Here is a 72089-nt window from a genome sequence, read left to right as displayed (position 1 = left end):
CAGAGGTTGAGCTCCACCAACTCAGTACTGTCAAAACTAGTCAGGAGGAGAAGGCAACCACATACACCACAAACCCAGTCCCACATAGACCTACCACAACTGTAAACCAAACACAAACACAGACAAATATTCCCGGAGGCCTTAATTACAAACATACCACACCAAAAGAAGCCTCCAAAGCAGATCACAAGCAACCACAACCTTCAAACATAGCACATGCAACGAATAGTATGCAAAGCTGGTGTGCCAAACAGTCACAGGCCAGAAGGAGAAACAACATGCCTGATACAGTCGTAATAGGTGTCTGTATAGGCAGACACACTGCTGTCCCACTCACCAGACTGAACAAGGGAAAGGGTAGAGTAAGCTGCCTGTAGGCTGCCACAAAATGCCACATAACACAAGTACGCAGGTCACCCCAAAGCAAGCAGAAATATGATGCACTCAATGTCCATGCTGGTGTGAATTACCTGAGATGTACCTCCCTGGTCAACATCAAAAGAGACATGGATGGTCCCTCTGAGTATGTACCCCAGGGCGGTATGACACTGGCTGTGTGCAGCATCCAACCCTCACCAAGAATGATGCCACAGTACAAACACAGAATGCTCATGTTTAACAGCTGGCACAGTTACAGCTGTCAGTCCAAGAGGGTCTAATGTCTGTCTGCTTGAGATGTCAAGCATGACAAGCCATGCTGCTGTTCCAGTGATGGCTTGCAGCTGTTACCCGTGTGCGTCTGGATACTGGATAAGGCCTTTGCCGCCTCCATAGAGCCATATGTAGGCAAGGCCAAAAAGACTACCCACCACCCTAGAAAACATAAGTGGTAGGAAACATAAGGGTAATGCTGACCAATGCCAGATGTGTAAACTGCAATATGCATGCCCCTGAGGCACTTCCCATTATGGAGAACATTGATGTCTGTGCAATGACAGAAGCCTGCTGCAAGCCTAGTGATAGCACACCAGCACTACTAGGTTATACCATATATCATGTGTTATGGCCCCAACACCTGCACCAAAACATCAAAGGAGGGGGAGTATCCATATGCAGCACAGACACTCATATTGCCAGGTAACTGACAATGCACAAAGCAGCGGAGACCACCCATGTGCACATAACTGTAGTCAAAACTGCTGTACAGTCTGTAGCATGCGACAGACCACACTCTCACACACAAGAACTCCACCCAGACATCCGAAGACACTAGACAGTATGAATGTCCCACCAAATACCAGACAGGGTACACACAAATTACCACATAGGTGTCAAACCATTATGTATGCAAGGAGTAATCAGGGACCTAGGGACACAGGTCGACATTAATCTGTCATGTTCATAGGTTCATAGGTTCATACTAGGCTATCTGCCCAAGGGCATTTATAAGCCTAGCCCATAGTTATGTGGCTTTAGTTTGAATAAAAACTATGCCTATCATTTTGCTGTGCCTCTGTCAAGCAGTGACACTGAAGTAATCCTATATCTGGGTATATCTGCAATCTCCCATCCATTGGTCAAGATTCCTCTTGAACAAGACCAGAGAGGTGCTCTGCCTCACATGTACCGGGATTTTGTTCCACAGCATAGGGAGTCTCTGGGTGATGAATCTGTCCCTCCAGCACGTTCTATTTATAACCGTGTCAAGGTTTAAGTCTCCCGCCCTTGTGGTTCTGAGGGATCTAGATTTTTTGAGGTGAAGCATATTCATCAAATCTGGGTTTGACATGGCCTTATATGTCAGGCACAGGTCACCTCTGAGCAAGCGGTATGAGACTGAATAGAGCTGGAGTTCTTTCAGTCGGGCAGCATAAGACATATTTTTGAGACCCTTTATCCTTTTGGTGAGGAACTTTTGTGACACCCACAATGCCAATGTGGCTATGAAGATTGTCGATACTGGACACCATATCATGAAAGGATTCACATCAACATCAACAGAGGTCACTGTGCCGCTGTACTGTTCCCTTATCAGACCCATAATCTAGTACAATGACTCGTATGGGATGTACCGTACGTGACACCTGCAGCAGTTCGGAAGACCTCATAGTTACCCCACCAACAGGATAAAGGGTGTGAAATATATGCCATATGCTGCCTGGCTGTAGACACCCCAGCTGACTGCAGTCACACTCTGCCTACACAGAGCCATTGTATGTCTGTTGTACAAGGCCATGTCCAACACAGGAGTAATGGGCATGCTACACCACAGGAAATCAAAGCCATTGGAGCTGTGAGAGTCACAGATGTCAGCCTCAACACATAATGAAATAAGATGTGCTGGAGGGACAGATACATAACCCAGAGGCTCCCCACACCCAATCCATGGTAGGCAGAGCCCCTCACTGACACCCCTCAACAGGAATATTGCCAAGTGGATGGATGACCGTACATGTGTACTGGGGGTCCTCACTGTGTCACGACCAGACAGAGGCACAGTGAAGAACGTCATAAATGGCCATAATTGAACATAGCAAGGGATGGCGAAAGACACACACACTCTGGCTAGGCTTACTAATGGCCTAGGGTGTATAGCCTAGTATGAACCCATGAACCTATGAAGATACAAAACGTACAGGACACTAAGGATAATCACAAGGCTTACCCAACTGATGGTCGAACCATGTTGGGCATCCACAGATATGCTCCGAATCACACAGATATTACAAACAACATACCAAACACACACACATATTGCTAACATACAACCTGTCAGGTGTAGTGCAAACCCCCCCCCCCCCAACGAGTGCAAAATACCTATCCAGCAGACTGATGGTCCCCTGACATTGCAGATGCTGAGGTAACAGCCATCATCTGCAAAGCAGAACACACAGCAGCAAAGGTATGTGATGGTGTCCTGTGCTGAGGCCAACATGGACTCCAAGAATAATGGAATGCCAAATCACACTACTGCCCAATGTCAGCCTTACCACAGGATATGTACCCAAAGAGCAGTGTACAACAACAGTGGTCCATCACAACAAAGGTGTTGCCTGAATGGATACTCCAAACTACCACCCCAGGATCCTGACAAGCTTGTTCTGCACAGCTATGGAAAGGATCAGTATGTACCACAGACAGAAGGCTATTGTGGACCTACTGATACTGGACCCTACACAGCGTGGCTGTTGTAACTGCAGAACCTGCCCCTAAACATGTCTGACCCATTTGAAGCAGTCATTAAGGTCATTGATGAGGGCAATGTGGTCCACACAGCGTAGCTGGACCGTGCACATGCTTCTAGACAATACCGTACGAGTTCAGTATGGATATGTTCAGCAGCTTAAATATATACCCCTATGTCAGTAGAGGGGTTGCAAACCAGACCAAGGACAGAACTGACATGGTCAGACATGCTGCATCCATGTCAGACTACAAAGCGGATATGTGTGGCATCCCACAAGGCCTGGTCTCCCCCCACCCCCCATTCTGTATATATGTCCCATAGGTATAGGCCAACATGGAAGGACTGTGACTGAACATGTATGCAGAGGAGTACAAACAGCCCACCATATCCGACCCCTAGCTGACACAAGCAACCCACAAAAGGGCCACCTACAAACAGACAACTGTAGCCATGGCCATGTCAGCAGGCTAATTGCAGAACTGTGTATAGACAACCACCATGGATATACAGTAAGTGCCCACAAATTACCACACAGGTGTTAACCCATGAGGTACCTAACATGTAATGTGAGACCTGGGTACAAAAGGTGATAAATATCCTGCACTGGACAAACATGTGGCTGTAGTGTTTGCAGAAACATGTACCATATACCCACCCAAACATGAAGGTTGGCAGATGTAGATAAGGGGAACTCACTGTGGCTCTGCAGCCATCCTCCATCAGTGTCACAACTGACTACAATAGCCCCTGTGGGATATACCGCAGCAGACACCTCCATCAACAGTACCTCACCAGGGGTAGCAAAGAGCATGAACAGATGCCATGTGTTGCCTGAGTAAACAAACTGCAGCCCCACACACCGCCATCCTTCCCAGCTACAGGAAAGCTCTGCCTGATGTATGAAGCCATGTCCAACCTGGAATGAATGAACATGTTGCACCTTGTACAATCTGAATGGCAGTGAGCTATGCACATGAGAGACCTGAACCCCAGCACTGACATACATAGGACAAGCTGTACAGAATGATCCATAACACAGAAGGCACCCCCACTCTTCAGTAAACTCCTGGTACAGGTCAGGCAGAGAGCCACATATCGACACCCTTCAAGAGGAATCCTGATGAGTGTATGGGAGATGGTAGGCTAACCCTGGGTATCACTGTTATGTCAGAGGTAGACAGAGGCACAGTATACTAACCACGACATATGTCATGGCAAACTCCAGTTACAATGTTTGTCGAAGGACAAACACACCCTGTGACTAGCATCAGAAATGGCCTAGGGAACATCGCTAGTGTTTGCCAATGTCCACCCATGTTGTGGAATACACTAGCAATGTTGGAGGAGCCTGGTGTAGGTAGTCCATATCTGAACATATTGCAACATGGTCATATGTGCACAACTGGCCCCTACACAGTCTGTTGTGCTCACTATGAAGATGTCAAGCAGTCATAGGACTAAAGCCCAGGATACTGTCCACCACAGTGAAAGTACTGAACCAGTACACTATACGGTACTACAGTGTTAGGTCATTATGAAAGTATGTTGAGAACTGTCTGCAAAGTATCCCATGCAATCCCTGCAGGCACAGTATAATCCCTGTTGTTGCAGACACGAAGCAGTTGGCCAGTTAGTACACAACATGACACCCAACACACAACCATAAATGTGAGATATTGTTGAAGTTCACACACACCCAAATATGTGGTGGACTTCAGAGTGCAACATATGGAAAGCTCACACTGGGCATGCTCGCACACTTTGATAAATGAGGCATATGTCAGACAACATGCCATGGAAAGGCTGAACTGGGCATGCTCACACACTTAGGCCATATCTCCGTTTAGCAGTTGGCCACACATATCTGGTATTTATGCGTGTCAGTCCAGGAACCAACCACAACACAGCAATCAGCCCAGTGCACACAGTAAATGACCACAGAGACATAAGTGATATAGTGGATCGCCGTCATATGCAAACATCTTCCACAGATACACAAGTTGGTCATAGAAACAGGGAATGCTATGGCAATAAAGACCTGCAAACAGTAGAACAGCACAACAAATATTGTGCATCCGACAATTGAACATATGGGTGTAGAGGTCAATACTAGGCTTGTTGCCCTAGGGAATGACAGCTCAGCCAGAGTGTGCTTGGCATCTGCATCCCCAGGATAATAGGCTACTGTGCCACTGTAAAGTAGGTCACAGAAGGCAACATGTGAGGCTAGTGAGCTGTGCCTCTGTCAAGCAGGGGCACCGTGGAGGTCCCAGGGATTTAATGTGCTAAGCCACAGCCATGCTGTCAGTGTGTGCTGTGAGAGGGTTGCTGAGGATCTCTGACAGTAGGTGTCTGTCAATAACAGACTGAGGGGAGCCCTATCTGCATTCTCTGGATGATTCCACTGTCAACACTGTGTTGTAATGAGTATGTGTGAATGAAGTGCTGTGCCGAAACTGTTCACAGATGTCCTCCTTCTGTGGGCTACAGCTCTGCAATGTATTAGGTCACTCTGTCTGTTGTACGGCGCATATATGGCTGGTGTACAGCTGACAGGTGTCTTGTTGTGGAGCAGTCATGGGTATATGTGGGATAGCATGACCAATGCAAACCGTACACATGCTCATAGAATGCAATTGTCAAGGATTATGCTGAGTGGCCAGTATAGTCCTCCAGCATGGGTCTTCTGAAGTCATCCACCCCAGTCTACACAAGTGTAGAGTCTGCTTGTGCTAAATACAGTTTGTGTGCAGTGACAACCTTGCCTGGGGGTGGAGATGGGATATGGATGTCCAGGGAAAGGTGGGTATGGTCAGATATCAACAATGGTGGTCTACCTCTGGTGTGGAACAGTGAGTATCCACGTTGCAGATGGACAGGTGCAATATGTATTCCCCCATGTGGCTGTGGTGTGTGGTTCTGCCATAGCACATGGACCCACAAATTGTAGTGGCTGTAGGGTAAAGTGGTAGAGGCCTGAGTAGTTCTCACACACAATATGCCTGTATCTGATGTTAACAACTGGAATGGTGTATGTGAACACCTGCATATCCTGGCACTGTTCCCAGGGAAGCTAAGTGTGTGTCCTGGATGTGGGTGTGGTGTTCTGGACTGGTTGTGTTGTGTGTTACAGGTCCTGTGGTCCCAAAGCATGGTATAGAACATAACCTGCCAGTGCGATGTGTATATCTGACCCTGACGTAGGTGGCTGCAAATACATATATATGCTATCCCCCACCTGACAGGTAGTACTACATCTACATACCTCTGTAGAAATAAAGATGTCAGCACCCTATAAATACCACAGGTGCAGAACAGATGCCCAGTAATTCGGATAGTGTGCTCTGCTAATGCGTCTCCCTCAAGTGTCATAATATAGTTAGGTAGGGGTTAGAATCCTGCAAATGCTCAGTATGTGTGTGTGTGGGTAAGTGGGGTTTGTGTGTGTGAAAGGCTGTGAGAGGGAAATGTCCCTTTTGGCAAATGGGAAAACACACTACAGGATGCACATTCCCCTTTCTAAACAATGATGATGTCAGCACCCTATAAGTACAGCAGGAGAAGGGAAGCCTCCCAGTAATGTGAATAGCGTGCTCTGCTAATGTATCCATCTTGAGTGTCATAACATAGTTAGGTAGTGGTTTGAATCCTGCAAATGGCAAGTATGTGTTTGGATGAGGGGGGTTAGTGTGTGTGAGGGAAATGTCCCTTTTGGCAACTGGGAGAACACACTACAGGATGCACACTCCCCTTTCTAAACACAGATGATGTCAGCACCCTATAAGTACAGCAGGAGAAGGGAAGCATTCCAGTAATGCGAATAGCGCGCTCTGCTAATGCGTCAGTCTCGAGTGTCATAACATAGTTAGGTAGGGGTTTGAATCCTGTACATGCTCAGTGTGTGTGGAGGGGGTTAGTGTGTGTTCAAGACTGTTTGAAAGAAGTATCCCTTTTGCCAACTAGGAGAATACACTACAGGATGCACATTCCCCTTTCTAAACACTGATGATGTCAGCACCCTATAAGTACAACAGGAGAAGGGAAGCCTCCCAGTAATGCAAATAGCGCGCTCTGCTAATGCATCCATCTTGAGTGTTATAACATAGTTAGGTAGTGGTTTGAATTCTGCAAATGGCAAGTGTGTGTGTTTGGATGAGGGGGGTTAGTGCGTGTGCAAATTTGTGTGAGGGAAATGTCCCTTTTGGCAAATGGGAGAACACACTACAGGATGCACATTCCCCTTTCTAAACACAGATGATGTTAGCACCCTATAAGTACAGCAGGAGAAGGGAAGCCTCCCAGTAATGCGAATAGCGCGCTCTGCTAATGCATCCGTCTCGAGTGTCATAACATAGTTAGGTAGTGGTTTGAATCCTGCAAATGGTAAGTGTGTGTGTTTGGATGAGGGGGGTTAGTGTGTGTGCAATTTTGTGTGAGGGAAATGTCCCTTTTGGCAAATGGGAGAACACACTACAGGATGCACATTCCCCTTTCTAAGCACAGATGATGTCAGCACCCTATAAGTACAGCAGGAGAAGGGAAGCCTCCCAATAATGCGAATAGCGCGCTCTGCTAATGCATCTGTCTCGAGTGTCATAACATAGTTAGGTAGTGGTTTGAATCCTGCAAATGGCAAGTGTGTGTGTTTAGATGAGGGGGGGGTTAGTGTGTGTGCAATTTTGTGTGAGGGAAATGTCCCTTTTGGCAAATGGGAGAACACACTACAGGATGCACATTCCCCTTTCTAAACACAGATGATGTCAGCACCCTATAAGTACAGCAGGAGAAGGGAAGCCTCCCAATAATGCGAATAGCGTGCTCTGCTAATGCATCTGTCTCGAGTGTCATAACATAGGTAGTGGTTTAAATCCTGCAAATGGCAAGTGTGTGTGTTTGGATGAGGGGGGTTAGTGTGTGTGCAATTTTGTGTGAGGGAAATGTCCCTTTTGGCAAATGGGAGAACACACCACAGGATGCACATTCCCCTTTCTAAACACAGATGATGTCAGCACCCTATAAGTACAGCAGGAGAAGGGAAGCCTCCCAGTAATGCGAATAGCGCATTCTGCTAATGCGTCTCTCCCGAGTGTTGTAATGTAGTTAGGTAGGAGTTTGAAACCTGTAAATGGCATGTGTGTGTGTCTGGATGTGGGGAGTTTGTGTGTGTGCATTTCCGTATGAAAAGCATGTTAGTTTTGGCAATCAGGAGATCACACTACCTGATGCACATTACCCTTTCAAAATACTGATGCTGTCAGCACCCTATAAGTACAGCCAGAGAAGAGGAACTATCTAGTAATCCGAACAGTGTGCTTTGCTAATGCGTCTCTCTCACGTGTCATGACTTAGTTAGGTAGGGGAATGAATCCTGCAAATGGCACGTGTGCATGTGTGTGGGGGTAGTAGGGTGTGTGTAAATGCAAGTGTGAGAGAACAGATCCTTTTGGCAAATACTACAACACACCAGATGCTGCATATTCCCCCAGTAAACACAGGGGATGTCACCACACTATCAGCACAGCCAAACAGGGCTAGTTGGCTAGTAATGCCAATAGTGCACTCTGCTACTGTGTCTATTACCATTGTCAGAGTACAGATAGGTATGTTTTGGTAACCCACAACTGCCACGTGTGGTTGTGTCACACAGTATGACCTTGTGTGGGTCTTTGTACATAACAATGCATGCCATTGCCTAAACCAGCAATGGCATTGCACACATGATGTATGTGTGTGACACATACACATAAATACCTGTGACCTGCAGTAGTTACCATGTCTGACACATGCCTCGAGTGGATAAATGGTATTTGCAATGTATACCAATATGACTGTGTCTTACTGTGCAGGGTCCGCAAGTGCTATGTCTCTATACAGTGTGGGTGTATATGGTGAAATACCTACAGCAGGGCATACACATCTGGTCTGGGCCATATAGTGTACATGTAGTCGATGTACATGTGCTGCATGTTCCCACCTGTTGTGGTAGTGGTAACATGTCATTCCACTGCAATTCAGTGACCACATGCTGTGAACCCTTCAACTAGTGTGTTATAGCTACAGTAATGCTCACGCACAATGTTTGGCTGGATGCAGTCCAGCTATATAAACACAGTTCTTGAGGATAGGTGGTCTTCCTGTGTATGGGAGGGTTGTGTGTGCCAGGCTATGAACCAGATGGCAGTCCAACACACTGTTAGCTGCACATGATTAGGTGCTGATGCTTTGTGCTGTGCCAACGACCTGGAGGTGTGTGTATCTGTGGTACCTTGGGATATCACCCCCGTGTCCATCTGTGTTACATGTGTAGGGGATGACAGGCATGGTATGGGGCATAAGCTGTCAGTGATGGGTAACACCTGTGAGCCATGAATCAGGAATCTGGTACTGCACAGACATTGCAGTTCACCGTGCTGAGGACAGTGTCTGGTGCATGCATCTTCCGGTGTACACTGCTGTTGTTGTGTAGCAGCACTGTTAGTGTCCTAACCTGTGTGATACCCACGGAGGTGGCTATGTAAACCATGTCCTGCAGCATAAGGCAGTATGTGTGTACCAAGGAGCTTTGCCATTATACATCGGGCCATGGGTGTCACATGCAAGATGACCCTTGCACATCATTGTGGCTTCCCTACCATGTAAGCACATGTTGACAGCCAGCGGATACCCTATGAATGACAGTGGAGACTGAGCATAATGTAGACATACAACACCCTTCCCACATATAGTGGTAGCATACCTGGTGAGGGTATGTTGGCAACCAAGATCAGGCTCATACTGGCCTGTGCCACATGCTGAGAGATCCATTCTATGTTCCCTATCATGTAGTCCAGGGAGGTATGTCTCAGGTCAGCCATACTGGCATGGTCAATGAGTGAGTCATATGTGTCCATGCCTCTGACTGACCTGTATGCATGTGTTCTGTGGTGGACCATAGTGCCCCTGAGGCATATCACTGTGACCTTCACCAGATACAGCCTGTTGAGCGACCCCAGTGCAGCACCCAAGACAGGTACCTGACACGTCTGTAGCAGGTGTGTTGTGTAGCCCTACAGGCTGTGAGTGTGTGGCACAGGGGATGTGTGTGCCATGTGTGGCATGTGCTCTGTTCCGGCGGAACATATGCCTGTGTGCCAGCTGCGGAGGTGTGTGATGCTCAGGCAGGATGCTATTCTGAATCCCCACATATGCCCCAGTGTGTTCAGCATGCTGTCAGTGCGTGTCAATGTCTGACTTGTATTGTAGTCACTGTAATATATTTTATTTATTTATTTATTTATCCTACATTTGTTGACGGGATAGTCCGACTGGATGCATGTCCATTTCAGGGAGGCTCGTGGAGAAAAGCTACAAGGGTAAGCAGATACAGCATTACATAATACCAGCATTACATATTACAAACAGATTATTTACAGAGATTACATAAGTAAGCAAGTTAAACATGTTCCACAGGTTAATGTTAGTCCTGAGCACAAGTCAGGATTAAATTAAATTACACAGTAAACTGGTTCACAGATTTTACACATTCGAGTTAGCCAGGCTTGATACATTGACATAGCCAGTTAAGTGACAAATGTTGTTTGAGTCTAGTGTTAAATTGACCTAAGGTGGAAAGTAGGGTAATATCAGCTGGAAGTGAGTTCCAGGATCTACTTACACAGTTTGCAAAGAGAGAATCACCGGCTGTGTTATTAAATTTGCTAGTCTGAATTAGTAGTTTGTTAGAGGATCAAAGCGGTCTAGGATTGTTATAGGGGGTGATAATATTTGAAGTGCAGGAGTATTGTCCGGATTATAGAGGATTTTATAGGCCATAATCAGTTGGTTATACTGTATTAGGCTGAGTATTGCAAGCCAACCAAGCTGATTTAGATTGATGCAATGATATGTCCTAAAAGGCAGCCCAGTGGCAAACCTGGCAATGTGGTTGTAGCAAATTGAGTGTTTGTTAAGGACAGTCTTGTTCATATTCGAGAGTAGAGGGGATGCATACAGAAGGGTTGAAACAAGGTGTGAGCGAGCTATGGCACCTTTAGCTGGTGGGGCTAGGAAGGCTTTTATTCTGTAAAGTGACCCTAGTTTTCTATTGATGGCTTTGATAATTTGGTTAACATGTAGGTCACATTTGAGATTACTGTCTATGATGACACCTAATAGTTTAGTAGATGGATCAGGGGAGATTATTGTGCCATCAGTTGATGTTATGGTAAAGGTGAAAGCGGTAGACCTACGTGTTGGTGAAATAACAGCAGTTTAGTTTATTTGGGATTTAGGATCAGACGATGTTCAGAAAGCCAGTTTTCTATTGTAGTAAAGGTGGTCTGGGTAGCTGACCATAACTCTACTGGAGATGTGGCTGAGCAGATCAGAGTAGAGTCTTCAGCATAGTGGATACAGCTGACTTTTGGGATGACAGTATAAAGGTTGTTAATGAAGATGGAGAACAGCAAGGGCCCTAGTATAGAGCCTTGTGGTACTCTGAGGGTGTTAGGTAGAAGGTTAGAGAGTTTGTTCTGCCAGAGGCCAGCCTACTGTCGACCATGCAGGTAGGATTGAAACCATTGGAAGGCTCCAGTATCTAGACAGAATGTTAGCAGGGTGTGGATTACAAGTTGGTGATCAACCATATCGTATGCCTTGGAAAGATCCAAAAAGAGGGCTGAGGATATATAATTAGTGTTGCAAGTATGGTTTATGGTGTTAGTAAAGGCTAGGAGGCCTGGAGTAGTGCTGTGATGAGGACGGAAGCCATGCTGAGTGTCTGCCATAAGGCGATTTTGGATTAGGTGGTGCATGAATTGTCTATGACTAAAGATTCCATAATCTTTGCAAGTGGAGAGAGTATAGCTATTGGCCTATAAGTGGAGAATTCAGTAGAGCTGCCTCCTTTGTGAAGTGGGATTACATATGATATTTTCCAGATGGTGGGAAATTTAGATTCTACCATGGTTCGTTTGATTACCTTTGAGACGGGGTAAGCAATAGCATCATCTGATTTTGAGAGGTACTCGGCAGGGAGTTGATCAGCAGAAAGTGTAGTGGGTTTCACTGTTTCAATCAAGGTACAGAGAAGTGAAGTGGTGACTGGTTGGCAGCTGAACGCAAGTAGGTTTCTAGGGGTGCTACTTTCAGCACCAGGGGAGCTAGGAGGTAGATGGCTAGCTAGGGCCTGAAATGTCTCAGTAAAGAATTGGTCAAAACTATCAGAAACATCTTCAGGGGTATTATCAATAGTAGCAGCAGGGATTGGGGTTGAAGTTTGTCCAGGATGTAGTATATATGACATGCCACCTGACAGGGTATGGCATTACTGGGTTCAGAGAGCCCAGTCCCCAGATTGGCTGTGTGGTGGCATCCCACACATGTGTTGTACGTTCCAGGCCAAGGGTGATGGCTGACTGCATACATGTGGCAGCTGTGACATTGACACATGACTCACATAAACCACAACTGGACCAGATTCACAGGTTACCTTTGCACATGCTACCCTAGTAGTGTGATTGCCATGGTGAGTACCAACACATAGGGCCAATGGGGAACAACATACTGAAGGTGTGTATGTGTGGGTGTACTGCTACTGTTTCATAGCACTGGCATATATGACTACACACATGGGTAAATGCCAGGTAAGACATGTGCAATGTGTCACACGCAACGTACATGTGTACAGGACAGACAGTGACGTTCTGTCATGTGTAAAGTTGACATACGTATCGTACGCTATGCAGATGTCACTAGGAGTCTACAGAAGCACTGTAACTCTGCATTGCATGTGTAAGCAGTGTTCCAGGGAACCCCAAGCGAACATGCATGCAAACAAAGCTACAGTAAACAGGGCTGGAAGTAGTGCATTGTACAACAAAGAAGGGGTAACAATAACAGTAAGTAACAATGCAGATATGTAGGCACTATCAACATGTACCCAGGAATACACAGTGCAGATGCCCATGGTAGAACTGATATTATGTCATAGTTATTTGTGATTTGGTTTACATTGGTACTGCACACATATCTACATGCGCGAACATCCACATTGCATAGTCGTTGTGGGCAACTTGACACCATTACTGTACATGTCCACCATTGCATATCACTACTTGCGTTGGCTTTCCCCCTGTGCTACCCATGTATGCGGCTATCTGTTGACAACCTTACCACCGGCATGCAATTATGTGCAGCTGTTATACTTTGGTATGTACTATGGGTGCAGATAACAATTCAGGACATTCATACAGTTACTGCAGCAGGCATGCTGGGATAAACACACAGTCATAGCAGCACACTGTACTGTTACCAACATGATACTACTAATACACTTCTATGTAGTCACCATGTGCATCAGCAACGTGTTTACCTGTTCCCGCAATGATGTTGGAGATTGCAGGAGGTGGCACAGTGTCATCATATGCACAGGGTGTGGATTAGGTATGCCTGAGTCAGCCACTGATACCAACAATTGTGTGTATGTGTGTTGGTGAGGGGCAGCAGTACAGGGTGGGGCAGTGTTGGTGCAGTGTGTGCATGTATGTGGTCACCCTAGGTGTTAACATTTCACATGTGTGTATGCACGCACACAGTTCCACCTCATGGCTGCCATATACAGGGGTTTGTGGACAGCCACAGACTGCACCTGGCAGGTCATACAGATCAGTGTCTGTGGGCACGGACACGGTACCTGTGCCTGGCAGGGGTGCTACGGACCATATCCAGTACTAAGCCAGACTGGGTACTGTCATCAGAAGCGGGAGTGTGTTGACTGGACACAGATCCCTGTTGGGACTGTCCAGAGCCACGTGCACGTGGTCTCCTGGGGCGTTCCGATGACAGCACAGACCCAGCATTGCAGGGGCTGCTGCTGGCACTATGGGGGCATGCGCGAGCCTGTTGTTGTCTGCATCGACTGCCAGCTGCTGCTGTTGCTGGCATACGGCCATGTCGACGCCGCAAATGCCCACCATTGCCCTGGCTCATGGACATCTGGTTGTGGAACTGCTGTAATATGTCCCCACAACATCTGTCTATGACATCGGTGAAATTACGGATAGCATCTGCAATGTCACGCATACTGTCTGTCATGGCTGTGCGACATGCTCTCAGCTCCCTCAGACCCTGTCTGGTGTACCTTTCCATACGCAACTGTGCCTGCATGACAGTCCGAAACATAGCTGAGGTTGACAGACCTCTTTGGGCATGTCGGCCAGAGGCAGTACGCCCATGGATGCTCCCACGAGAACCCATGGGCAACTGTCTGTGTGCTAACATCGGAGGACCCTGCCCATGGCTGCTGTGTGGGGATGCATGTGCCACAGGTACCACATTACCCTGGTCTATGCCCACTGTATCCTGTCCATCACCTAGGGACAATGGTGACAAAGGATGTACTGGCAGGATGACTGTGCGCAATGATGGGGTTGACAGCTGTGTACTGTCAATTGGCTGACCAATGGTGGACCCTGATACACCTTCCTGTACCATTACACAAATATCATTACCAGTACCCGTGGCACAAGATTCAGGTTCCCTGCTGCAGGTCACCAGAGCAGCACCAGAACCTGTGGGAGGAAGACAGGAAACACAGTTTACAGTCTCCAGACATTGTTACCAGTGATGCACTTCTACACACATGCACACATGCACACATGGACACATGCACACATGCACACATGCACAAGTGGACACATGCAGACAGGCACACATGCACACAGGCACACATGCAGACATGCACACGTGGACACATGCACATATGGACACATGCACACATGGACACATGCACATGTGGTCACATGCACACATGGACACATGCACACATGCACACGTGGTCATGTGTACACATGCACACATGCACACATGCACACGTGGACACATGCACACATGCACACGTGGACACAGGCACACCTGCACACATGCACACATGGGCACAGGCACACATACACACCCCGCAGTATACACACAGAGCACTACTGAGTTACACTACTGTTACTAGCATTATCAGGACTATTATAGGTTATGTTAAACACACTCACCAGCATGGATGGCCTGCCTTGCTGTAACCCCAGAGGGACCTGTAGAAATGATGAGATTAATGTCAGTGGGCACAACTGGGCCATTGATATTGCATATGATACAGTGTACAGAACAGTCAAGTGTACATATGGCACATTACCTGCACACTACATGTCGTGCTGCTGTGTGGAACCAGCCTCCATCATAATGCAGGTGTACTGCTGTTGCTGTTCCGGGGCTGGAGCCACAACACTTAGAAGTAGCCCCTCCAGTCTGGTGAGGGGGGATGTGTGGCCACCCCACCTCCTGTGGCAACCTGTTGCCTGTGGATATCTGATGCACGCTGACGGACACTTCGGATTAAATCACTGCAGTGATGTCATACCTGCTCATATGTCCTGTAATGCGTGCCAATATCATTTACCCTATGGACAAGGTCTTGCCACAGTGTAGCCCTCTCCTGCTGATTCTGACTGGTGCGAGAAAACAGGATGTCATACTCCCGCACCAGGCTCTGGTGGATCTCCTCATCTTCCGCTACAGAGTAGGCGGGATTACGCTGATGCGCCATCTCCCTGGAAGAGAACACAAACAGGATATCAGCAGACTATGTCAGCAATATATGGCACACATACTATACATGATACTCATGTGTAGTGATATACTACTACTCCCATATGTTGCATGTGTGTGTGTCGTGGTGGATACACAGGTACATGGCCAGATATCAGTGCTCAGCCAACACCTGTGCAACAATACCTGCCACATTCCACACAACATAGTAGCATGCCCCATCGGTCAGCACACACTGACAGGTCCAATGCACAACCTCACTCTGGGGGTTCATCCCAAGGTACTGTATGTGGGACGCCATCCACTACTGTGATGTGGACAGAAGTTACTCGGCCTGGATATACATATCCCACCACCAACACCAGCACAGTAGACTACTTTGATATGTATGTGATTAGACAGTTATTCACTTGCTGGGACTGAGATGGTATCCATGCAGCACACTGGGCCAGTGGAAGCCACAAGCCACACTGCTGACCCCTTTGCAAATGCTTACCACGGACATGCCACAGATTGCATGGAACTTGCACACACATTTCTAACCCAGACCCTATGCACAAAGGTTAGGCATCCTGTCTGGTGGACCCCAGACAGAGGCAGATTGTGTAACAATAGCAGGAGGCTACTGCAGGACAGAGCACATTCACATTAAGGGAAGGCATCTGTGGTCAGCACTGGTACTACACTACAGTCCGTCATAACAACGACCACGGCCTACTCTGGGGGGGGGGGGATGGCCAGAAACACTATGGATGACCACAAAGCCTTCTTCAGTTATGTTACACATATGGACCACATGCCTCAGATATGTACACCTACTTAACATTCACCAAACACACGGATATTGGCAACAGTCTTGCAGACATGTTCAGTGCACGTATCCCCCCTCCTTCTCCCCCACCAGTTGAAATATTTATCACAGCTGTATGTAACCTCCCTATCATCTCACATGTACAGGTGAGGGCCGCCCTCAGCAGAGAAGAACACACAGCATCACTGTGACCTCATGGTATCCCTGGATGTGTGCTACCTGCACTCCGAGAGGACATACAACCGCATATAACACTGATAATTTATCTTGGCCGTACTACAGGATATGTACCTGGACAGTGGCATACAGCGACAGTGGTCCCACACCACTAAGGAGGCACCTCGACTGACCCTGGGAACTACCACATCATATGCATAACTGGCCTGGTCTGCTAAGCTATGGAATTATGCAGTATGGGATGCATATGCAGTGATATCGGGTACCTGCAGGCACTTGTTCCCAGCCAGTGTGCCTTTGTGATGGGCTGATCCTGCCTTTTGAACCTGGCTGACCTTTTAAAGCAGTCACTACAGCCACTGCTGGGGGCAACACACAGACAACTGCTGCCAGGATCATGGCCTAAGACTGATTGACATGTAATGTATGGTCATCCCCTTTTGGTGGAACTACGTACACACAACATATCACATGGACATACCTATAGATACAGACCTATGACACATTTGGAGGGTTCACAGTATGCACACTATTAACCTGCTACTTTGCATTACCTGTGTTTGTCGCAGCTGGTTGCATTACCACTGCTTCTGCTTGCTGCTGCTACTGTCACTGCTGACAGCTTCGGGTGACAGAGTCACAGTGTATAATTTTTTTTTTCCTCTCTCTCTCTCTCTCTCACATTTCTCTCTCCCTCTGTCTGCTTCCAGACAGTGCAATGAATGTATTGCATGTGTGGAGTGTTAGTACTGGATGCTTTTGTAGGTATCTGCATAGGTCCATGTGATGGCCTCTGCACCAATTGTAAGCCAGCATTTGCTAATTGCATACAGCCAGTTGTGTACTGATTGCAGTTCTCACTGTGATTTCAGGTCAGTGCTATAAAAGGGTATGTGGGATAGGCGTTGCCCTTTCAGATTGTAAGGGCGGGGACCATGCTGGTATGCTGTGGACAGTGTTCTGTGAGTGTAAAGGTTAGTATCTCTCTCATGATTCAGGCTGTGTTGTAGATTCACATTTCTCCATTCCTCTCTCATGTTCCCTGTAGTAAGTGTGTATGCACAATGACTCCTACAACTATATATAGATATATATTTATATATATATATATATATATATATATATATATATATATATATGTACATATACATACATTTATATATGTACTTTAACTGACATTATTATCTACAAGCTACCAACTAGCATGGCTGTTTGTGTTCACACAGTACTATTGTGGGAATCCAGTAGTTTTGACAGTAATTCTACATGACATGCTTTGGGTACTACACATCCTATATTCCCTTTACATTCATCCTTACTATTACATGTTATATTTATTTTAGCACAATGTTCTTGTATAAGAGTCATGGCTTAGTGGTAGGTCATACAGGCTAGTGTTTCCAAGGTCCTGGGTTCGGGACTGACAGTGGGATTTTATTTTGCTTTTGAACTGAGTACAGGACCTGTCAATCAAAGTGACTAAGGCACTTTTAAGCAGTTGTAACCGGGTTAGTGCTGGTTTGTGCGGAGCTCACGCATGCGCACTGGCGGTTAGCTCCGCGCACACAAGCACACCCGCTTACAACCGCTTACCAGTGCTTACTCTGGCGCACACCCGCGCTATTTTCTTTGAAAGAAAAGAAAATGGGGAGACAGGAAAGTGGTGAAAAGGGGGTCACAAAGAGGGTAAGACAGTAGGGAAACAAGCTTGGGATTTGCAGGAGGGATGTAGGTAAGGCCCATAGCTGCCCATTTCTTCATCAGCAACAGCTGTGCATATGTATGTAATTTGGTGTGACATTTGAAACCTTCCACCCCTGGGAGAGGTGTCAGGACAACAATAATACTTGTTGTACAGCCAATTGTAATTGATAGATTCCATGTCCAGCAGACATGTGTGCGGAATGGGCAGCTATGTATGGGGCGTAATTTTTTGTGGGTACAGAGTGCCCTTTTTTTTTTTTTCAGGTGAGAGTGGTATGTCAGGTGAAGGAAGTCGGTACAGCTGGGGAGGTAGGTTGGGTAGGCAAACAGACAAGACAAACAAGACGCATACAGGGGCGGTGTACGACACGTGTGTGGGGGTTACACAATTGACGGGGACGGAGGTTTGGATATCCAGAGCCCATGAGCCCACAGATGGCAACAGTGGAACTGATATCCCCACCCATAGGCAGTTGCCACTGTTCCTTCACTGCCCAGGACGGGGCTGTGCTGGGGGCTGTGTAGGCCGGACAACAGGCATGCCCGTTAGTTGTGCCACCCGTGCCTCAAGCTGGCGTAGGGGCTCGAGAACGGACTCCCGAATCTCCCCATGCACCACAGTCCGGATGCTACGGAGGGTGAGTGGTGGTTCTCCTCCGGCCACACTTGCAGAGGGGGGGCGAGCCCCATCCCCTGCAGCGCTTCCACCCGCAGGTGGCACAGGGCCACCGGAGGAGGGTCCGGACTCGGCACTAGTGCCAGGTGCACTCGCCAGCTGTGGTGGGAGAGGTGGGTCTGCTGGAACCCGCCTTCCCTGTCATCCTATGTTTTGCATTATGTCATGACAGTTTGGGTTAGTGACATATAATACCATTCACAATTAGTTGTAACAGCATGCATTAGTATTCCCATTAACCAAACACCCAGATATTCACACCATTGAACAGCGTGCATAACACATGCATAATTTGAATAGCAATACACAGTTCAACAACATGCAGGGTTAATTGATGGCAACAGGCCATCAGGTTTGGATGTATGAACAGGGCAGATGCATCAACGGACATGCAAATATATATGACCCAACAGGACAAACGTCCAGGGGTGTTAATTGTGATTGCACATACCATTTTCACGTGGAATGGGTTATATGTGGTTATAGGGTGGGGTGAAGAAAATATTAACACCTTCAAATACCAATACATATGCTGTACATTTCTAATAGCTACAGATATATACACACTACTGTTCTCACTACAGTTTCCTATATGATAACTATTTCAACTTGGTGATAGGACTGTTACTGCAACATCAATATACATTTTATTGTTCTTCATACACATTCATATCTAGCTTTGTTCAGCTACATCATCCTGCTACATTTGCTTTATATAGCTGTAGACAAGTGTGGATGTTTGGTATATCAGACAATCATCCTATCTGCATATTGCAGACTGAGAGCAACATATCCAGATTTTGGGATACACATTCCAGATGCAGCAACACTTTGAACAGATTTCACTGTTTAGTTTTGATTCTCACATGCATTTCATTGTGTCTTGACTGCAGTATACTTTATTCAGGGGTTATTACTACTGTATTGCTGGATTCATGACACTTTCTCACACTCTCTCACTTGCTTTCATTTTACTATTCAGGATGATACTTACTTCTAGGCTTTATTGACATGTTTTACCTGTAGTTATTACAATCCTTTCCAGCAGTCTCACTTCTGCCATGTTTCAGTATTTCAACAGGGATATATTTCACACATGTGATTTCATCATCTTCTGCAGCTATACTTTTCAGCCTGCTGCAGGTTGTGTACTATTTTCTTACAGGTGGGGCATTTTTATTTCAGAATTTATGTCAGACAGTTTCATTTTTCGGTTTAACTTACAGGCTGAAACACACTTTTGTAATCAAGCAATACTTGCAGACACTTTCACAATGTTACTTGCACATTTTATTCCTTAGTGACTACACTGCACTCTTTTGCTGACTGTCATACTTTTATATTTCTTTACAGTTACTGGTAGTGGATTACTGACCTGCCTGGTGGCACAACCACACCAGCCTATCGCCATAAGCTCTGCGGTTCGCAGAACGGACACCTGCAGCTGTAATATAAATGAAGTAATATTGGAATACACATCTCCATAATATCAGCTAGTTTAATTTCTTACATACATAATTAAATGTAACTTACTCAGTAGTGGGGCGTTGGGTGTTTGCCTGGCCTCCTGGATCCAAAGGTTCAGTTGGTCCTGCTTGCATCTCTTCAGGTTCGCATGGTGGTGATGGACCTGCTCACCAGTCCTTGGAATCCCTGTGGCACTGGTGAGATCATGAGCCAACCGGTCCCACGCCTCAGCCCTGTATGCTCCCCAGAGGACCTGGCCCTGCATGAGTTGGGCCTCATGATTGTGGACTAGGAGCCAGACCATGTACCTGGACTCCTCAATGCCCCACCTCTGTGCTCGAAAGCAACTACCCTCTCCTACTCCTGTCATTCTGCCTGCAGTTCAGTTCTACAATCGTTTATGCTGTGTATTCCCGCCTATGGGGTTTATATAGTCCGTTTTTCCCGCACATATCTGTGATTGGCCATTTTGGAATTGTATCAACTTCAGTAAACCTGCATTGTCATGCTCCAGTTTGTATTCATTCCTATATATTAGCTATTATTGCATATCTAGGTACTGCTGTCATGGCTTAGTGGTTTGTTACCTTGACTGTGGTGTATAGTATTCTGGGTTCGAACCTGGCCACTGCTTTTTATTTTTCATGACTGTCTAGACATGCTGAGGGGTGTGTCTGTGTAAAGGCAGTTTTGACATGGCTTGCTCAACGTTGCCCATCGGTTAGCTTGTTTGCGAGGTGCGCAGCTCCGCGCAAACGGGGTACGCTGGTTTAAGCCTCATTTGGCTATCAGCATGCATATTACACTCAGCTCAGTTAGGGGCACATAGATTTAGCTTGTTAAAACACTGCTCAGCTACGGGCACTCATTTTACACCAGTTAAACCACTGCTCATCTACGGGCACTCATTTTACACCAGTTAAACCACTGCTCATCTACGGGCAGATGCACTCACCCTGTTAAACTGTAGCTCAGCTATGGGCACATCTGGCATTTTTTATTCTTTTGCTACCTCACATTTCTTCAATATAAATGGGCTATTTCATTACATTTTACATAAAATGTGGTTTTATGTGTACATATTTGTCAGGGACTTGTTTCGTGCTTATTTTGCTAAAAATAAAAATTGATGTTGTAGGGGCTCGAACCATGAATGCCTGCTCTTCAGCCAACATCTCTACCGCTACGCTATTGCTTCCTGGCTTATTTTGCATATTTAGTTCTTATATGCTTTCCCAGTGACTGCTAACTGTAGCTGCGCTACGGGCACGCCCGCGCAAACAAGCGCACTCACGGTTAAACATCTTTACAATTTAAAAAAAATATATAACGTTTATTTATATGTTTTCTGTTCATAGTCTGTGGGGGCATGTGTTGTGTTGTGTTTATTCACATTTCCGTGGACTCTGTCGTGGGTGTTTACTTTGGGCACTTTTCCTCTTCTGGGGGCATGTCCGCTTACAGGGCTCGGCCTACGGACATGCCCCCTACTGTCTTACACAGACCGTGTTAGCCTTAGGTGTGATTCAGCATGCTCTCATGAATATGCAAAGCATGCTGACATCACTCCGTTTAACTGCAGCCTCCGTGTATGAGTTATAACTCTTACACGGAGGCTTCGTGAATCCTGCCCAATGTCAATGAAAATCAGGGGAATCACAAATAACAGCTGCCCAAGAGGAAAGCTGAGAAACAGAGGATGACATGAGAGGAACACATTCTTTGCAATGACATGTTTTATAAATCAGGACAGCAGGAATTGGTGTTGATAATGGCTGACCTGAATGCACATATCAGGATAGACAGAATAGGATATGAGGACTGCCTGGGTCCACATGGGTGGGGCAGTAAGAATACAGATGGAGAGGCCACTCTAGAATTCTGTCTGGCAAATGGCTTGATAGTACAGGACTTCCTTCTACTAAGGAAAGGATAATGGGGTACAATCAGTGACTGTAAACACATCCCCAGTGAAACAGTAAGCCCACAGTAAAAAACACTGGTTGCCACAATCATTTGCAAGCAGTGGTCAAACAAGGCTTTCAGGGTCAACATAGACCAGGTTGAAGGACTAGAAAATTACTGAAGAGAAATCACAACAGTTCTAGGAATTCCTTAGGGCTCTAGCATCTCAAGAAGAGGAGGAAATAACTTGAGTTGAAAAGGACTACAATGGAGTCCCACAGGGTTCAGTCCTGTGTCCTCTCCTGTTTGGTATCTACGTCTCTGAAGTTCAGGCCAACACGAAGGGACTCTGGCTGACAAAGTTCACAGATGACTCCAAGTTAGGAGCTATTAACTCCCTAAGTGATGTTGACATTCTACAGACAGGCCTCACTGAGATCAACGACTGGTGTCAGAACCATGGCCTTAAGCTTACTGCCAAAACATGTGTCCTCATACCCTTTAGGAAAAGTCCAGTTCCCATGAATTACCACATTGATGGTAGTTCACTGAACACAGAAGGTGTTAGAAGAGATCTGGGCACACAGGTTGACAGCAACCTCTCTTTTGACCACCACATTGCCACTGTGGTCAAAACGTCCTTCTATGTGGCACATCTCATTACTAAGGGTTTTGCATCCAGGAAGAAAGAGGTCATTGGTTCCCTCTACTCTTCACTCAATAGGCCAATCATCAAGTATAATGTCCCATTTGGCATGTACCTCACTAGACACCTGCAACAACTGGAGAGGCCACAAAACTACCTCTCAAAGAGGATCCTAGGCCTTAAACACTTGTCCTACATGGACAAACTCACTCCAACTATTCTCTGTCTCATATCGCCTACTTAGAGACGATCTCTGTTTGACTTACAAAGCCATGTCTGACCCAGCCCTGTTGGAAATGCTACATCTGAAGAAATCCCAATCCCTCCATACCACATGGTCCAGAGACCTCAACCTCATTATCACAATCAACCGAAGCGCTGGAGGGACAGGTTCATAACCCAGAGACTACCCATGCTATGGAATAGACTTCCCATACATGTCAAACAGAGCACCTCACTGGCCCTCTTCAAGACAAATCTTGATGAGTGGATGGGAAATCGAAAATTCACCCCCGGGATCACTCCAGTGGCTCTACTTGACAGAGGCAGTGAGAACTAAGGACGGGTGGCACAATGCCAGGATAATTTTATGGGCTAGGCTTGTAAAGTCTCCAGGTGCATTAGCCTAGTACACACCTATGAACACTCCTAGATATGGGCAGTCATTGCTAACTAAGATCTTGAGTTTAGTCTAGATCCTTTATATTGGGTTTCTCCAGTATTATATTGGGTATAACCGGCTAGGCTTCTAAAGACCTTTGGGTCAATAGCCTAGTAACCACCCATGAACCTATCACGTAACAAGAGTATTCTTGCTTTCAATCATCTCATTTTTAGAGATGATAATGTTACCTGTGTGTTGGCATACACTCAGCACTGCATTTTTTTTCAGGATAACTGTTGCCATATCCCTAAGAGTTTGGTGGGCAGAGGTACTTAGGAGAAAGTAAGCTCAGCAACTGGTGGCCAAGAGTAACAACATGTCGACATTACTTTGCCATTACAGAGCTGGAGTTCTTCCTGGATATACAAAAAGAAGGCAAACAAGGTACTCCCAACTCAGAATGGACAACATATGTCTAGTTCAGGCAGGCGGCAATCAGAAAAAAGGGCGGGGTGAAGAATAATTGGACATTTTACACTCTGCTGCTTTCACAGAGGGCTCAATTCAAGAGAGTGGCCCTGGAAACAGCACCAGTACCAGAGTGGATACAAAGTAATTAAAATTATCAGTGGGCATATGAGAATAACAGCTAATAAAAGCCATCACCGGTAATTAGGTGGCTTACACCAGGGAACTACAACAGTTTAGAGACAATAGGAAGATGCAAGGTTGTGCAGTTGTATGGTTCATAGCAGAAAAACAATGGAGGCACACACCATGCTACTGTTCGAGGCTCATTAAAACAAGCTAAAGGCAGCATAACACCTGGCAAGCTATCAGCTCGCTGCAGAAAGGCATGGGGAGGTAGTACGAACCTTATGGGACAGACTCCAAAATATATGTACTCAGTAATACAACAGGTTGTTTTTCATAGCCCATTGTTTATCAGCCCTATGTGGAGCAATTAGTTGGTCAAATTAAAAATAGTCCAATGATAAATATGAGCAACCTATGACAAACCAATAGGTGAAGACAAGGTGCTAAGAGTGAATACTGCTACACAATGAAGGATGAGCATGGTGTAGTAGAAAGTCAGTGAGTATGGTAAGAAAGAAATGGGTGTGTACTGGTTGGTAAGTGTATATTGGTTGAATAAAGTATGATGGAGTAAGGAGAGGTGATTATGGAAGTGAAAGCAAGGTGGGATATGGTCTTAATTAACTAGAGGAGGTGTCTAAGGTGTGTCCTACTAATACTATAGACTCTATCGCCACCCAATTCAATTCCCATTTTATTACCTCAATAACTTCAATACTAAAAAAAATTACTAATTCTCCTCTTTCCATACCCACTCCTACTACTCAACCGCCTGCCCTTTTCAAATCTGAACCCATTCAAACAAATCACACACAAAACCTACTATCTAAGGTAAAACCATGTACTCTTGCTTGTGACCAACTACCTGGAGACTTGCTGAAACTAGCTGTCACATCTATTGCCTACCCTATATCTATTCTAATCCACCATTCTATCTCTGAACAGTATACACCTCTCCTTTGGAAAATATCCCAGGTCATTCCACTTCATAAAGGAGGCCCCTCAAAAATCAAATCTAACTATAGACCACTGGCCATTCTCTCACCCCTAGCTAAAATCCTAGAAAAGTGTATCCACAAACAAATATTAGACTACTTCCTAAAGAATTACCTTTTATCTGATACACAACATGGTGTTTGACCCAAGCACAGTACTAGTACAGCCCTTAAGTTTTACCAATTCCATTAGTCACCTTAAAAACAACAGCCAACTTCTCTCTGCTACTGTTCTCAACATGGCAAAAGCATTTGACACAATATCTCATCAAATCCTTTTAAATAAACTGGCCTCTTACAACTTCTGCCCTGAAGCCCTAAGCTGTGCTGTGTCAGTCAAGTAAGAGAATTTAGTCCGCCTTGAAATTTCATAAAGAACTTCCTGTCTGTGCTAAGAGATTATGAGGTATGCTGTAGCTGCTCTTGCCTTGTCAGTGTGTATTTTTACCACTGCCCTTGGACCAGTCTTCTACTATGATGTAGGAACTAAAGTAACATCTTGCATTTTACACAGGGAAAACAAAACTGCAATGGCAATAGGCTATAAACTGATAGATGGGCAGAGACTCACTGCGATCTCAAAAAGTAGGAGGATGTTAACAAGGTGGGTGGGATTGTCAGAATGACATTAATGATGTCACAAACATGGAGGTGATTAGCTAAGTGGGTGGTAGCGTGTTCTGCTTTGGTCCGAAGCAGAAGTGTGATTTTAGAAAGGATGCAATGCCCTTTAACTGAAGAGTTTTGCTGTGATTGCTGTTGCTAAAAGGTGTTAGATCAGCTGTAAAAAAAAACAAAAATGCTTCATGCTTACAAAATGAAATATTAATATCAGACTATACCACGGTTATATACTTCATGCTCTGAATGAGGTATAGGCCTCCTCAAAACTGATTATATGTATAGATCTGCAGCTGTGGGACTGCATACATATCTGCTGACCTCATCAGATCAAAATAGTCGTGAAAGTTTTAAAGCAGGAGGAGACAAAGTCTACAATGACCACTCTGCTTAGTTTAACAGAATCATTCAATTGGCAAGCAGGAATGGAAATCAATCCAGAAGTCGACAAAAATCATACAGCAACTGAATGTGCGAAAAAACAAAAGCAAGAATGTAAGAAGCATCAGATAAGAATAAAAAAAATGTGGAAAATCCATAAATATAGCAATAAGTATAGAGATCTCATGTTTCAACATCATATTGATAAGGATTTGACACAAGAATGGATAAGGGGATGCAAGATGAAACTAGACGATGAAAAGTCAATTATAGCAGCCCAGGATAGTGGACAACATACACATTAGTTTACAAAGTCCATTGAACATGTGGGAGAAGCAACACATGTAGGTTCTGTAAAAAAAAATAAATAAATAATTTGAATGAGTCTCATAACTTGTTGCTGGGTGTGATGCACTGAAAGACACAATGGTGTGGCACGATTATTCCATTGAGGATTGTTTAAACACCACAATACAGAAGTAGCTGAGATGCATTGGGAATATGAACCACAGAGTATTACAGAGAATGATGTAATGTGCATCATACTGGATCACCCATTACCAACAGTCCAAAAAAGTAGGTGCGGGAACACCAGATATAGAAGTTCATTACAAAAACACAAAAGTAGCACTGACACATTGCCATCACCACAGTGTCTTACATACAGCAAGACACAAAGTCATAAAATATCAAGGATTGTAGGCAAAGTTTAACACAGACATATGAATTACTACCCTATTATCTTTTAACTGGAATATCCAAAAAATACTATACTTATATGATGATTTAAATTAATTCAATGCAACTTTCTAAATAGCCTTACAACTCCTGAAAGAAAGAGAGTAAAAAACAAACAAGCAATTTAGCTATCCAAAAAAGAGTAGAATGCTAATGCAGGACAAAGAAAAAGAGTGGCCAGAAAGGTAGAAATACAAAACATCACAATATCTGAAACTTTCAAATCTTCCACATCTGTAATAAAAAGCAAATAAATTACGGCAAAAAACTATACTAGGACAACACTCTGAAAAATAGCTAATGCATACTTAAAAGATTGAAGTCATCTGTTAAAGAATTCTTGCGACATGGTCAAAAATTCAACCCTAATCCCTCTTCCAAAAACTCATCACTCAAACCTGCAATAGAAGTCATCTCTTATTTCATAGATAGCATAGTGTTCCTAAACAAGGATTCCCACATCTAATCCCAGCCCTGCTCAATAGCCATATATCACTATGTCCCCTTTTGACCTTCAAAGAAATTAAGTCATTCTATATAAAAGAACTCAAAACTCAAACCATGCTCAGCCTCAGCTAATGACCTTCCAAGTGAGTACCTTAAAATAGCAGCCGATATCATTGCCCATCTTGTCTCAATCCTTATAAATAGGTCAGTCCAGGAATCCCACATTATCTATATATAAAAAATAGGAAATTCAACAGACATCACTAACCTTAGACCTAAAGTGATCTTAGTTCATGTGAGAATAGTATGCTAATTGCCCTGAAGTCAGAATCAGAATGTGTACTCTGTGTTTATGAGGTGAAGAAAGTAACTATCAGGCTAAACCCACCAGCTCTGAAATACTGGAAAAACATGGCTTTTATACCTACCATAGTACTAAGACTGCACCTCTAACCCTTATAGATACTGTTAGCAAAGAAAGAGATAATGACAAACTAGTATCATCTTTATTTCTTTATTTGTCTAAAGCCTTCAACACAATTTGTCACAGCAAACTTCTACTTCAAATGTCCACATTAGGTATATCGCAGAGCACCCTTCTATGGTTCAAGAGCTATATGTCCAATAGATATAAGTCTGTAAAATCACACTCTACCCTCTCTCCATACCTCCCAGTCACCACCAGTGTACCACAAGGCTCTATCCTTATTCTCCTTCTCTTTAACACACCAGCACCCCCCACTGATTTAGAACAGGCTTCCCCAATACAATACACTGATGACTTCACACTCATATGTGTATCAGGTTGGATAACTTGGCACACCTCCCAAAAATTATTTAGGAAGCTGTAATAGACACTGAAAAATGGCTTTGAAACTCAAAACTCATGCTCAACTACCCCCAAATACTAAGGTTTCCCCCAGAGCTCTTTCATGAAAAACAGCATTTAAAATCCTCAATAATACACCATCTGAAATCACTTCTAATAGCAAATAATGAGGAAAGATAGTGAATGATTTTAAGTAATAATAATAATAATAATAATAATAATAATAATAATAATAATAATGATAATAATACTAATAGTAATGATAAAAGTGGATGATGACGACTAGGATTGCAGGTGATTGCAAGCTAGGAGCAGCCAGTGAATCCTCAAATGACATGGCCATCTTGCAGGGAGGCTGGTCTCAAATAAATAACTTGTGTCAAAATCATGGTCTAAAACTAAATACCAAAAAATGTATTACTGTATCTTTTGGAAAGTCACCTAACCCTGGGAAATGACACACTAACAATAGGCTGCTAAGACTTGACCCAGTTGTTCATGGTTTGTGAACTTATATGGACAGTGACTTAACTTTTGACCAATGTGTGTCTGCTGTAAGAAAGTCCGTCTATATTGCACAGATTATAAACAAAGGGATTATGTCTAGATCTAGTGATGTTATTGACCCCCTTTGCTCAGCCTTGATTGGGCCAATCATTGCACATAATGCCCTCTTTGGCATGTAACTGTTCAGATACATGCAACAACTGGAGCTCACACAAACACACCTTACTAAAAGGATATAAGGCCTAAACAACAAGTCCTACATGGACCGTCTGAAACTCCTGTCACTAATAGTTAGTACCCTACAGACTCCAAAGATGTGACCTGTGTCTGGCATAGATAGCATCCTCTGACCTATTACTAATGGATTTACTGCACATCAGCAACTCAAATGTCATCAGAAATACTTTGCCTAGGCATTTAAACCTCTTCTGCAACATTAATAGAACAGTCTATTTCACACAGGATACCAGTGCTGTAAACAGACTCCCCATCCACATAAAACAAAGTTCATCCCTGTCCCTTTTCAAGTGCAACCATGGTATATTGACGGGAAACAGAAAATGTACCCCAGAACTTCCTCATAGGTTCATAGGTAGGTACTAGGCTATCTGCCCGAAGGCATTTATAAGCCTAGCCGGAATGTGTTGGCTTTCACCGCCCCCTTAGATTAGTTCTCTGTGCCTCTGTCCAGCAGAGCCATTGAAGTGATCCCTGGGGTAAACTTTCTGTTTCCCATCCACTCGTCAAGGTTTCTCTTGAAAAGGGTTAGCGAGGAGCTCTGCCTAATGTAGATTGGAATCTTGTTCCAGAGCATGGGAAGACTCTGGGACAGGAATCTATCCCTCCAGCATGTCCTATTTATTGTTGTAGTGAAGTTTAGATCCCTGAAACATGTGGCTTGAGGGGATATGGTTTTCTTTAGGTGGAGCATGTCCATCAATTCTGGGTTGGACATGGCCTGGTATGTCAGGCAGAGATCACCTCTGAGTAGGCGGTATGCAACAGAGTACAGCTGGAGTTTCTTCAGTCGAGCTGCATAGGACAGCTGCTTGAGGCCAGTGATCCTCTTGGTACTTCTGAGGTCTTTCCAGATGTTGCAGGTGTCTTGTAAGGTACATCCCAAATAGGGCATTGTACTCATGGATGTCCACAAAACAAACAGCACCAGAATTACCTGTTCTAAAGACTTAAACCTTGTCTGTGATATAAATAGGACCTGCTGGAGAGATAGGTATGTATCCCAGGGACTACCACGTCTGTGGAACAGGCTCCCTATCCATGTGAAGCAGAATTCCTCCCTAACCCACTTTCAGTGCAACTTGGACAATTGGATGGGAAACCAGAAATTCAGCCCTGGTTAGGCACCTATGTCTCTTATGGACACAAGTAACCTGTAAATGATTTTTCTCCCAGGCTCATGCTTACACTTATCAAAGGTATCAGAACTTGTCTGAGATTTGGGATGCGTGGCTAGGTTTAAAAAGGCCCTTGTGGGCGTTAGCCTAGGAAACACCTATGAACTAACACAACTAAAGCCACACTCACCACTACTTAGCGCCTCCCCTTACTAGTTTGTGGAGCACCCATTCTTACTAACTTCCAAGCAGCACAAAAAAGCAAAAGTTGAGCAATGCTTTAACAAAGTGGCTAAATTTGCAGCAATGCCCCTTTCAGAACCCACTACTCTATAGGACTGAATGCCTAAACTGGTTAGAAGTAACCCATCAAGTAACATCTACAGAGCTTCTTCCCACCTACAAACTTAGCCAGCAATCATCTGCTTGCCTAGCACTAAATATCATTCAATACAACTACGTTTGTACTCCATCAGTATGACTGGATGAGGAAAAACCTTTCTGTTCACAACCCAATCAAATCTGCAGGGCTTGATCTATATTTATACCATGTTTCTAAGGCCTGGGACTCCTTACCTATATTCATCAGATAAGATGGCAGACTGTAGAGCACTGTAAGGAAAGTAAAAACTATATGCCCTGTTCCCCACTGTAGTGCGACCCTGAAGTTAGAATATATAGTTGGGAGGTGTGGGGGGCAGCCCCCCACCTAGTTTGATTTTATATTGTCCCACCTAGTTTGATTTTATATTGTCTGGTTTAATTTTGTATTGTTCATTGATTCGAAACTATGCGGGGGGCTATGCCCCCCACACCCCCTAACTCTATATTCTAGTTACAGGGTCGCACTACAGTGGGTAACAGGGCATACACTTTTTACTTTCCTTACAGTGCTCTACAGACTGCCAGTACTCATTGTCAATGAAATGAGTTTTAGGTCAAGTGAAATTTAGGTGAAGTGAAGATTAGGTCATTTGGTCTCAGTCAAATTAATTTAAGTCGATCGGAAGTTACGTCAAATGAAGTAGACCCATATAGATATAGATATATAGATAGATATGCATGCAAGGGTTTACTTCGGTAGACCGAATTTACACTTACCCGAATTGCAGATTCCGCAGATGGCAACACTGAACTTTCTATAAAGTAAACATGAAGATTATTTTTTTTTTTTAAGAGGGAACAGACACACTTGGCCAACATGGGGAAATTTGCTTTATTCCCCACTGTAGTGTGGTTTCAGAGTTGGTATATTTAGTTAGAGTAGTGTGGGGGCAGCCCACCCACTGGGGGTGTTTGGGGCATAGTGCCCCATCTGGGTGGGTTTGACATATTTCAGTGTGTTAATTTGTTAAATGTTAGCCAAGTGTCTTCTTTCCGTGTAAAACACTTCAAGTAATGAGGAGGTTCAGTTTATTGCAATATCGGTGCTGTCGTCTCGATAATCAGCATTTGGGTAAGTGTAAATTCGGTATAACAAAGTATACCCAAATATATTTATATATATATATATATATATATATATATATATATATATATATATATATATATATATATATATACACACACACACACACACACACACACACACACACACACACACACACACATAGACATAGATAAATATATGCATACAGATATTATTTACTTTTATTTGTTATTTGAGAGTGGGAAGAAAGAAAATCCCTCTAAAAACAACCTCAAGGTTATGTTACTAAATGCTAGGAGTATAAAGCAGAAACTGCACTCACTGGAAGTAGTCCCTCATCTTGGAAGATACTGACATTTGTGCAGTCACTGAGACCTGGTTTAAGGCTGTGGAGACCACCTTAGCTATACCAGGCTAGATGTCCTTCGACACGTTCAGCCCGCAAGCTAAAGGCATGAGAACTAAAGGAAGTGGTGCATCAATATCCATTAAAGATAAATACATCTCTCGATTGGTCAAACAGCATGATTCCCTTCAGTTACTTCAGGTGCAACTGACTGTAGTTAAGACCCCTCGTCAGGTCATTGCCAGCTATAGGGCCCCCCTCCATGAATCAGGACAGCCACAGTCAATCATGATACAACCAAACACCCTGGTTTTGAGAGACTTTAATTACCCATTCATTGACTGGGTAAATTATACGTGTTGTAAGTCACTTGCCCAAATGTTCCTGGGCTTCATTAACCCTGACCAGCTGGCTGACACACCCACAAGGGGCTCAAACATGCTGGATCTGGTGATCACTAACATGGGGACCTCTGCACTACACCCAGTGTGTGGCCATCCCTGGTGAGATCTGACAACAAATCAGTCTTGCCAGGAGTAACTAACACAATACCTCCCCTTAAAAACAACTACACTAAAAAACTTTTCCAAGGCCAATTACAACCTCTTACATGACAGCATAAATAGCTTCATTGCTCCCCTCCCTCCCTGATGGAACAGGCACCTATGCTGAGGTATACACCAGTGCTTTATACGAACACCTGTACAATTGTATTGACTCTGCTGTACCTCATAGAACCAAAGGCAGATCTAGAAGGAAAAACAAATCTTCCTGGTGGACAACTGCCACTAATAGGCTATACAATAGGAGAAAGAAATTGCTGTCTAAAAGTACGAAGGGACAGTGTCAAAACTTGAAACACTCCCTCCTCAACTTAAGCAAGCAAATAAGAATCCTAGTGAAGTCCTCCATAGCTAACTATGAATCCAAATTAACTTTCCTAACTAAAGATAACTACAAAGCATTCTTTAGTTATATCCATAACCTCAAAGGTAAGGCCCAGATTTTTGCTGAACTAGTTAATGGTTCTATATGTACAGAACCTATGGATACAGCAAACTTGCTGGCTGACAGGTTAATTGAAAATGTTACTCCCCTGTCCCCGCCACATATGCCCCTAATCATCCTTAATACCTGTCCCCCACCTAGTATCTCCAGGGAACAGGTCTTCAACACCCTCTCCAAGGCCAGAAGCACAGTCTCTGTGGGACTAGACAACATCCTGGGCTGTGTTCTACATGGGTTAAAACAGGAATTAGCATCACCATTGGGCATGCTTTTCAATCACAGATCCCAGCGGAATGGAAAATAGTTATCATCTGGCTTTGTTGAACAGCTAGATGAATGTAGCCCATAGCACTGAAGCCCTAAATATCACCCAGATGACTCAGGTTCAATTTGTGGCCTGTGCACAGGAGGAGATAATGATGGGGAAAAAACATTATAAGACTATGTCTGCTCAGTGTTTTTGGGAGGAGGTTATGGGGAAAGGCTAGTAGTACACCTATGGTTGAGACCTCTGCTGGACAACTGAGTCAGTGACAACAGCATCTTGAATGGAGACTTGGTGGGCATTAGGATTTGTACCATGGTGTAGATAGGGTGGCTCTTCTGTAATACAGTCAAAATGCACTCTTCATGATACTGCTGCAGTCCAACTTATATCATATCATCCAGCATGTTAAGGGGATATTAGGGTTCAACAAGAAAGGCCCATGGCACTATAAATGATGCTGCACCCATATAACTGTCATCCTCTCTCTGCTCTCTCATAGCTGCTAAGATGTGTTCATTGTACTCAGACAGGGGTCTGGCAGGTTTCCAATCAAAATTGGTTGCACTGGATATAGCAGGCACAGATCTGGAAGAAAAGTGGGAGGCAGCAGACCTCCAAAAATTATTTCAAAATCCTAAATAATCCCTAAAATAGCCCAACTGTTGCAGCTGATTCTGTACACCAGCCCTAGAACAAGCCACTCACCACTCTTCTGTATCTCAACAGTACCAGTCTCTCTTACCCTCCCTCAAGACTTCTCCAAGTCTTTCACTTAATTTTCCTATACAGCAACGTTGTAACCCTTCTCTAATATCCTGTTAATATATGCCACTTCCCTTATCTCCAACCCTCTGTTCCACAAACCACTAATTGGAGTCTGGATATGTTATATACTGCCTGGTTGACATACAAAAACAAACAAAAAAAAGTATTACTTAGGTTAGCTGTAGTTCATAATACAATTTTTTTTCCAGTTTAGGTCTAAATCACTTAAATCGCAAATGAGCTTCACACCCAAATTTGTCTCAGCATAGGCTGATACTAGTGCTAAGGGCACTTTTTGGCTAATTTCAAAGACTGAAACTATAATAACTTAAGGAAGTTTAACCTTTAATCTTAGTTTGAATTAGGAATAGGATATTCATGGCATTAGAAACCCCAAGAATTGGATGAATTAAAACATGTCATTTCACTCATCCACTTAAACAGCATGTTTATGAAACATATGTAAACTTTTAAAAGTGTACTCCACAAATGCTAATTTGTAAGTTATCTCCTTACTGGAACTTCATAAAAATCATCCACTGAACTTCCTAAAAACTTCCCTTTCCTGGATATCCTAAAAAGACTTGTTGGATAAAGGAAAAGAATGCTAAGAATGGTCACAACATAAAGCAGTACAATCCATTGAAAACTTCAGGATGTCTCATAACCATACTAACAAGCAAATTAATGAAAGGAAAAACCTGCACTGTAATAACTTTCAAAATAACGGTAATCACAACCCTAAAATATTCTTCAGAACCATTAAATAAATATTGTGTCCCGCCAATATGTTCAGCCATAAACCCTCCCCCAATAATTCATAACACAAAACACAGATAGCATAGGATGTCTAACCGTGGACTCACAAACATCTAAACTGAAGGCAGTCCTGAACCCATCCACTGTCACCATCAAATTTGTGTCCACATCCTATGAAAAACCAGTCTTAAACTCAAACAAGGCTCGATTCAAGCTGTTGACCTTTCAAGCAGGTGATAATATTGCCTATGCCTATGCTGTCTCTATCCTTATTAGTTGGTCAAGCAAGGACTCCAATATTCTCTCTCGCTGCAAACATTGAAACATTAACCTTTTGGACATAGGTGTACATCTGCCAACTTTACTATCTGTAGACCGAAAGCAGTTTTATTCCCCCCTCAGAAATACTTTAAAAATGTATTCATAAACAATTACTGTTATCTCCTACAGTACGAAGCCCCATCCTCCACGCAACATGCTTTCTGTCCTTCCTATAGGACTAACACTGCATCTCTAACATATGTCGGTACTTGAACTAAAGCTACAGATAACAGCAAACTAGTCTCCTTCTTCTAATTAGATTTGTGTAAAGCCTTGCACACAGCTTGTCAAAGCAAACATCTACTGTAATGGCCTCTTCAGTGCTCTCAGCACAACAATGTGTTGTTGAAAAACTACCTATGGAACATTGTAACAGTCAGTCAAATACCACTCCACCAGCTCTCTATACATTCCAGTCCACAACAGAGTGCCACAACACTGTCCTCGGCCCACTACTTTTCAGCAATCTGAACAACACCCTCGCCACATTCAGACAACTGTCCTCTGTAATACAGTATGGTTATGACTCCACACTCATTTGAACATCTAAGTAAATCAAAAAATAGTAAGTCTGGAGGCTGTTACAGCAACCGATGCATGGCTATGTAAGTCACAAGTCATGCCCAACCCAAAAGAACCAACTAATACTTTTTTCATCCAACTTACTTGGCCATGAAAACATAACATTCTAAGTACTCAAACTGGATAACACAACCATGGAAATCACTTCTGATAGCAAATTATTATGGATGATAGTGGACGAAAACCATAAATTTGACCTGCATATGACAACATCAAAAACTATGTACTATGCTCCCACACAATGCATTCATGAAGCTTGCATACTGTATGCAGCAAAATTAATAACATATGGAATATTGTTGGTGGGTAAGGAAACCCAACTATTTAACTTTTTGGACAACTTCCCACTCCACCACATACCTCTCAATGTCTTAGCACAACAAAGCATAAAATAAAGGGTGGACACATACCCAAAAATAGGCACTGATTTGAGTCTGACCAAAAGCAGTTCAGAGCATAGCTGGGCATTCCTTTTTGGATTTCAGATGTAGTTAAATAATACCTTGTAATCATACTTAGCTAGGGAGGTTATTTTTTTTGCTTCATAATTAGCTCTGGAGGACTTGACAAGATCTCTAATTTGTTAGTTTAGACTAATAAGAAAACAGGTTTTGGAAAAACATTTCTGAAAAATAAAACATTTAACCATAATAGCTGAGATTTACTGATTATAATTTTCACATCACTATCATAAATACATACACTTTCATCCACTGCTGAGAAACAAAATCAGAGAGAGACGAGAGGTAGAAAGAAGACCTTCTCATCTGACGCACAAGATGTCCACAACTCTCAACCTCTGAGCACTAGAATCAGGGACAAAGAATAACCCAAATCAGCAGCTCTTTATAAATATTAGTACCACTGATTTAGAAAGTTGACAAAATAAGAACACATAAATTACATTGCACTTTCTAAATAAGGAAATTAGTTACTGTAATAAATGTAATTATTTACTAATTATAATCCACCACCTTTTTTCACAAAGCATAACTAGTTTAGGAGATCAGACCAAATGTTTACATCAAAATCAGAAAGAGTTGAGAGGTATTACATGTGCCTACAAATGGCCATAAAAAACAGTATGGCTAGTATACATTTGCTCCCGTTGCTATTAATGTATAGATCCACAAACTTTTTGAAAGCTAAAAAAAAAAAATCAGTAAATTAACAAAACGTCAGTTCTGAAATTAAAAAAAAAAATCAAAACATCCAAACTCACCCACTAAAAACCGACGAACAAATGCATGATGTATATACTACCAATGCTTCATTCCCAACAAAAACAGTACACCTACCCTCCCTACTCGCTTCTACTACATTAAAGGGGTACTGATTTTAACTATTGCTCTTATACATGGAATGTCGCTAGAATAATAAGAGATCGGAATTGCAGGGTTTTTTTTTCTATTTTCTGAAGTGTACGATTTCTGTAATGAAAATGTATGTCATTAGTAACTTGAACACTCACAGATGTACCAGAAAGCCACTAATCTGAGGAGGAATCGAAGTAAAAAATAAGGCAAAATAGTGAACTGTTTGCATAAACAGCAGGGAAAGCTTATCGTACAGCAGTATCTCACAGTCAGGTCAAACAGACAAGCACTATCCTTTGGTGATAAAACACCTACAAACCCTCAAGACCTCAAAACCGCAAAACCGAGCATGCTACAATTAAATTCATAACCCGCTAGCTGTCATAAGCTTTGTTGTTGAATAAAAGAGAAAATGTAATTTGTGAACCATTCTTGCACAGCGCACACATCATTTTCCATTGAGACAGTGCGTGCATGCCTATCGTATGGTGTGCAGGTCTTTCAATTTGACCTCTTATTTGCTTGATGATGATTTGCTTTTTATAGCTTCTGGCAGCTACAGATATTGCTTTCATTTTCTTTTCCTCTCCGTAAGTGCCCGTTTTTGCTTTAAGTAGGTAGGGAACGAAAGCACAGAGTCTTTTATTTCAGAGGGAAGAAAAGCAGGACTGGAACAGAGGGTTTGCACACCTTCATAAAGAAACTTAATGACGGGGTGGGATTGTTAGAACGCCATGAGTGATGTCACCAAAAGGGAGGAGATAACCTAAGTGAGTGACAGTGTTTCAGCTTCGGTCCGAGGCAGAAATGCAATTTAAAAAACGAGCCAGTGCCCCTTTAAGTTAACACATATACGGAGCCTGTGGACATAGGTAAACAGTTGGCTTACAGCTTATGTGAAAACTTCACTCCCCCTGTCCACACCGCACATACATCATGACAACCCTACCAAGTGTCCCCTACCTTGCACCTCTACAGAGCAGGTCATAAATACCATCTCTAAGGCCAAAAACCCAGCATTTGTGGGACCTGAGAACAAGGCAGTGCTTCCTCTGACTGTGAAAACTATTGACCCATTAGCCTGACTAGCTTTCTTTGCAAGGGCATGGATCTTATAAGCCAAGAACTAGTTCCTCTCCAAACATTTGAACCTACTCAGTGTGGATTTGTGATCTGGGAGATCATGCCTGGATAACCAGGTATAGTTTGAGATAATGTGCAAGGTGCTGGACAAAGGGAAATCCAGACATTCAACCTAGCTTAACTTATCCAAGCTGTCATACATTATCCCCTACTCAGGCATCATTGACAAACTCACCCAAGTAGGTATCAATCCCTATACCGTTATCTGGGTCGCTAATTAGCACAGCGATGGAACTTTTATAGTCCAAATAGAGAAATCCACCTCCAACAACAGACCTGTAAGTGACTGGGACTTTACTGTTTCTGTAAGGCACATGCTGGAGTCACTTGACCTTGTTAGTTAGAAACCTCTGAGATGTCTCCAATTGCTGTAAGTGCTTTGTACTGTACATGTCAATAGTCAATTATGGACCTGATTTGTGGCAAGTATAGAGGGATTATAACCTCCTTTGCTATACAGGTGATGTCTTTGCTAATCAAGCGTGTTAAATAGAAAGCCTTAGTTACCACAGTACACACACGGTGGTCAGAGTACAGGGTGCAGTGTAATTCTGATACCAGATCTCTTACACCTTTGTAGGTACATAAGGTGGTGGTGTCAATTATCAGTCACAAAATGAGTGCCCCAATTTTAAGTGGCTTGCCTGTATAAATATTACTAGTACTGTAGTTAGGCCATGACAGACCTGTACCGCACCACGACCACCAAGAACTTTGGACTTCACAGTCACTACATATCCATGGTAAATCTTACCAGACTAGTATTTGCCCACATTCTTTTCTGAATGAATTAAATGAGTACACCTACAGAGTGAAATCGTAAATATATAACTGTCAACCTTTGTTCAGCAAAACAATTTGGCGGTCAGTCTGAGACTCATAACTTTCACCCCTAAGCGTAACAAGACCAGATCTGTATCCCTAGCCAAGAACCCAACCATAATCCTAAAACACTACATGTGACTCAGACAGCTTCACTCATACTTACACTAATTTCATAAAGAACTTCCTTTCCATTAGGATGGAACAAAGCCATGTAAACAACCATGGAAGTATACCTGCAAGAGGAAAATATGCATATATCTTTGCACATCTAATTTACTGTCTTTCACACTTAGTTGTGAAGTAAACCAGGAATGGTCACAAATGCATGTGATAGGGGAAAACATGGCCTTGTAAACAGAATTTATGCAGAAAAGCCTCCTCTAACAAACAGTAGAGGCAAGGCTTAGTATTACAGTCTGCAGATAAGACCATTTATTGTTATTTGCTGACACTTCTTGCTCATTAAACTGCACATAACTGCACCATAAGGGACCAGAGACACAAACAAAACATACATACAAATGTATCAAGCATGCACACGCCCTTCAATCTTTCCAATATGCCAAAACAATTATATTGTTGAATGTTGAATGTTATATTCAACTGGACGTATAAGAGAATTTAAGTACCTTTATCTGCACTTTTTTTTAAAAAAAAATACAGTATTTAATTTGATTTAAACTGTGTATGAAGGAGTGTTGAAGGAATATTTAAATGAAGTTATTCTGCTCTTCAGTTATTCCCACCCAGCCGCCCTGTTTTTGTTTTGGTGTTAATCTTAGTGGCATTGAAACTGCCCGCCCCTCAGCCTGCCTCTGGGCCCATCTCATTTGCTCACTCAACTGAGTGCAGTGAGATCATATTCTGATTTCAGGCACTCCTACTGTGTACAAAGAGAGCATCTGGGAAATAGAAAAAAAAAAATTAAGCTTATTTCCTGCCTTTCTTGTTAAGTGGTACAGACTATTTGTAGGCTTCTGAGCCCCCAAGCCCTTCTGTGTTTGAGGGAAGCCTTCTAGCTTGTTTTTTTCTTATAACTAGCCAGTTTTCTAGTTTCAGCACTCAAATCTGTTTCTTTGATCTCAGCACTTGTTCAAAAAAAAAAAAAAAAAAAAAAAAAAAATTTCATCTGCTTTTACTGTACTTGTGTTTCTACCTACTTCTTTTTACTTTTGCATCATCTTAAAATACTCAATTGTATTTATTACTGCTTGGTGTAACTCATTCTAAGCCTTTTGGTTTAAACACTTAGGCTTCGGACCAGTTAGTTGTTTTGCACTGAGAGGGTTTGTGGTCTGCACTGTTGTGGCAGAACAGGTAGCTTACATCCTTCTAGGTTGAGAACTGCTGATTGAGGGCTCAGTGTCTGTTATTCTAAAAGTGTATTAATTCTGGTTTAAGCACTTGGGCTTTCAAGCCAGTTATTTTACATTAAGAGGGTTCATGGTCTGCACTCTTGTGGGAGGAGAGGCTGGACTCTGCCCTTCTGAGCTGGGAATTTCTGGTTAAAGGCTTATAGTGCATGCATATCTGAACTGTTTCTTACTGAAGTTGGTGCGCCTTGTTTGCTGTGGCATAGACTGGATTCGGGCCTGCTGGATCAAGCTTTGTTTGTGTAACTTGAGCACTAATCCAGACATTCTCTAAAGTATTCAATGGTATTTATTACTGCTTGGTTGTAACTTGATTAAAGTGCAGCTATCATTCAAGTCTTTTGGATTAAGCACTTGGGCTTCAGACCAGTTGTTTTACATTAGGAAGGTTTGTGGCAAGCACTGTGGTGGCAGGACAGGTAGCTTTCATCCTTCTAAGTTGGGAACTGTTGATTGAGAGCCCAGTGTCCAAGTGTATTAGTTCTGGTTTAGGCACTTGGGCTTCAGGCCAGTTATTTTACATTAAGAAGGTTCGTGGTCTGCACTCTTGTGGGAGAAGAGGCTGGACTCTGCCCTTCTGAGCTGGGAATTTCTGGTTAAAGGTTTATAGTGCCTGAATATTTGAACTGTATCTTACTGAAATTGGTACACCTTGTTTGCTCTAGCATAGACTAGATCCAGGCCTGCTGAATCTAGCTTTGTTTATATGCTTGTTGTTTGTTTGCTTGTTATTTCCTGGAAGCTAATTCCACCTAATACGCAACTTCTCAGCTTCTGTGGATCACTAGTGATATCTGCATTGCTTACTGTACTTATTTCCTTGTTTCACTTGAAAGAAAGTTACTGTTTGTCGTTTTGCATTTAGTTACTTGTAACACATTGCACTCAAGTTACCTGGCACTTGCTCACTAAAGCAATTATATAAGTCAGCACTAAAAATTAAAAGCACTACACCCTCACTCCCCACTGGCCCTTGTTTTCAATTAAGGATTTCCCAATATTATTCTAGCATGTCCAAAGGTCAGTTGTCAATCTCCTCTGGTCCAGCTGGTGACTCTGGGAATCTTGAGGCAATGTTATAACTGCCTCATGTACACAGACAACCCTCTCCTCCTCCCACATAACACAAATACTTGCGAGATGCAGCTATTTAGCCAAACTGGAGGCTGAGCTCTCTCAACTCAGGACTGGCAAGACCAGACAGGAGGAGAAGGCAACTACACACACCACAAAACCAGCCTCACATAATGCTACCACTCCACTGAATCAAACACATAAACACACAAAGACATACTCGGAGGCTCTGAGTAAAATTTACCTAAACAGCAGAGGCCTCCAAAGCAGACACCCAAACAACTGCTACCTCAAGACACCCCACAAGCAACACATAAACCACAAAAGCAGTGTGCAAAGCATTCACAGCCCTTAAGGCCAAATACAACACCAAACATACTTGTCATAGGTGACTCCATAGTCAGACACACTGATGTCCCACTCACCAGGCTGAACAAGGAGAGGGTCACAGTAAGCTGCCTATCGGGCTAGAATCCACCACATAACACAAGCACTCGGGTCACTCCACGGCAAGTACAAATATGACACAGTCATTGTCCATGCTGGTGTGAACGACCTGAGACGTACCTCCCTGGACTACATGAAAAGAGACATAGAGGAGCTCTCTGATTATGTAGCCCAGGCAGGTATGACCCTAACCCTGAGCAGTATCCTTCCTTCACCAAGAATGATGCCACAATATAGAGACAAGATGATCAGCTTTAACAATTGGCTTAATGTCTGGTGTCATTCAAAGGGGATCCAGTGTCTGTCTGCCTGGGATGACATGCTTGACAAGCCACGCTGCTTCAAGGGACGGCTTGCACCTGTCACCCTGGGATTCCGGATATTGGCTAAGGCTCTTGCCACCCCCATAGTGCCTTTTTAGGCAAGGCTCAAATTCTAAACCTACCACCCTAGAAAACAAAAATGGGAAGAAACTGAGGGTAATGCTGCTCAATGCCAGAAGTCTAAATCTCAAAATGCACGCACTCGAGGCCCTTCTCAGTATGGAGAACATCGATGTCTGTGCTGTAACTGAAACCTGGTTCAAGGCTCCTGGGAGCACCCCGGCACTATTAGGTTTCACCTCATATCATGCGTTCTGGCCCCAAAACCCGGACCACACCACAAAAGGAGGGGGTGTATCCATATTCATAAAGGATACCCACACCTCCAGGTTGGTGGCAACGCACGAAGCTTCGGAAACCATCCAGGTGCAACTAACCATAGGCAAAACTGCTCTACAAATTGTAGCATGCTACAGGCCACCCTCTCAAACTCAGGAACCCCACACAGCCTTCCTGAAGACACTGGAGGGTATAAATGTATCTCCAAACACCATCATATTGGGTGACTTCAACTACCCGAATATAGACTGGGAACATTACTCAAGCCCTAACTTTCTAGCCCAACGGTTCCTGGAGTTCATAAATTCAAATGCCATGGAACAGCTAGTCACTGTTCCCACGAGAGGAGAAAATATACTAGATCTCATTGTCACAAACATGGGGACAAAATGCTCCACACCGGAAGTATATCCCTCATTGGTGAGATCTGATCATAAACTAATCTCACTGGAAATCCACATCACGCCCCCACCCCAAACAAAAAAGACCATAGTGAAGAACTTCTCTAAAGCAAACTTCACACTACTCAGGACTGGTGTGGTATCCTTCAAGGCCCCTGAGCCAGTGGAAACCACAACCCAAGCTGCGGAAGCCCTTACAAATGCCTTCTATGAACACCTCCAGGACTGCATGGATCAGGCAATCCCAAATAAAACCAAGACTCTTTCCACAAAGGGCAAACGTCCAGTCTGGTGGACCCCAGCCATTAACAAACTTTACAATAAGAGGAGAAAGCTATTACATGATAGAACAAAATCCATAAAAGGGAAGTCACCCCTGATCATTATTAGTAAAAAAATACGAGCACTCATAAAATCAACTAAGGCCAATTTTGAGAGAAAAATTGCCATGGATTCAAAGGACAATCATAAGGCCTTTTCCAGCTATGTTAGCAACCTGGGTGGAAACTCCCAGATATGCTCAGAATTAGTCCAAAATGATACAAAAATCACTGAACCCACAGACATTGCCAACATACTGGCAGACAGGTTCAGTGCAAACTTCACACCCCTCTCCCCCCCTAAAGGAGAGATAACTATCCCAGCCGAGTGTAGCCTCCTGGACATCTCAAATGCGCAGGTGAAAGCTGCTCTCTCTAAAGCTAAAAACACAGCATCAATGGGACCGGATGGTGTCCCCGGCTGTGTGCTACATAAGCTAAATGAGGAATTAAACCCGCACATAAGGCAGCTGTTTAATCTCAGCCTTACCACAGGATACGTGCCCAAGGAGTGGCGTACGGCAACTGTGGTCCCACTCCACAAAGGCGGCCTCACGGACCCTGGTAATTACCGCCCCATAAGCTTAACAAGTCTAGTCTGCAAAGCTATGGAGAGGATCATAATGGAGCTCATAAACAAAGATATAGGGGACTTGCAGACATTGGACCCGACCCAGTTTGGCTTTGTCAAGGGAAGATCATGCCTTTTGAACTTGGTCGACTTCTTTGAAACAGTCACCAAGGCCATTGATGAGGGAAAGGCAGTCCATACAGCCTACCTTGACCTTGCAAGGGCTTTCGACACAATACCCCACTCGGGTATTGTAGAAAAACTTACCAGCTTAAATGTAAACCCATATGTCACAAGATGGGTTGCAAACTGGCTTAAGGACAGAACCCACAGGGTTAGAGTTGCTGGCGCTGTGTCAGACTCCAAGCCAGTCACAAGTGGTGTCCCACAGGGCTCGGTCCTTGGCCCCCTATTGTTTGGCATCTACTTCTCAGAAGTACAGGCCAACATGGGAGGACTTTGGCTGACAAAGTTTGCAGATGACTGCAAACTGGGCGCCATAGTGGAAAGTGCATCGGACACGGATATCCTTCAGAAGGGACTCACGGAAACAGATAGCTGGTGCCAGAGCCATGGCCTGAAGTTAAACGCCAAAGAATGTATAGTCATACCCTTTGGGAAAAACAAGGTAACCCCAAGCTACCATATAGGTGGCAATCCACTAAGCACAGAAGAGGTTATCAGGGACCTGGGGACCCAGGTTGACAGTGGCCTTTCTTTTGACACTCACGTTGCTAAAGTGGTTAGAAAGACCTTCTACATTGCCCACCTGATCATGAAGGGATTCACATCCAGATCTAGTGAGGTCATTGTTCCCTGTACTCTTCACTTATCAGACCAATGATCGAGTACAATGCCCCATTCGGGATGTATCTCACCCGACATCTGCAGCAATTGGAGAGACCCCAAAAGTTCCTCACCAAAAGGATAAAGGGACTCCAAAATCTGTCATATGCTGCCAGATTGAAGAAACTCCAGCTCTATTCAGTCGCATACCATCTGCTCAGAGGTGACATGTGCCTGACATACAAGGCCATGTCCAACCCGGAATTAATGGACATGCTCCACCTCAAAAATCCAAATCCACCAAAACCACTAGAGCAAGCGACTTAAACCTTAGCACGGATATAAATAGGACGTGCTGGAGGGATAGATTTATCACTCAGAGACTCCCTATGCTGTGGAATAAAATCCCGGTCCATGTGAGGCAGAGCACCTCGCTGACTCTGTTCAAGAGAAATCTAGACCTGTGGATGGGAGATCGTAGGTTTACCCCGGGAATCATCTCTGTGTCACTGCTGGACAGAGGCACAACAAACTAATGGGCACAGTATTTTTTCATATAAGGGGTGGCGTAAGCCACAAAAATCTGGGCTAGGCTTATAAATGCCTTAGGGCAGATAGCCTAGTATAAACCTATGAACCTATGAACCTAAAACATTTGTTCCCATAATAAATGTACAGGCTGTTCTTAAAATAATCTAAAATAGTTCTTGCTTTAATGTAATTTGTTAGTCTGTTCCAAGCATCAGCTACTCTGTCAGAGAGCCAATTAGTACACTTCTCATTCCTATAGAATCTTCCACATAGGTTAGCGGATGATTCTCCAGTCCTTCTTGATAACCCCTAACATTCCTAGCAGTAGGTGTCCTTAAATGCCCTATATGCCCCGAGATTATCCAAATTCAACTAACTCTGGGCAAAACCACAATCCAGATTGTAGCTTGCTACAGACCCCCCACCATGCCCCAGGATTCCCACTCCTATTTTCTTGATACACTGGAAAATATTAAGGTACAACCCAACACTCTAATAATGGATGATTTCATCTACCCTACCATTAACTGGGAAAACTACTCATGTACCAACTCTTTTGCTCAACGTTTTCTGGAAATCCTCAATTTCAATGCTTTGGATCAACTTATCCACACCCCCACCAGAGACAGCAGTATCCTAGACCTGGTCATCACCAACATGGGTGACCGGTGTTCCACACCAGAGGTCAGCTCCTCGTTGGTCAGATCCAACCACAAGCTAATCACCCTAGACATCCACATCCTGCTCCCACCCCCATTAGGAAAACAACTGTAAAAAAGTTCTCCAAAGCCAACTTCACGCTTCTTAAGACAGAAGTGGCAAACGTCATGACACCCATGCAGATGGACAATAGAGGTACGACTGCTGAATCCTACACAAATGCACTTTATAAGCACTTACACGAGTGCATGGATCATGCTATCCCTAACAGAACCAAGATGCTATCCTCCAAAAAAAGGAAGCCAATCTGGTGGTCTTCTGCCATAAACAAACTCTACAACAGAAGAAAGAAACTGTTGCAAAAAAGAGTAAAATCCCACGATTGGAGGAACATCCTGGTCAGTCTCAGTAAGAAGCTGAGATCCCTCATAAAATCCTCCAAAGCTACTTATGAAAACAAAATTGCCACTGATTCTAAAGACAACCACAAAGCATTCTATAGCTATGTCAAAACTCTCAATGGCAACACTCAGATCTGCTCTGAGTTACAGCACAATGACACTAAATATACAGAACCAACTGATATTGCCAACATCCTGGCAGATAGGTTCAGTGATAACTTTATCCCCCTCTCACCCCCTAAAGGGCCCATCTTTATACCAGAAGAATGCAAAGATCCTGTAATCACGGCTGCACAGGTAAAAACTTCACTCTCCAAAAGCCAAGAACACAGCATCCATGGGATCTGACAACATCCCAGGCTGCCTTCTACATGAACTACAGAATGAACTGGCACCCCACCCAAGTACCCTGTTCAATCATAGACTCACCTAAGGCTTTGTGCCCATTGAATGGCGCACCGTGACAATTATCCCACTCCACAAAGGGGGGGGGGTCACAACAGACCCCGGGAACTACCGCCCCATTAGCCTGACGAGCCTCGTCTGCAAGGCCATGGAACGTATCATCATGGAACTCATAAACAAAGACATTGGAGATCTCCAAACCCTGGACCCCACACAGTTTGGGTTTGTAAAAGGCAGATCATGTCTCCTAAACCTGATAGACTTTTTTGAAGTAGTCACCAAAGCCATAGATGAGGGTAAGGTGGTTCACACAGCCTATCTAGATCTCGCCAAGGCATTCGACACCATCCCCCACTCTGGAATTATAGATAAACTCACTAAACTAGGTATAAATCCCTATGTCACAAGATGGGTTGCCAACTGGCTTACTGAAAGAACCCACACTGTGAAAGTTGCAGACTCCATTCAGCCAAGTGGAGTACCGCAGGGTTCAGTCCTGGGTCCTCTCCTGTTTGGTATCTACTTCTCTGAAGTACAGGCTAAAACAGAAGGTCTTTGGCTAACTAAATTTGCAGATGACTGCAAACTAGGAGCCATAACTGAAACTCCTAACGATGTGGACATCCTACAAAAGGGCCTCACTGAGACAGATGCCTGGTGTCAAAGACATGGTCTCAAGCTCAATGCCAAAAAGTGCATTGTCATCCCCTTTGGTAAAAATTCTGTACCCATGAACTACCACATAGGTGGTAGTCTACTTAACACCAAAAGTGTGATAAGAGACCTTGGGACACAGGTGGACAGTAGTCTCTCCTTTGATAATCACATCGCCAAAGTGGTCAGGAAATCCTTCTACGTGGCACACCATCACAAAAGGTTTCTCAACCAGAAAAAAAGAGGCCATTGTTCCCCTGTACTCATCACTCATTAGACCCATTATAGAGTACAACTCCCCTTTTGGTATGTACCTCACAAGACATCTACAACACCTGGAAAGGCCGCAAAAATACCTCACAAAGAGGATTACTGGCCTCAAACAGATGCCTTACGCAGACCGTCTCAAAAAACTCCAGCTTTACTCTGTCGCATATCACCTACTCAGCTATGTCAAACCCAGAGCTGTTGGACATGCACCATTTAAAGAAATCCCAATCCCTCCGAGCTACATGCTCTAGGGACCTAAACCTTGTCACCACAATAAACAGAACATGCTGGAGGGATAGATTGCTGTCCCGGAGACTTCCCATACTCTGGAACAGACTGCCTATTTATGTTAAACAGAGCTCCTCATTAGCAATCTTCAAGAAAAATCTTGATGATTGGATGGGTAATAGGAAATTCACCCCGTGGATCACTTCTGTGGTTCTGCTTGACAGGGGCACAGGAAAATAATTTTCTTGGGTGGCAAAAGCCATGGTACATTTTTGGCTAGGCTTGTATAGGCCCTACGGCCAATAGCCTAGTACCTACCTATGAACTTATGCCTGAATAAGATCTCCTCTTAAATATCTGTGTGAGACACTGTACAAGTTCCGATATTTTAATCTTTCATACTAACTTAGATTTTCACATCCACAGATGACCATTGCATATTTCCACTGTAATCTATCCAGTTTATTCGTGCTTGTTTTCCTGTAGGATCTACATATTATTATTCCATACTCAAGTAAATTTAATACTGTTCCTAGTTAGAAAAGCAGAAGACCTCAACAGTTTGACATGGCATTTAAAAAAAATACAACAGCTGTCAGCCTTGTACAGCTGTTCTTGTTTGAGATTACTGAGTGGCTAAATTCAGACCACATGTAAAGACATCCAATGTTTTGTATAGATGTTTGCATTTGCCTTCCAGAAGTCTAAAAGGTGGCATGAATTAATATGGCAGATATAGTCTGAAGAAAGCTTACTGATTTGTCTTAATTTAAGGTGTCACAAGCCCTTTAGCTATGAAGACTGCTTACTGAAATCATACCAATGTTCATTTTAGTTTTGTTTTTACTGATCAAGGTTTATTGTCAAAGACTAAACAATCTCCATGAACTAGTATGCATTTGTGTGCATACATATATAGAGCAACTGACTGCATATTTAAAATGGTGATAAATTTTCTAAATGTAAACACTTTCGTTCTATACAGTGAGTATATTTAGCAGTCGAGAAATCTAGGACAGTAAAACCGTGATACAGATCCTCGCATTTACTTGAAGTCTAGCCTTGTAGACCAATATTTATTGAGTTTCAATTGCAAGAGCATACTCAAGAATTTTCTCTCTCTCTCTCATGTGCATGTGTATGTATGTGTGTCTTGTAGGTAAATTAGGAGATTCCCAAAGTAAATTGTCTGACTTGATAAATCACCCGATACGTTAAAAGCAAGAAAAACCTTTATTTAACATTAAACACTAGTGTTTGGGCTTAAATAAACGTTTACTTAAGCTCAAACACTAGTGTTTGATGTTAAATAAAAGTTTTTCTTGCTTTTATCGGTGCTATCCAGTCTTATCAAGCCTTCCGGTAAGGCTTGATAAGACTGGATAAATCACCCGATATGTTAAAAGCAAGAAAAACATTTATTTAACATCAAACACTAGTGTTTGGGCTTAAATAAATGTTTTTCTTGCTTTTAACGTATCAGGTGATTTATCCAGTCTTATCAAGCCTTCCGGTAAGGTTAAAAGCAAGAAAAAATTTTATTTAAGCTCAAACACTAGCTTGATAAGACTGGATACATCACCCGATACGTTAAAAGCAAAGTTTATTTAAGCTCAAACACTAGCTGTTTGAGCTTAAATAAATGTTTTTCTTGCTTTTAACGTATCGGATGATTTATCCAGTCTTATCAAGCCTTCCGGTGGGTTACTAGAGAGTTTCCACCTAGTTTTTTTTTTAAAAAGTAAGGTAACATTTAGTGCGATGCTGCAATCGGGTACTAGCACATAAAACCTAGGAAATACTGATAAAAGAAAATAAGTGCAAACAATAGCATTTACCTTAATCAATGCCAAAACAAACTGAAGAAGCTGTAGTGAGCACTGTGTGAAGACAGGAACCCAACAACGAGTGTGTTATTCCAGACGGAACAAAAACAGGACTGGAATAGAGCTTTGCACAGCTTTTTAAGGTACGTGAATGCAGAGGGTGTTATTGCTACGACGTCGGGACTGATGTCAGAAAATGGGAGGGGACTAACTCAATGATTGACAGTGCTTTATCTTCGGACCGAGGCAAAACTGCTACTTCAGGAATGAGCCAGTGCCCCTTTAAACACCTGCAGACAGAAAGCAGACAATCAACAATTTCAAAATGGATACATTCTATTAATTCTGTTGGGCACTGTGCAAACACAGTAAACGGCGTTGCGTAGCAGTTAACACACATAAGTTAAGAATGAATAGGGAACTATGCAACTGTTACTTAACTATTCCTGTGGCAGCAGGTGTAAGTTTAGGGCTGCCATACACATGGTCCTGGGTTCTAATATAGGAAATTCTAGACATTTTTATAGTTGTTCCATTTCACATTATATTAAATATCACTGATAACACTTTACACATAATTATAAACAGTGGAGCTGATATGAAATGTATGTATGAGGGATAAGACACCCTTACTGTGTTTAGAAGGTTCAGATATATATGACTGAGGGTATACTGTCTACTATGTTTCTATAGGATTCCTACGAGTTCAACAAAAATATATTATGTCGAATACATTTTTGTCGACACATGTACAGCGAACAAGCAAAACAGTGAAGCGGCTGTTCAGCGAAAATTTTCCCTGGGAAAGAAGTCGCTTGATTGCTTTATTGTTTTGCCATATTCTGAAGTGTAGTGTGGTCCCTTGTCCGGTATAGCTCCCGAGCGTGATTGTGCAACAGTTACTGACCTTAGGGTTAGGGTGCAGTTTAAGGTAAGTGCATATGTATGAAAGTGTTTACTGTTGTATATTTTATGTTAAATGTATGGTTGAGTTCCATGTGTATGTGGTGTTTGGAGCTGTTTATGTGAATGTGCAAGAGTTACTGACCTTAGAGTTAGGGTGCGGGTTAAGGTAAGTGCATATGGTTTAAAATGTTTATTGTTTTTTTTCGTTAAATGTATGTTTGGGTTATGTGCATATGTGTATTTAGTTGTTTACTGGTTTTTGGGTGGGTATAATTAGGATTGGGTATGTGTGTTTGTGTTTGGAAGTGTGTAATGTGTTTTTTTTTGCGGGGGTTGGAACAGCGATTTCTTTCCCTAGGAAAGAAATCGCTGTTCTTCGGATTCGACATTTTCAGCTTTCGCTGAAAATGTGTTGATGTAACATCGTTCACTGTTTTAAGCATTCAGTGTTGCAATATAGACCCGTTTCTATAAGTATAATTCTGATATCTGGTCTTGGATGGCTTTCACACTTAAATAAGGCACATACACAAATGAATGTATATACAATGACTTTGTCAGGTCACACACATACATGGTTAACACCTCAATCTGTCATCTGTATTTATGAATGATTTATGACTATGTCTGAGAAGCACTTCTTCTAAGGCAAATATGAAAATCACCACTGTGGGAGAAAATGTTTTGTCTGTTATGCATAGATTTGAATCCCACACTGTAAAAATAAATTTTAGCAGTGTATAAAGCCAAGGAAATTTGTCAGGTCATGAAATTCAAGCCTCCAGTGCATGTCTGCAATGATAAATCACCTAACAGTTATCACAGCATACACCCCTCAAACTAATGTCAAGTGTCAGATTAACCTTACACTTTCAAAAATTGCCTTCCCGTCTATTTGGCACTGTTGCTCTCCACTTAACATCGCTCAAATGTGGTTGGCATAGTTGCTTGGAAATGTGCACAACCAGTAAACATGATAACAGGAATTGGAGGAAAATGATTATTTGCTATTGCTATTGCTTTGGGATTAGACATGTCTGGTGTTGGAGGGGGAAGGTGCCAAATTTAGGGCACAGAGGTGGGGCGTTCAGGAGTCCAGAATGTTTAATGGGCTTCTGATAAAGTGCCACAGCCATAGGCTTCTGCAGGGAAGACTATTCTGGCTCCTGGTACAAGTCTGAGACTTAGAAAAGTCTGGCCAAGGTTGTATCCAGTATGACTAGCATCCCACACACTGGAGAACAGTGTAGGCACTACTTCAATGACATAAAAAGGCATAAGACAGATACTCTCAAACATTGGTTGGATGAGTTTCAAACTAGCAACATCCCACAGCTGTGTAAGTATTCTAATACAGAGAATTTATAATACATAGAAAGCTAAATTTAGGCAAGACTGGTAAGCATAATGCTCTTCTGTTCTTTTCTTTACACAGCTAATCCTGAAATAGTGATGAATTGGCAAGCCCACGCTGATCATCTGGAGAGACTGAGGGAAGCAAGTGGTATGTAGTGAGTAATATTATTTTAGCTTTAAAAGTTAAAGAAAAAGGTTTTTCTTTTCTATACACTAGTAACAAAGTAAGCATACATATCCTAACTGTAAAAGCAAGTATGCATGCATAAATTTGAAGCACAAACCTTTAATAATATTACATAAATTAAAATCTATAGATGTGGCATAAATGCTCTGCTGTTAACTGTAATCTGTACAGTTGGACCAAGCTTATGTGCAATATCTGCATAATGCAATGATTACTTTGAGCAATCCATAATTATAGTTTGTAGTTGTTACGAAGTATACTTAAATGTAAAACTTCAGATATAATAGTTGCATTATTGTGATAATGCATCGTATGTCACATATGATGGTACTAATTTTGTCTATTTTTTCTCTTACCCCATCCCTTATCTCTTTTTTTACTATTATGTGTCATCTGAATGTCTCCACATCATCCATCTGTAACAAATCACTAAGTGCTTCACAGCACAGTGAGGTAGACCAACCCCAGTGGCTCAGCCTGCCCCCACTCCACCGGCTCCGGCACTGACACCCAGCACAAATGGGACTCATCCTGGAAGTACTGCCTTTGCGGCACCTCCCTCAGGTAATACTACTCTGGCAGTTCATGCTGTGGTATCCTCCGGGAGTACTGGTGGAGGTGGGGATTTTATCACCTGCCAGGAGATGCCAGAGTTGGTGCATAGGGTCATGCACAGCACCATTGGTGTATGCCTATGCTGGATGGAGAGGCTGCTCTCCTTGCTCTCCTTCAAAGTCCATAGGAGGAGAAAACATCAAGCATTCCAGCAGATAGCTAAGTAAGGGGACAGTGATGACGGTCCTGTGGGTGAGGATTAGATTCTCACTGTCCCCATGTGTGATGGGGATGGGCTTGCATTGTCCCCTCCCTCACCCCAGTCATTGTGTTCCCTGAACTTTTGTTTGTCCTGTTTTCTTGCATTTGCTTCCTCACCTACCCAACTTACCTGACCCAGAAATATCACACATTTAATTTGGTCCAATTGACTATACAGCATGATTGCGTTGTTTTCATCCCTCTTTGTTGAGGTAACAGTCCAAATTCAGCAATATTTTGTACACAATTTCATTTTTCACTGTTAAAGAAATGGATAGCTATGGTTCTTTCCTACCTCCTTCCTGCACATTTTTATACTGCTTTCCCTTTGTTCTTCCCCTGCTTGACCGCATTTCACCACTTTCGTATCTACCCCATTTTAACACATAATCTGGTCAAAAAATAGAATCACACATGACACCTAAGTAACAAAAAACTAATGGAGCCCTTCGCTTTTTGGCCTCTATGTTTGCACGAAGTTTGGCATTGGGTACCAATGTCAAGAGATGGTGAATGACTCTTCTATGATGCAAGTACCTCTGCTCAATGCTGCTTAAACATGCTGTGCTATGTCAACACACAGTAACACACAGCAAATGTAGTATAAAGATGTATTTCATTGTATTATCACTACTCATTTAAAAGTGTTACATACATATGGATTCAAACCATTTATCATCTGGGCTCAAAAAGAAATGTGTAAATGCATTTACACCTGCTGTACAGAGTCAGCTAAGCAGCAGAGATGTTTCATAAGCTCAGTACTGAGAACTCTCATAATTTCAGCAATGAGGCTCACGTTTGCACACTGTTTAACTATGTGCAAACAGGGAAATCAGTATAAGTGAGTATCTCACATGCACAAACACTTTGCCAACCATCTCGCAAACCCACTGCTCTGTGTCACTCTATGCAAAGTGGACAATAGCATGTATTACTTTTTTACTGTCCATTTAGCGTTCATGACATGAAACTGCATATGGAAACAGAAATAAAATGAAGGCTCTTTCTAAGAGAATGTCACATATTTACAATGCAGCCATCTGTCATGTCCCCTCATACAGTGCAACCTTGGTCTTTCTCAGTGCTTGCTCACAAATATATCAACTACACTACATAAATTAATAACAAATGTTGTTTTATTTACCATGCACATCTTTAGAATGACAATACACATTCAGCTTTTACAATACTTGTAGTAATGTGGACACCTGTCTGCATATAGTTTGTAAAGCTATCTCTTAAAGTATACCTGCACATTGAAATGCAACCACCAAATACTATACATTGCACACTCATCAGTCTGATAACACACAGAGTTTTACTATCTTGACAGTCGAACATGGATATCTATCCATTTCATGCAGCTGTCCCAACATCTTGTCTGCAACATCCAGTGCTCATGTCATCCACTGTAAGTTGTTCTGCAGCCTTGTAAAGTCAGACTTGTGCCATGGCACATTTATAAAGTACTGAGTTCTCTAGTCGGTATACTTAGATAAGTAGGATATCTGTTCTCACTGCAGTCAAATGGGAGGTGTGTATGTGTCCATCTAGTAAGAGGAGCATAAGTGTGTATCCTACAGTTTATTTATTTATTTATTTTATTTTACATTTGTTAACCCTGGCTAGTCTAGCTGGATGTATTTCCATTTTCAGTAGAGGCCCGAGGAGAAAAGCTCCAATTATTAGCACACAGAATATACAAATAAGATATACACAGTATAAAGGATAAAATATATGAATGTAATAATAAAGATTATGCTAAACAGTGTCAGACAGTATATGACAAATTGATAAACAGCATAATACATAAGTAAAATAACAGTACAATAGGTAGTTTTAGGAATAGTATTTACAGCTCAGTCCTCACAGGGATATGCAGCAGAGTTTAGGAAGAAAAGTGAGAAAGAGACGTGAGAAGTAAAGAATCAAAGGATTAATCAGGATTTCTGCAGGGGCATAACCAATGGATCTTCAGGTGGAACCTACAGTTACCACTCTAATACCATGGATTGCCAATATTTTGACACTTGCACACGCCTACACATCCATTTCATCCAGGCCTCCCATCATCTTCTCTGTAACATCCAGTGCTAATGTCACCCAGTATAAGTTGTCCTGCGGCCTTGTAAAAGTAAGACGTGTGCCATGGCACTTGCATAAAGAACTTAGTTCTCTGGTCAGTGTACTAAGATAGGTAGGAGTTCTGTTCCCACTGCAGTCAACTGGGGTGTGCGTCTGTGTGTTTGTGCACTTGTTTGACATTAGTGAAAGCATTTTACAACAGCATGTGGGTCACTGCTATTGCCACCTTCCTCTCACCAGACTCTGCTGAGGTCATCAGCTATAGCTGATTTGTGAATGTGCACTATTCCCATTAGGGCAAGGTCACATACTGGCCTGTAGACCAGACACAACCACCACATCCTATATGATACAGATTACAGTGACAGTGCTTTCAGTCTATACACATACATCATAGCATGCTTTTTAGGCCCTGTAATTTATTGGTGAGAAACCCCTGTGGTCTCTTCAGCTACTGCAGGTGTCTGCTGAGGTACATAACAAAGGGGCATTACACTCTATTAGTGTTCTAATGAGGTTTGAGTACAGTGTTGTTATATCATCCTCAGATCTGGATACAATGGTCTAACTTATGAGGTGCACGACTTAGGGCTGGATTCACGATGGCTTGTACGGAGTCTAAGAGTAGAGTAAGACTCCATGCAGCCATCATGTCAGACGGGCGATCCAGGAACAGCCTGCAGGGGTGTGCAAGAGAGCTCCTAACACATCTCTTAAACAGACAGGGCCGGGACATGCAAATTACCTCAATTGCAGCTGAAAGGCATGCAAATGAGTTAGATTTTAGATTCAGGAAACCCGAACCTGTCCGAGTAAGAGTAGTGTTATCTGCAGAAATGTACTCAGTTGACAACTGAGTACCATTCTGCAAATAGCAAAATGGAGCCATGACAGCTCGAAATAAAGGTTGCATCCAGTAGAGGAAGCATGCCAATGGCCAAATATATGGCCATTGGCAATGTTTCCTGATGCAAAATGAAAAAAAAAAATTATTTTTTTTGTCCGATTTCCGATGTTTAAGCGTGGCGTTGCACTAAAGGGCTGTGCTCTAAAAAACAGAAAACTAATAATAAAAATCCACAAATGTGGATTTTATGTGAATTTGTAATGTACAATGCAAGGCAATGGCAGGCTGAAGACAACATGGCTACAGAGTAGGAGTTGCTAAGGGGGGAACCCAGTCTAAGAGATGTAACCAAGCATTAGTAGGCAATCCTATGCAAATGAGGGTAAGGATAGTGAATCCCAAGTCTACAAAGCAAATGAGCACAGTCAGTGGAGTGTAAGACTAGGATAAGGGGAGTAACAGAGTAGGATATAGGTGACATCATGGGGGGGTATGTATGAAAGAAGCTAATCTCATCCCTCCCTCCCACCCATTTAAGTTGTCTTGTTAAATACCACTGTCTTTCTAGTTGCCCGCCTCTTATGTTAATCTGACCATATATCTCATTCCTCTCTACTTTCACTGGCTTATGTGAGTAATCACAAAACCATCACTTTTGAAATCCCACCCCTTCAATTATTTAAATTTATTGGCCATCCTACAGTATTTCATAGTACCAAAATACAAAAGTAACCACCCCTTTCAGTCCATCTTGCTGTTTTAAAAATAGTAACTCTCCACTAAACCTTAACTTTTAAACAGGTAAAACTCAAGTTACCTACTTTCATATCTAACTTCTCTAGTGCACACTGCAGAGTGCATTCTTTTCAATCTTACCTTTAAGCATCCCTGTTACTAGCACTTTCTCTAATACCTAAAGATCATCTCTACTTGACTCCAAGTAGACTTTTCTCTATCTGTTAAACCTAGCACTTGCTCCTACAGTACTTATTACCTTGATACGGCACTCTTATAGATAGCACCCCAAAAGGCAAACCCCCATTTCTCGGTCACCACGTCCCCGGAATCTCTTTTAAAGTTTTTTGTCTAGTCCTTCTAGCATGTCGAGGGATCAGTTGCTAGTGTCCTCTCCTGCTCAGCTGGTGAACCTGGGAATATTGAGGCAATGTTACAATTGCCTCATGTACACTGAACAACCCTCTCCTCCTCCCACAAAACACAAATACATGCGAGAGATGCAACTATACGGCCAAACTGGAGGCTGAGCTCTCTCAACATAGGACTGGCAAGACCAGTCAGGAGGAGAAGGTTACCACACACACTATAGACCCAGTCTCACATAGTACCATCACAACCTCAAATCATACACATAAACACACAAAGACATACTCGGCTCTGATCAAAATCTACCAAAACAGCAGAGGCCACCAAAGCAGACACCCAAACAACCACCACCTCAGAACACAACACCTGCAACACATAGACCTCACAGTCAGAGTGTCAAACAGTCACAGCCCTTAAGGCCAAACACAATGCCAGACACACTAGTCATTGGTGACTCCATAGTCAGACACACTGACGTCCCGCTCACCAGACTGAGTACGGAGAAGGTCACAGTAAGCTGCCTGTCGGGCGCTAGAATCCGCCACATAACGCAAGCACTCAGGTCTCTCAACAGCAGGTACAAATATGACTCAGTCATTGTCCACGCTGGTGTAAACGACCTGAGACGTACCTCCTTGGACTACATGAAAAGAGACATTGAGGAGCTCTCTGTTTATGTAGCCCAGGCAGGTATGACCCTGACCTTGAGCAGTATCCTACCTTCACCAAGAATGATGCCACAATACAGAGATAAGATGATCAGCTTTAACAATTGGCTTAAACTCTGGTGTCATTCAAAGGGGATCCAATGTCTGTCTGCCTGGGATGACATGCTGGACAAGCCACGCTGCTTACAAGGGACGGCTTACACCTGTCACCCTGGGATTCCGGGATATTGGCAAAGGCTCTGCCACCCCATAGTGCCTTTTTAGGCAAGGCTCAAATTCTAAACCTACCACCCTAGAACACAAAAAGGAAAAACTAAGGGTAATGCTGCTCAATGCCAGAAGTCTAAATCTCAAAATGCACGCACTCGAGGCCCTTCTCAGTATGTAGAACATCGATGTCTGTGCAGTGACAGAAACCTGGTTCAAGGCTCCTGAGAGCACCCCAGCACTATCAGGTTTTACCTCTTATCAAGCTCCGCCCCAAAATCCGGACAATACCAAGAAAGGAGGGTATCCATATTCATCAAAGACACCCACACCTCAAGACTGGTGGCAACGCACGATGCATCGGAGACCATCCAGGTGCAATTAACCATAGGCAAGACTGCTCTGCAAATTGTAGCATGTTACAGGCCACCCTCACAAACTCAGGAACCTCACATGGCCTTCCTGAAAACACTAGAGGGATAAATGTATCACCAAACACCATCATACTAGGTGACTTCAATTACCCTAATATAGACTGGGAACACTACTCAAGCCCAAACACCCTAGCCCAAAAGTTCCTGGAATTCATAAACTCAAATGCCATGGAACAACTAGTCACCATCCCACAAGAGGAGAAAACATACTTGATCTCATCATCACGAACATGGGAGCACAATGTTCAACACCGGAAGTATACCCCTCACTGGTGAGATCAGATCACAAACTAATCTCGCTGGAGGTCCTCATCCCACCCCACCTGAAATAAAAAGACCACAGTAAAGAACTACGAAAGCCGACTTCACACTTCTAAAGACTAGTGTGGTCTCCTTTAAGGCCCCGAGCCGACGGAAAACAGTACTCAAGCCGCTGAATCACTTACAAATGCCTTCTACCAGCACCTGCAGGACTGCATGGATAAGGCAATCCCAAGCAAAACAAAGACTCTTTGTACCAAAGGCAAGCGTCCACTCTGGTGGACCCCAGCCATAAACAAACTCTACAACAAAAGGAGGAAGCTACTACAAGATAGAGCAAAATCCTTAAAAGGTAAGACACCCTTGATCACTATAAGTAAAAACTAAGAGCTCTCATAAAATCATCCAAAGCAAATTTTGAGAGAAAATAGCTAAAGACTCAAAAGACAATCATAAGGCCTTCTTTAGCTATGTTAGAAACCTGGGAGGAAACTCCCAGATATGCTCAGAACTAGTTCAAAATGATGTGAAGATTACTGATCCTACAGACATTGCCAACATACTGGCTGACAGGTTCAGTGCAAACTTCTCCCCTCCACTCCAAAGGAGAGATACCTATACCAAGCGATTGAAGGCCCCCAAACATCTCCAACGCCCAAGTGAGAACTGCTCTCTCCAAAGCAAAAAACACAGCATCCATGGGACCTGATGGTGTCCCCGGCTGTGTGCTCCACGAACTCAACGAGGAATTAAACCCACAGCTAGGACAGCTGTTTAATCATAGTCTTACCTCTGGATACGTACCCAGGAGTGGCGCACTGCAACTGTGGTCCCACTTCACAAAGGCAGTGCCTCCACCGACCCTGGAAATTACCGCCCATTAGCTTGACAAGCCTTATCTGCAAAGCCATGGAGAGGATCATAATGGACCTCATAAATAAAGACATAGGAATTTGCAGACTTTGGATCCATCCCAGTTTGGCAGAGATGTTTCATAAGCTCAGTACTGAGAACTCTCATAATTTCAGCAATGAGGCTCACGTTTGCACACTGTTTAACTATGTGCAAACAGGGAAATCAGTATAAGTGAGTATCTCACATGCACAAACACTTTGCCAACCATCTAAAACCCACTGCTCTGTGTCACTCTATGCAAAGTGGACAATAGCATGTATTACTTTTTTACTGTCCATTTAGCGTTCATGACATGAAACTGCATATGGAAACAGAAATAAAATGAAGGCTCTTTCTAAGAGAATGTCACATATTTACAATGCAGCCATCTGTCATGTCCCCTCATACAGTGCAACCTTGGTCTTTCTCAGTGCTTGCTCACAAATATATCAACTACACTACATAAATTAATAACAAATGTTGTTTTATTTACCATGCACATCTTTAGAATGACAATGCACATTCAGCTTTTACAATACTTGTAGTAATGTGGACACCTGTCTGCATATAGTTTGTAAAGCTATCTCTTAAAGTATACCTGCACATTGAAATGCAACCACCAAATACTATACATTGCACACTCATCAGTCTGATAACACACAGAGTTTTACTATCTTGACAGTCGAACATGGATATCTATCCATTTCATGCAGCTGTCCCAACATCTTGTCTGCAACATCCAGTGCTCATGTCATCCACTGTAAGTTGTTCTGCAGCCTTGTAAAAGTCAGACTTGTGCCATGGCACATTTATAAAGTACTGAGTTCTCTAGTCGGTATACTTAGATAAGTAGGATATCTGTTCTCACTGCAGTCAAATGGGAGGTGTGTATGTGTCCATCTAGTAAGAGGAGCATAAGTGTGTATCCTACAGTTTATTTATTTATTTATTTTATTTTACATTTGTTAACCCTGGCTAATCTAGCTGGATGTATTTCCATTTTCAGTAGAGGCCCGAGGAGAAAAGCTCCAATTATTAGCACACAGAATATACAAATAAGATATACACAGTATAAAGGATAAAATATATGAATGTAATAATAAAGATTATGCTAAACAGTGTCAGACAGTATATGACAAATTGATAAACAGCATAATACATAAGTAAAATAACAGTACAATAGGTAGTTTTAGGAATAGTATTTACAGCTCAGTCCTCACAGGGATATGCAGCAGAGTTTAGGAAGAAAAGTGAGAAAGAGACGTGAGAAGTAAAGAATCAAAGGATTAATCAGGATTTCTGCAGGGGCATAACCAATGGATCTTCAGGTGGAACCTACAGTTACCACTCTAATACCATGGATTGCCAATATTTTGACACTTGCACACGCCTACACATCCATTTCATCCAGGCCTCCCATCATCTTCTCTGTAACATCCAGTGCTAATGTCACCCAGTATAAGTTGTCCTGTGGCCTTGTAAAAGTAAGACGTGTGCCATGGCACTTGCATAAAGAACTTAGTTCTCTGGTCAGTGTACTAAGATAGGTAGGAGTTCTGTTCCCACTGCAGTCAACTGGGGTGTGCGTCTGTGTGTTTGTGCACTTGTTTGACATTAGTGAAAGCATTTTACAACAGCATGTGGGTCACTGCTATTGCCACCTTCCTCTCACCAGACTCTGCTGAGGTCATCAGCTATAGCTGATTTGTGAATGTGCACTATTCCCATTAGGGCAAGGTCACATACTGGCCTGTAGACCAGACACAACCACCACATCCTATATGATACAGATTACAGTGACAGTGCTTTCAGTCTATACACATACATCATAGCATGCTTTTTAGGCCCTGTAATTTATTGGTGAGAAACCCCTATGGTCTCTTCAGCTACTGCAGGTGCCTGCTGAGGTACATAACAAAGGGGCATTACACTCTATTAGTGTTCTAATGAGGTTTGAGTACAGTGTTGTTATATCATCCTCAGATCTGGATACAATGGTCTAACTTATGAGGTGCACGACTTAGGGCTGGATTCACGATGGCTTGTACGGAGTCTAAGAGTAGAGTAAGACTCCATGCAGCCATCATGTCAGACGGGCGATCCAGGAACAGCCTGCAGGGGTGTGCAAGAGAGCTCCTAACACATCTCTTAAACAGACAGGGCCGGGACATGCAAATTACCTCAATTGCAGCTGAAAGGCATGCAAATGAGTTAGATTTTAGATTCAGGAAACCCGAACCTGTCCGAGTAAGAGTAGTGTTATCTGCAGAAATGTACTCAGTTGACAACTGAGTACCATTCTGCAAATAGCAAAATGGAGCCATGACAGCTCGAAATAAAGGTTGCATCCAGTAGAGGAAGCATGCCAATGGCCAAATATATGGCCATTGGCAATGTTTCCTGATGCAAAATGAAAAAAAAAAATAATTTTTTTTGTCCGATTTCCGATGTTTAAGCGTAGCGCAGCGTTGCACTAAAGGGCTGTGCTCTAAAAAACAGAAAACTAATAATAAAAATCCACAAATGTGGATTTTATGTGAATTTGTAATGTACAATGCAAGGCAATGGCAGGCTGAAGACAACATGGCTACAGAGTAGGAGTTGCTAAGGGGGGAACCCAGTCTAAGAGATGTAACCAAGCATTAGTAGGCAATCCTATGCAAATGAGGGTAAGGATAGTGAATCCCAAGTCTACAAAGCAAATGAGCAAAGTCAGTGGAGTGTAAGACTAGGATAAGGGGAGTAACAGAGTAGGATATAGGTGACATCATGGGGGGGGTATGTATGAAAGAAGCTAATCTCATTGGAGCAGAGTAGCATGTGTTAGCCGTCAGTTGCTCATCACTAGAAGAGGTGTGTCAGTAGGTATCCTAGCTAAAGTCAAGAAATAAAAGGTGCACACTGTGTCCGCCCCGCTGAGGGAATGGAAAGGGAAAAGGAAGCACAACAAACAGTAGGAAGTTAACCAGGGAGAGTCAGCAGAGCTAGCAGGTGGAAATAATCAGAATCAGGCAATCACACAGGCAGTACACAAACACAAACCCAGCCCAGCCCAGCACTTAAAACTCTGAAAACAACAGCCCATTATGTTTCTGTCAAGAGTCAATGCAACACTGGAGTTAACTAAGAGAAGTGAATACTTAAAAAGCTTAAATGACAAAAAAAAAATGTTAGTGGCTTCAGTTGCAAGCAGTGTCTACTGTTATTAATATCAGTATTCATTGTGTAATACCCCACCTCTATACATGATGACAATACTTTCTAGATGGAGTGAGACTGACACAGCTAACATACATTGCACAATCATGAACTTGCATAGAACATATTTAAGAGCTATGGCGTCTGCCCCACTCAGATATTCTAGTGTTTGTAGTGCCCTGATACTGTGTATGGTTTGTAAAGTGCCTCTGTAAAGTTATTATTTGCTAGAATGAGTGCTTCTCTTATCACTGTCATGTAATGCAATTCCACAACACTGGCTGTTAAGGATTCACAGAACAGGCTTTGTCTAATGGCCTTTCTATTATTCCTTTACATTCCTTCATTGTAAGGAATGATATATTTATTACAACATCAAATTATTTTATATCTGCTGTGGCTTAGTAATAATTCATGCAGTCTAGTGTGTCAATGGTCTGGGGTTTGAGACTGAGAGGGGTATTTTATTTTGCAGATGAGCAGACTACAAGCCTTTTAGCTACAGGTAAAACGTTGAATAAATCAACTATGGTAGTGGAACTCAGTCAGCAACATTGTGAAAGGTTACACTGGGCATGCTCACACACATAGGTCATGTCAGAGTATAGCAATGGTCCATACCTATCAGGCAGTTACAGGTGTCAACCCAGGAACCACATGCTATCCTGCAATCTGGCCTGTGCACAAAGCTATATGACAATAGACACATATACAATATAGTCGAACCCTGTCATAATCACATATTTGCTGCAGATACCTAAGTTGTTCATAGAAAGTGGGGAAATGAAGACGATAAACACCTGCAAAGGGTATCATCAATAAACAGGTGTGAATCCTGAACATTATCATAGGTGCAGAGTCTGATCCTAGGCTATCTGCCCTAGGGCATGTACACACCTAGACAGAGTGTGTCTGGCATGTGCAACATGTCCAAGTTGAATACTGTGCATGTGAAAAGTAGGTCACACAAGATAGCCCATATATGTACAGTCCATTGTGCATCTGTGTAGCAGGGACACAGAAGATATCCCATGGCCAAACATAGAATCACCCATACACCTGTCCAGCTGACTCACACAGAGCTATTGGACACCTTCCAACACACATGGCTCATTCCTGCAATTACTGCAGACATTACCATGACCAGTCAGAAGATATCTGCAACCTACAAATGTGGCAGGTGAAAAGGAAACACCCAGTAAAGCATATAGTGCACCGTGTTAATGCCTGTCTTTGTATCATAACATAGTGAGGTAGGGGGTTTGAAACCTGCAAATGCTGAATGTGTGTGTATGGGGGGGGGGGGTGTTGTATATGTGTGTCACATCCTTTGAGAGGAGTGGCCTTTTTGTAAACTAAAGACACAATGAAGGAGCTACATTCTTCTTTGGAAAGTCTGGTGATGTCAGCATCCTACAAGTATAGCAGGTGGAGACAAATGCCCAGTAAAGCATATAGTGCACCGTGTTAATGCCTGTCTCTGTAGTATCATAACATAGTTAGGTAGGGGTTTGAAACCTGCAAATGCTAAATGTGTGTGTGTGTGTGTATGGGGGGGTGTTGTGTATGTATGTCACATCGTTTGAGAAGAGTGGCCTTTTTGTAGACTGTAGACACAATGAAGGAGTTACATTCTTCTTTGGAAAGTCTGGTGATGTCAGCATCCTACAAGTATAGCAGGTGTAGAAAAATGTCCAGTAAAGCATATAGCGTGCCGTGTTAATGCATGTCTCTGTAATAGTATAACATATGTAGATAGGGGTTTGAATCCTGTAAGCGCTGACTGTGTGTGTGTGTGTGTGTGTGTGTGTGTGTGTGTGTGTGTGCAATTCTGTTTGAAAGGAGTGGCCTTTTTGAAGACTGGGAAAACACACTAAAGATATATATTCCTCTTTGGAAAGACTGATGATGTCACCACCCTAGAAATACAGACGGAGAAGGGAAGCCACCCAATAAAGCAAACAGCATGCTGCGCTAATGCGTCTCTCTCTCTCTAATGTCATAACATACTTAGGCAGGGGTTTGAATCCTGTAAGCGTTGACTCTGTGTGTGTCACTCTTGGACAATGCAGTGTGGGTTTTGCTTTTACTATGTTATGACATATTATGATTACAACAGTAAGTGCATTACATACATCAGGTATGTGCGTGGCAAATATATATGTGTACATGTTCCCTTAATCAGTACATAGGTGTGAAGCCTGCATACTACATGAATACATTTGTTGCCATTGACAGGTTGTGCCGCTGTTTCTCTGATCGTATGTCACATATGTAAGCATGTGACAGGGCCATCCACTGTCGTGATCCATGGCCAGGGTCATCTGTGCCACACACACCCATGACAGTTACTTAACAGTAGTGTGAGTGAGGGTATATGCCTGGGGTATATGTCAGACATGTTCATACACAGCAACGACTGACAATAATAGACAGTCTTTATAGGTATACAACCACCTTGTGGATATGCATCCAGGCCTCTAATGTCTCATGTGATACACCTTGGAACTCCACAATACCTATGGATATGTGGATACCAATGGACACATGACATAACATGAGGCTGTATGTACACATTGGTACCCAACATACATGTTGAGGGCTACCACCTATGTGGTACTGACGGGATAGTAAGTATAGTACATGTGGATGACTATGCCATAGTCGGCTTACTGCTATACAGCATGTATCAGATGACAGGCATCTGTCTGTATGATACCCTTGTGTAGGATATGTATCCCTACAGTGTCTTGGTTGGTGCGGCTCGCATGTCCGCACATACACATTGCACTGGATAAAGCGCTGCTAAACTTTGGGCAACCCTATTTAGCTGGGTAAAGCACTGCTTAAATCTGGAGCCTTTAAAATATATATTTTCTTCAATAATAAATTGGCCATTTCACTGCTTTTTATAATATTTTAATCATATATGTCAGATATTATTTCATATACTGATTTGGAACATAAAAAAAATAAGGGTAGTGTTGGGACTCAAACCTTGAATGCCTACTCTTTGGGCTAACGCTCTACCATTACACTACTGTTACTTGGCAGAATTTGAATAATTAGTTCTTATATGCTATTCGCTGTCACAATTGCTAACTGTGATTAGGCAATGGGCACACCCGCACACACACGCGCAAATACGGGCAGCCATACCTCTCAACTGTACAGATTTTCGCAGAATGTCCAAATTTTTGCCTTATATTTTTGGTCCATTTTTCATAAAATTGTGGCTTTCTGGCAAATTATTAAAGATTGAAGTTAGAAAATAATGACAGACATTTGAGTTTTAGACTTCATATCATACAGAACATGCATACTAATGCCAAACCTGTTATTCTATCAACTTTCTAATTTGTAAGAGCAATATTTAAAACATGTCCCTATTTGTACCAGTTTTTTAATGGCTTTGTCCAGATTTCTTATTCTAAGAGGTTGAGAGGTATGCAGGCAGCTATATCGTGGATTAAAAATAAAAAATTTATATTTTACGTTTTATAACTTTGATTGGGGTTTCCAGTGTCAGGGAGTGTGCTGTTGGGTGCAAGTACATTTGAGCGACCTTGCTCTTGTGTGCTGACATTGTGCTTTGTAACAACTTGCAGGGGTGTGACCATTTAGACTGCTCAGCAGTCGGACACGCCCCTGCTTTCATACTCAGTCTGTGTAAGAGTTACTGATGAGTCAGCATGCCCTCATGAATATTCATGGATCGCTGACATCATACTGTTCAACTGCAGCCTCCATGTAAGACTTATTAAGTCTTACACGGAGGATTCGTGAATCCTGCCCATAGCCTTTCCATACCACTATAGACACTTAGTGGTCAAAATTCAGCTTGCTATTTATGTGTGTTTCCAGGTCTTGCACCACTCAGTTTCAGCACAGGGGGAGTGTTTCAATAGACCCGGTGGTTGCATCCAATATGCACGAGTCAGTAAACTTGGTAAACCAAAGGCCATATACTTTAGCCTGGACTGTCAAGAGATATATTACAAATGGTAAAGGACCCAGCACAGATCCTTGGGATATGGCAATGGTGGCAGCTCTACTGGTAGAGGTTGATTCCTCAACTTTCCCTACACTTTATTAAACAAATTCAGCACTTTTCTCAAGGTTCACTGGACTTCTTCAGACTAGATATAGGCATAAAATCACCCTCCATTATACAGCTCAACAGGTCACATGATAAAATAAACAAACAGTTAAAAAGCAGATCAAATTAGGATGAGAAAACAATTCATATGGATGCATAAGTATATGAATAAAAAGATATATGGTCCCTAAAAAAGAAATTATAAATGTTGAGGTTGTCTTCAAAACTACATGCTGCAACTTAAACACCTTACAATAATAAAACTACCTAAAAAATAATAATAATATATAGAATACTTTTTGACAATAATCCTGTCCAAGCTATGTAGATACACTTATATGGCAGAGGCAGCTTTTAACTTTACAATGCTACTTACAGAAACATTCATTGAGCCCAGGGGCTTTCGTGGCATTACATCTAATCTGCCACTTCAATTCCACAAAGTCATCAAATGGTCCACCCCTGGGTCCAAGATCGATATGGTTGATAACCAAGGATTTAAAACAATGGTCAGGATAATCTTTCACATGTTTAAAAAGCACATTTTCTTTATATCATATATGTTAGTATATTCTAGATTTCAGGGCCCTTTTCATCTTTCCTATATGAAAACCATCACAAAACTTACATTTGGCAACATAAACAACCCCCTAACTGTAACAATAATATTTATGGTGAAAATTGACATTCTCAAAGTTCATTAACTAGAACCTCAACCCTTCCAAAATGAATTTACATTGGGAACATTGTCCACATTTAACCATACTCCCTTGGACTTTGGGATAGTGTGGCTTTTCCATTAACATCTTGAAGCATACATCCTTTTTATAAACCACCTTACAATATTAATATGATCTTGATATATCCGAAATAAATTCCAGTTCCTCTGAAGAATATCTCAAACATCATAGAATTGTGTACTATATGGAAGGATCATGGCTCTCATCCCTTCCAGCGGGTTGTATTTCCCTACCAGTAGGGATAGTGGTTGCACTAGCTGTCCTTAGTAAGAGTGAGAAACAACCTGCCTTCCTTTTCATCATAACTTCTTAAAATATATCTTGTAAAAATGTCTCAGAGCACCCTCTCCTAATTAACATCTCCTTGAGTTGGTCACACTCTTTCAAAAACAAATTTTCACTAGAAACCATCCTAGCTAATCTCACACATTATCCTTTCACCAACGACTTTTTGTGGTGAAGGGGAAGTCAACTTTTAAACTGTAACACTGAGTTTGAGTAAGTTGGTTTTCTAAACAAGGAAGATTCAAACTGGTATATATATCCATTTTTGAAAATGCTAACATTGAGATAATCAACCTTGTCCATTTAACTTCCATAGTAAACCTTAATAAGGGTGTGGTTGTATGTAAACACTGGAAAAACTGTTTCAATTTGGTCAAGGTATTGTACCACAAAATAATGATGTCATCCAATTAGTGGCCATATAGTACCCAGAAGTTTTTACATTCTGATGTAAAAACATGAGTATTTTCCCAGTGAGTTAACACTATATTTGCAAAGATAGGGGCACACGCTGCCCCCATGGCTTCGCTTTTTTAAACAGCTGGTTTTCAAAAATGTCCAAATTGTAAGCATATTTGTGTGATCCAATTTAGAGTTTTCACAAAGAAACTCAAAACCATTCAATCCCCTCCTGATGGGGAATCACTGAAAATAGATTATATATATATCAATGATGACCAAAATCAAATCATAAGTATAAATTTCATGGATCACCTTAGATAAAAAGTCCCATGAGTCCTTGTACAAATGTGGGCATGTATCCAACACTCCTTTTAACTGATGATCAATACATTTTGTTATGGGAAAAGTCTTAGATCCCTTAGCATCAACTATAGGTTGTAAAGGGATGGGCATTTGTGATCAGTATTCAGCACTGCCATTTTCAATCAATAAAAGTATGTTTCCATTGTGACACTGCCAATCCAGCTCTCTGGAATTTTGTAAATAATCATATGTCATTTGTGAATATTAATATGATTCATATGCTTCACTTACAAATGTAAGAGAATTGTATGTTATGTACTGAGCTTCAAGAATGTAACCACAGTGTACCCTACTAGAAAAGAACAGAAATGTATATAAACTATACACCTGTGCAACTGTATGTTTTAATAGTAGAAGCTGGAACACACAGAGTTAACTTGCAAACCCTCAAGAAAATAAGTTGGAATCAAAGTGTTTTATGATTGTGTTATCTCTCACTTTCAGTTCAATAGCAGACACAATGCCGAGAGCTAGACATGTTTGTATTGTATTGAAAGAAATTTTAATTACTAGGTTTAAAATGTAAACTGTTTTATTGCTTCCTAACAGTTGCACTTCTAAGAGATATTTACTTCACACATAGAGATGTCAAAATTTTGTTGGTATCCGTTAGTCTGGGAACTGAAGGCAGGTGACAAAGAGTGATGTCATCCAAGCTGACCAGGCAGTAATGATTGATAGTAATTTAAGAACTCTCTCAGAGACAAAGTTTTCATTTTGTATCTTGTCTTGGACCTAGAAACACCCATCCATCCTCATCTGCATTTGCCTTGCTAATAGTAAGTAACTAGGGTACAGTGATATCTCTTGGATATAGTTATGAATATAGTAAAGATTAGTTTAGATGTTTTCTGTATTTATTTGAGACTGTCCTGCAATGTTGTTTTAAAATATTTCCTGTTATTCTTCACTCTGTAGTCACTGTGTTGTTTGAGTATTGTCTTGTTCTTTTATTTATTATTAAATATATTTAAACCTTTTGTGACTGATTTGTTAAGAGATATGCAATATGTATTTGGTGATACTGTATAGGCCCCTCCAATAGCCTTGCTCTTGGTCACACTTACCATTTGGTTAATAGTAACATTACACAGTAGGATTGGGCAGCCTTTATAAGGGCCTTAAAGCAGCTGATAAGTAGTAATTGGTGGTAGTGATAACTACCTAATAGTCTGGGCAGAAGGTGGCATAGCTAGTAAACCTTTGTCAGCCTTCCCCAGGAGTGTCTGTGTGTTTGTATATAAATCAAATCTCAAAGTGTGTGTGTGTCAGCTATTTGGGCAGGGACACAAAGCACTGGTTGGGCAGAGAGGGTTGTTGGATGTTTTGGCTTGGCCACTCGGCTAAGATCTTAACCCTATAGCTGTGCCAGTGGGGAGTCTTACTGTGGATCTGGAGAAAGAGGCAAAAAAACAGCTCCAGACTGACTGTGATCTCTGTGTGCTCTTAAGGGAAATTTTACTTTACTGTGTGTGTACGTCCCTCACTGTTATTAGTGGTGAGGATTGAGGCTCCTTGATTACTGGGCCAGTGCAGGGGCATCACGTCCATATTCAGGGCACTCAAGGTCAATAAGGTCACAAGTTCAAATACAGCATTTTAGGCTGATCGTCTGTCCAAATATGCTAATTTCTCTAAGTTGAATGGTCTTCTTTCATGGACTACTATATCTTATTTTCTTCCATCTATTTTTTGATCTGCTGGTAATGAGTGATCCCATGTGATATACACTTCATCATTTCCTATAATGCTTTGTGGCTCATGTTTCCAGTGTTTCACATCTACTTCAATATTATAATGTTTACACAACCCCCAATGCAACAGTCTACACTATTACTATATCACAGCCAGCAACAAGATGTGTGACTGTTTCCAGTTCTGTTTTACAAAACCTGCATTTGTCTGTTTCTCCCACATGTTCAATGGACTTTGTAAACCAACGTGTATTTAGCCCACTGTCTTGGGCCACCAATATTAACCTTTCATCTTTTGGTTTAAATTCACCTCTTCTTAACTATTCCTGAATTCATTTCTGATTAACATGAGGTTGTGTTCCAAAAGTATTTTAGACTTGCAACTGTATTTATGCATTTTCCACATTTCTTCATAGGTTCATAGGTTCATAGGTTAGTACTAAGCTAACTGCCCTTGCGAGCCATTTTAAGCCTAGCCATTTATCCCTTGTGAGACTCAAACCCTGCACCTTGTGTTTGTAAGGCAAACACCTTAACCATTAGGCCACCCTCCCAACCTTGCTTTCTCATCTGATCCTTCACCTTATATTCTTTCATTTTTTGGCACATCAGTTACTGCCTGATAATATTCATCTACTTCTGGTTTTGATCTGTATTCTCGCTTGAGACCAATATGCTTCTGCTAGACTAAGCAGGGAAGTCACCTCATGTTTTAAAACTTTCACTACATTTGAATATTTTGAAGTAATCAGATATGTATGCAGTCCTATGACTGCAGATCTATATATGTAATCAATTTCAAGAAGGCCCATATCTCCCTCAGAATAGGGAATATATAGTCTTGGTATATACTTATTTTTATAAATCATTTGATGATCATGTAGCATACTTCTTGTCTTCCTCTCCAACTGACTGAACACCTTTTGGGGTCAGTCCACTACTCTAACTGTAAGTTAGGACAGGAAGGTCAAATTGGTTTACAGTCTGGACTTTGTTCCTAGCTGGTGTGTCATGCCTGGTTGGCCTACCAATTTTTTCCCTAGGAAAAAAAATCGGTGATCTGGCCATTTGCGTAGCTTGTAGTTCGCTCTTTATGTGTCGCTGAAATGATGTTCGATGTTTAGCCATTTCAGCATCATAATATAGACCCAGAAAAGTCTGACCACTTGCAGCTGTGCTTTCAGTTCCTCAGCTGATAAACAATGTGGTTTTAAATCATCCACGATAAGAAGTCTTTACACTTTGTTGATTTCTGGGAGCCAAACTGTAGCCATGATCTAATCTGCTAATTAGACAGTTTAATCGATTAAGGGCAAGATTAAAGAGCAGAGTCAACCTGGAATATCCCCCTTTGAATTTTTATCCCTGGAATAATAATTTGTCCTTTATTATATCTTAATTGTAAAATGGTTTACCACTGTTTCATGGTCGCTGAAATGTAACTAATCAGTGTAGGGTGCATCTTATACATTTTTAAGCACTCTTTCATCCATGAATGTGGGACACTGTCAAGTGCTTTTTTATAGTCTATCCATGACATACTTAGTTTCTTCCCCTTTTTACAGTCCTCCATTATGACTTTATTTAACAACAACAGATTCTTTGTTCCATGTGGATTTATTTTGTTACCCTTTTGTTCTATTACCATGACTGAGTTTTCTTCTAAATGACTATAAACTCTGTTGGCAAATTCCAGTGTATAGTTTATACATTGTTGGAAGGCAAGTTATTGGTCTATAGTTTTTAGGATAGCTTGCGTGTTCACTCTTAAGTAAGAGTATTGGTTTTCTTATTGTTAACTAGGCTGGTATCTGTTTGGAGTAAGCATGAAAATAGTTCTTACTCATGGCTAGATTTTCATGTAAAGATATTAATACTTTTAGCCAGAAGTTAGGTACTACATCTGGGCCTGGCATTTTTCAATTAGGAGCTTTTCTTAACTTTGTTTCAATCTCTGGCAGTTACTTCATCACATTTCCTATCCTGTACACTTGAACTTCTTATTCTTT

The sequence above is a fragment of the Protopterus annectens genome, chromosome 11.part0 (genome assembly GCF_019279795.1).
Source record: "Protopterus annectens isolate FY-2018-M chromosome 11.part0, PAN1.0, whole genome shotgun sequence".
Lineage (NCBI taxonomy): Eukaryota > Metazoa > Chordata > Ceratodontiformes > Protopteridae > Protopterus > Protopterus annectens.
Note: the sequence above shows the minus strand (reverse complement) of the source record.